The sequence below is a fragment of the Cupressus sempervirens genome, chromosome 7 (assembly GCF_028749045.1).
Source record: "Cupressus sempervirens isolate cs-2001-9-10 chromosome 7, ASM2874904v1, whole genome shotgun sequence".
Lineage (NCBI taxonomy): Eukaryota > Viridiplantae > Streptophyta > Pinopsida > Cupressales > Cupressaceae > Cupressus > Cupressus sempervirens.
This window is the reverse complement of record NC_143124.1, coordinates 68,122,430-68,194,518: the sequence shown is the minus strand read 5'-3', so window position 1 is coordinate 68,194,518 and position 72,089 is coordinate 68,122,430. Positions and strand designations below refer to the sequence as shown.

Here is a 72,089-nt window from a genome sequence, read left to right as displayed (position 1 = left end):
GGTGATGTTATCTACTAGGAGGAATATCTTATTCTTTACTACTAGCATGTTAGATTTCCTTATGCTTATATTGTAGCATATTTTAGTAGTGACGTTCATATTATGATAGTACTGACGATCTAGTCGGTGGCTTGGGATGTTACACACGGGGGATGGCTAGGATCCACGATGGTCTTATGATGCTATTGATGGTTGGGAGGAACTACATACTTAGTTTGGTTGATTTGTACATTATGATGTTATTTTAGTTATTATGATGTTGCTTTAGTTCATTGCAATGTTCCTTCTATACTTTTTCTCTTATCTTTTAGATGGTTAGATGTTCTTCTTTCTATATAACCTTATTTGGTTCGAGTGTTCTTCCCTCGAAATGTGGATCTGGTACTCCCCAATGTGTAGGTTCTAAACTCAATTTTAGTCTATTATTTGTCCTTAAATGTTTTTCTTGAGTTCCTTGGGTAACCTTTTATCAGCATGGTGCGACACAAAAATGTATCGCATGCCCATTGAAGTTGTATCGTGTGTCCCTTGATTCTATCGCAGGCCTCTTGGACAAATATTGCATGATATTGGAAAGTATTGCACATCCTTGTAAGAAATTTTGTATGATACTCTTAAAGTATTACACGACTTTGGGAGAAGTATCACCCAATCCCTAAAAATGTCACCCTTTTTCTTTAGAAATGTCACACAATACTTTTCTATGCTATAGTAAAGGATCTCCTGGTTTTGTAGAAACTTGTGTGGGCATGTAGTGGGCACTTTTTGGTCTGGTCCAAAATTTTTGAGATTTTATTTGGATACCCTCTTCGATGTTCTTCAACCCTATGGTGTCATATTTTGATTCCAATTGTGTGTGCTTTCATAGTTAGTCTCTTTGAGTTTAAAATATATCATTTAAGTATAAGTTGATGTATATTTTACGTCAACTTATACTTAAGATATATTTTAATATATGCATTGATTCATTTGAGATAGGTTCTAGACCTCTATAGGCTAAGATAAAGATTCTAGGAAATTTTAGGGCTTCAAGATTTCAGACTTAGCCAAATTTTAGGATTCTGTATTTTACCCTAGCATGGTGTTTTGTTGATGAGTGGTATTTATTTGAGCCCTCATCATGAGTGTGGTTGTTGTTGGCCTCTGTTTGTATGTGTTTGTTTGGTAGTGGCTTTCAGAGATTTGTTGGTTATCAAGATGGTGGTGAAGTTTTCCATTGCAATCTTTGTGATCCCTATATGATGTTGTCATGTACATTCATACTTGTAAAAATAAAATAAAAATCTTGGCTTATATTGAATCCTTGTTCCAAGGATCTCCGAGTGGGGCATGATTATGTTGAGAAGGTGTTGCGACATTTCTCTATGGAGAATGCTAAAGCTGTCAACACACTTTTACCTAGTCATTTGAAGTTGACTAAAGAGACGTGTTCCAAGACATTAGAAGAGGAGGATAAGATGTCAAAGGTACCTTATGCTTTAGTTTTAGGAAGCTTGATTTATGCTATGGTATGTACAAGGCTAGATATTGCACATGCAGTGGGAGTTGTTAGCAGGTATATGAGTCATCTAGGAATTGAGCATTGGCATGCAGTCAAATGAATTCTCAAATATTTGAGAGGAACATCCAATAAGTGTTTACACTTTGGGGGCTCTATTACTAATTTATAGGGTTATGTTGACTCAGATTTGGTAGGGTATATTGATACGAGGCAGAGTACTACAAGTTATGTCTTTACTATTAGTGGGGCAGTCATGAGTTGGGTTTCTAGGTTATAAAAGGTTAATGCTTTATCCACTATAGAGGCAGAGTATGTTGCTACTACAGAGGCAACAAAGGAGATGATATGACTTTAGTTCTTCTTGCAAGAATTGGGACACCCTCAAAAGGATAATTATTTGTTTATAGATACTTAGAGTGCCATTCATCTTGCAAAGAATTCAACTCTGCATTCAAATACAAAACACATTCAGTTGCAGTACAATTTCATTTGATCTATTTTGGATGATGGATAGTTAAATCTAGACAAGATACATAAAGATGAAAATCTAATAGATATGTTTACAAAGGTTGTGACAAGGGAGAAGTTGAATTCCTCTTTAGCTTTGGTTGGTCTTCTAGACTAAAAATGAATAAAAGAACAATAGAGTCTAGGGTGGTTTGATTTAGTGGGAGCCTCATGTGGTAGCAGTATTGCTACATGATCATTCTCCAAGTGGGAGATTTTTGTCTAGTGTGGAGTTTGATCAGTCCCCAAGTAGGAGATTGTTAGATTGTGGTGATTGATCAGGGAAGTACTGTACATACTTCATAATTTTTTTGGGTTGTGGCCAACATATGGCTAACATATGGCCAACATGTTGTAACCCTAAAGTGGTATAAAAATACTTTTATAAAAGGGCTTAGGGTTAGGGATTATTTCATTGTGGTGATGCAAAATTTGTTCTTGCGGTGACATTGAACTGTAAAGGATTATAGATTATAATCAGGTTGTAATCATTAGATCATAATAATATCAGACTTGTTGTTTGGTGGATGTAGCTCAAGGATTGGGTGAACTATGTTAAATCTTGGTGTCTTGTGTTCTTTTTTGTATGATTTATTATATTTTGTTATTGGTTATATTTGCATGTAATTGTTATTTATGTTCGTGGTTTAATCCTAACATGATCAACTCAACAAGCTAATATTTAGAATAAAGTTTTGTTGAAAATCCTTTTGATCACTTTTGGAGGTTTATCTTCTTTGATGAGTCTTGATATTAAAGATTGTCCTCATTTGGAGTGTTTGCCTGATTGTCTTGGAGGTTTGTCTTCTCTAACAAGTTTTCATATTCGTCATTTTCCTAAGGTCAAAAGTCTACATAATTCTCTTAGAGGTTTATATTCTTTGAAAAGTCTTTATATTCAATGTTGTTTTGGGCTAGAATATGTATTAGAGTCTCTTGGAGATTTATCTTCCTTGATGAAACTTGTAATTGAAAATTGTCCAAGGCTAGAGCATCATGGAGTGAAATTTGTATTGGTAAAAGAAATCAGGGAACTTGGTAATCTTTAGAGTTTGGCTATAAACATATTTTCAATCAATAGCTCATCATTATCTTTTAGATTGAGCAACATGGATGGTATTAGAATATATAAAAAAAAAGTCTACAAGATTTCATTATCTGAAGATTGCTATGCAAACTTGAAGAGGCTTAGCATATGTCACAACCACTATTTGGAGGAAATTGAAGCTCTTCCAAGGACTCTCCAGTTAATACATCTCAATAACTTTGAGATGCTGAGAAATATTTTTAGTTTCACACAATTGACCTCTGTTAGAGAACTTTCTATATACAATGCTACAAAATTGAGAAAATAGAAGGTATACCAAGGACTCTCGAGACAATATCTTTGGGAAACTATGAAATGTTGAAGAGCATTTTGAGCCTCGAACAATCGACTTCTCTAGGAGAATTCTTTCTAAATGATTGCTACAAATTTGATAAAATCAAAGGCATAGAAAATTGTACAAGATTGACAAAGATGACTATTAAGACCTCTTTGGAGGCCCCAAGTATAGAAAGCTTGGAACACTTGCAGAATTGGAGGAAGCTACAACTCTGTGCAAATAAGGGATCATTTATTAAAAAATTGTGAAGAACCTCCTTATAGCAATATCGTGAGAATGCTCAAAATAACAGAATACAAAGTGATAGCAGAACTCAGAATGAATCTACTGATCGCAGGCCACTTCGAGGGGGTAACCTCCTTTGAGCAAGCTCAATACAATAAATTCGTCCGTGCCCATCAAGGGCCTCAACCTATTCTTATATACTGGGTACGATCTAGAAAAGTAATACTACCTATGCATGTGGGATAATAAAATATACTCACGGGACGACTTACAAAGCATATGCATCCAACAACACTACTCTAACAAAATAAACAGAAGGAACACACAGGTTCCTAACATCCCCTCTCCCTTAGAAAAAAGCTTTGTCCTCAAAGCTTAAGGTGTGGAAATTGTTGTTGAATCTGAAGAAGGGGTTCCCAGGTAGCATCCTCTGGTTGCATGCCATGCCACTGAATCAAGACCTCAGAGATGGAGCGAGAGCGAAGCTGGCGAGTGCGCTGGTCAATGATTTCCACCGGCTCCAGGATAATGGATCCTTCCGTATCCATTTCAGGGAGAGTAGTTTGTGCTCTGATAGTGGTACCCAGAACTTTCTTTAGACAAGAAACATGAAAGACTGGATGAATGCGGGAAGAAGGAGGAAGTTCCAGTTTATAAGCAACTGAACCAATCTTCTGCAGAACCTTATAAGGCCCATAAAATTTTGGGGCCAGCTTATGATGCCCTTTCAGCTTTAGGGAGGATTGTTTGTATGGCTGTAGACGAAGAAAAACCATATCCCCAACTTGAAATGAGCACTCAGAACGGTGTTGATCTGCTTGCTGTTTCATCCGATTACGGGCCATGTGAAGATTATCCTGTAAGGTACGAAGAATCTGATCCCTGTTGCGGAGAACTATGTCAACTACCTGGACTGGTGAGCTGTTGGGAGTGTAGGGAAGGAGCACTGGAGGTGCCTGACCATAGACTGCTTCATATGGAGTCATTTTAGAGGCAGTGTGGTAAGAGGTATTGTACCACCATTCAGCTAAAGGGAGCCACTTGGCCCACTGATGTTGCTGTTCGGAAGTGAAGCAACGAAGATAAGTTTCCAAGCATTTATTGACAATTTCAGTTTGACCATCAGTTCGTGGGTGATAGCCCGAACTCATCTTCAGTTTGGTGCCAGTTTTCTGAAACAGTTCAGTCCAAAAATGACTGGTAAAAGTTGCATCACGATCAGAGACAATGGAAGAAGGGAGTCCATGAAGACGAAATATCTGGTCCATGAAGATTTGTGCAACAGAGGAGGCAATATAGGGGTGGCTGAGGGCACAAAAATGACTATATTTCAAGAGACGATCAACCACAACCAAGATCACTGTCTTGCCACCGGATTTAGGAAGCCCTTCAATGAAATCCATAGAAATATCAGTCCAAATCCGTGTAGGGATGGGCAATGGTTTGAGCAAGCCAGGAAGGAGGGTCGTTTCACCCTTGTGGCGTTGGCAAGTATCACATTCAGCCACCATCTGTTGAATCGTCTGTTTCATCCCTTTCCAAAAGAAGTTTCTCCTTGCTTGCTCATAAGTTTTGAGGAAGCCTGAGTGCCCTGCTGAAGGAGAAGCATGGAGTTCATAAAAAATAGCCTGATGTAGAGCTGGGTTCTGAGGAAGCACTAGCCGACCCTTGTATCGAAGAGAAGCACCATCCCAAGAGTAATGTGGTATAGCAGAAGGATTATTGGCTAGCTGGTGAATGATTTGAGATAAAGAAGAGTCACTGTCATAGCCCTGCTGAACAGACGCTAACCAATTGGGAATGGGCATAGAAATAGCAGAAAGGGAAGCTTGATTATCCAATGTGCGAGAAAGAGCATCTGCCACAATATTCTCCTTACCCTTCTTGTAGGTGATCTCATAATCATACCCCATGAGTTTGCTGACCCATTTCTGTTGTGTAGGAGAGGATACCCGTTGTTCCAGGAAGTATTTCAGACTTTGGTGATCGGTTCTGATGCAAAAATGACTCCCTAAGAGGTATGGTCGCCACTTCTGTACAGCATGCAAAATAGCCATCATTTCTTTTTCATAAGTAGAGAGGGCTAGATTCTTACCAGAGAGGGCTTTGCTAGTGAACGCAATAGGATGGTCATCTTGCAGGAGAACAACACCCAATCCATTGCCGCAAGCATCACTCTCAATAGTGAAGGGTTTGGAAAAATCTGGCATCGCGAGAACAGGTGTACTGCACATAGCCTGTTTCAGTTGTTCAAATGCAGTCTCAGCAACAGGGGTCCAGGAGAAGGCATCCTTTTTTAACAGAGCTGTCAATGGTGCTGCAATTTTCCCGTAATCTTTGACAAACTTGCGGTAGTAGCCAGTCAACCCCAAAAAACCCCGAAGGCTCTTGAGAGTTTTAGGATGCGGCCAAGTTTTCATGGCATCTATTTTTGTAGGATCCACCCGCACTCCATGGTGTGCAACAATATGCCCGAGATACTCCACTTCCTCCTGGCCAAACACACATTTAGATAGTTTTGCATAGAGTTGATGATCAGAGAGAAGTTGCAAGACAAGCTCCAGATGATGGAGATGCTCAGCCCAAGTTTTGCTATATATGAGGATATCATCAAAGAAGACCAGAATGAATTTCCGGAGGTATGGTCGAAATATGTTATTCATCACTGCCTGAAATGTTGAAGGAGCATTCGTGAGGACAAAGGGCATGACTAAAAATTCATAGTGACCATCATGTGTGCGGAAGGCAGTTTTAGGTATATCCTCCTCATTAACCCAAATTTGATGATACCCAGAACGAAGATCTAACTTGGAGAAAAAATGAGCCCCATGAAGTTCATCAAGAAGTTCATCAACAACTGGAATGGGAAACTTGTCCTTTATAGTGAGATGATTAAGTGCTCAGAAATCAATGCAGAGTCGCCATGACCCATCTTTTTTGTGAACAAGCAGAACTGGAGAAGAAAAGGAACTGGTACTAGGGCGAATAATTCCTTGCTTCAGTAAGTCACGGACAAGTATCTCGATTTCGGTCTTCTGATGAAATGGGTAGCGGTAGGGCCTGATGTTGGGCGGAACACTGCCAGGAAGGAGCTGAATACGGTGGTCCTCTGGACGAGAAGGAGGTAATCCCACAGGTTCAGCAAATATACCAGAATACTTGTCCAAAATGTGTTGGAGATCGGTAGGAGTGCTAGAGACTGCTGATGGCTGCATCTGAATGGAATGGAGCTGAGCGATGACACCATGTGAATTCTTCTTAAGAAGTTTTTCCATACGGTGTGAACTGATGATGCTGAGAGACCCTGGTTGTAAGCCTTTCAAAGTGTGTTGGTGCCCCTCGGCTGAAAACTGCATCCAAAGTTCAGAAAAATCCCAGAGAATGGGGCCAAGAGTGCATAACCATTGGGCACCCAAAACCACATCACAGCCACCTAAGGGTAAGGCAAACATGTCAGAGCGCATGTTATAATCTCCAATAGAGAGACGCACATTGCGACATTTCCCTTTACAAGGTAAAGTGCCCCCATTGGCAATCATGACTTCAAAGCTAGAGCAGGGATGGATAAAGCAATCAGCCTGTTTGGCTATTCGTGGATCAATGAAGTTATGAGTGCTACCAGAATCAATGAGTATAGTAAGAGGGATCTTCTTGAAGAAACCCTGGACCCGCATGGTTTGTGGAGTAGTGACTCCTGCCAAAGCATGGACAGATATCTCTGGTGGAGCTTCTGGTGAAGGAGGTTCAGGCTGGTGAGGCTCAACCTCATCATCCACTGTTTCCTGAGCATCTACATATTCTTCCAATTCCGGTGGAGAATCCACATCCAAGAGATAGAGCTTTTGCTGAACACATCTATGGCCCCGAGACCATTTCTCATCACAATTATAACAAAGCCCTTTGTCTCGCCTGACTCGCATCTCTGTTTCAGACAAGTGCTTGATCGGAGTAGTTCTGGGAGCTGGTATGACTGGAGGGTTGTGAGAACCTTTATTTCTGAATGGAACAAAATTAGATCTGGAGCGTTGTAGAGCACTAATCTTGTCTTCCGCTAACTTAGCCAACCCAAGGGCTTCCATCATTGTAGTAGGTCGAAACATTTTGACTTCTGAGCGAAGTGCATCCTTCAGACCACTGACAAAACAACTACGGAAGAATTCATCAGACAAGCCCTCTGTGTAATTAGCTAATTTTTCAAACTCTGTCTGGTATTCTCTTACAGTGCCTGTTTGATGCAGTTTAGTTAGTGCTCCTGTGAAATCATCAAAGGAACTAGGGCCAAAGCGCTCCAAAATGAGGGTGCACAATTCTCTCCACGTTGGGCCTACATTAGCCTTGATGTACCAACAGAACCATTGAAGAGCTTCATGTTCCAAATGAAAAGATGCAAGGGGGACTTTGTGGTTATCCAAAGTATTATGCAAGCTGAAATACTGCTCTTCCCTATAGATCCATCCAGTCGGATCAGAACCATCGAAGCGTGAAAAATCAAGCTTTGGTCCACGGAAATTGCCAGAAGAGGACCCAGTATCTCCTGAATGGTTTCGGCTCATGGCTGACTACTGAAAGTTAAGACCCAGAATTTTGTCATCCAGATCTTGAAGTTTGGTTTTGAGGGATGTAATTTCCTCTTCCATGATTTTTTCTCCTGTACGCGTAACAACCATAAAACAAGGTTTTTTTTTTTTTTTTTTTTGAACAGTCAACTTAGAAAAATTCAGTCACAGACAGAACAACTGAAAAGAGTTATTGCAATAACAAGAGATATTAGAAGTGAGAGGAACCTGAAGGCCACGACAGAAAAAAAAAAAATTTGATGTAATTTCCACCCAGCGAGCCCAAGAGAGTGCTCTGATACCAGATGTGAAGAACCTCCTTATAGCAATATCGTGAGAATGCTCGAAATAACAGAATACAAAGTGATAGCAGAACTCAGAATGAATCTACTGATCGCAGGCCACTTCGAGGGGGTAACCTCCTTTGAGCAAGCTCAATACAATAAATTCGTCCGTGCCCATCAAGGGCCTCAACCTATTCTTATATACTGGGTACGATCTAGAAAAGTAATACTACCTATGCATGTGGGATAATAAAATATACTCACGGGACGACTTACAAAGCATATGCATCCAACAACACTACTCTAACAAAATAAACAAAAGGAACACACAGGTTCCTAACAAAAATGTTCTCAACGATTTAGGTAATAATAGTTTTTAGGGCCAAAAATATCTTTTAATTTCATTTTATTGTGCATTAACTGACTAATGTGAGAGGAATTTGTAGAAATGGCTAGATGAAATGAGAATATGTGCATAGGTAGCCCCTAAAGTAGTCTCACTTGTACACACCTTGCTACCTCCAAATTTGGTGATTGACAACTCCATCTCCAACTAGAAAATTAAATATAGACCAAAATTGGTGAAAATTTATTCTTGCAATGGCAATGCCTTTATGCTCTATCTAGTTACCAAGTGTGTTTCTTCAAAAAAGAGACTTCATATAGGGAATCTATCAAAAATATCTCTTTTAAAGATTGAAGAGGGTAGATGGGCATGGACCAATGTGTTCACAAAGCTTTCTAATCTAGAAATTATTAGAGTAAAGGAGTTTTACATCTACATTTATAGAGAGTGTGGAGAAAAGGATGAAGGAGACAAAGGAGAAGAGGACAAGTGGAAAAAGGAGAAGATGATGATGAGGATAAAGTGGAGAAAGGAGAAAAGGATGAGAGTTCTATTGATTATCATTTTGAGCATAGAAGAGGAGAGTGCAGACAAGAGGATGAGGTAGATAAAGAGTTGGAAATATAAATAGGAAAGTAAGTTTTGAGAGTGGGGATGGTGAATTAGTGCTTGCAATTTTTACCATAAAACATTTCATCATTCACCCATCTCGTAACTTAACATATAAAGTAAAATATGTAACCATACATCACATCCATAGCATAATGTAAATCAACACATAAAAAGATTTTTGTTACCTAGAAACCCTCCAAGGAGAAGGTAAAAATAGGGTGGGGATGACACCCACAAATCATGAATTCCCACTCTCCTCTAAGCATTTGTCTCCTTTGCACATGGTTTAAGATTATGTCAACCAAAAATGGTTTACATAGGATTTTGTGCCATTACAAACTTGAATGTCCATGACTAGTTGCTCAGCACCAATAGACTCCTGATGCTCAGCCTTAATTGTGTTCTCTGCTATCACTCGACCTTTGAATGGCTTGACACATACTATGCCTCAGCTCCCAAATGACTTGGAACTCACTATTTCCTTGACACCTAAATAACTTAGCATTCACTTTGTGCTTTCCATATACTAATTCCTTGGCACCAACTAACTTGTCATATCAGCTTGACATGTATTGTCTAAATGCTTATGATTGGCATGCTCAGATCACTCAACTTGCTCTGTTCACTCAACCTAAATAGTAGCTCAGTCATAGTGATGACCAATCAACTCTGATAGATAATAACTAAGTGTTTTATTACTAGCTTTGCCAAGACCTCCATGAGATAAATATCCTCCCCTTTTGACATGAGTTGCAAAAACACTTTGTCATGGCATATATTGTCTTGTAGTACGTATAAGTTAGACAATTTATAATCTCTACTTGACATCTATCAAAAGTTTTGAAAACTTCAAAATTTACAAAAATGTTGTCTCATTACCTTGTAACTCCCCTTGAATAAATGTTTCATTTTGGTTTTGTAACTCCCCATGAGTAGATATATCAAAATATTGTGCTTCTTCAAAAATGTATCAAAAATGTATTGCCCCTTCCTATATATATATTGTCTACCTTTACAGAAAGTCCCCCTTTTTTGACACTTATTTCATTGGGGTGGTCCACTTAAAGTGTCTTTATCTAAAAATGGTTTTTGTAATTGCATAATGATTCCTAATGTAGAATCCCAATTATCTCTAGCTGCATCTAGAGATTGGATCTAAATTTCTAAATTAGTGGCCATGTCAACTAGTTCTTCATAACTTGAAAGATGTGAATCTTTCTTCAATAATGTCTCTGCAAATGCTAGTTCTCTTTGAAAAAATTCCATGTGAGAGGTCAATTTGGACTAAATATTGATCAAAGTTGATCATATGCTTGCATCTTTAACTTGTAACTCAGAAAGTCTACCCCGTGTTAAAAGTAAACTTTGAAAATGTAATTGACTAGTGCCAAGAGATAGCTTTAATGTAGTTCTAGTTGAATTTAGACCTCCTTGAAAATTATCAATAGCTTGTTGAGTTTCTTGAATAAAGATATCAACATTACAAAATTTAGTATATAGAGAATATATATTTTCTGAAGTTTTCTTCACATTCTCCACTTTGCTAAAAAATCAAGTTGTCTCAGTCCTATTACACTAGATACTTTGGCTAGGACCTTAGTGTGAAACTTATTCTTAGACCATTCCAATAACTTGACATTAGTCTCTAGGTCTTCATCTTTTATTCTATCAACTATATGTACAAGTTTTTCAATGATAGGTTTATTGGCTAATGAGTTTGAAATATCAAAAGCATCTAAAAAATATCTTTAATATCATGCAAAACATGTTTCTATTTATTCTCTCTCCTGAGATTTTCTTTCCTTGACTTGTGTTATAGAGCTTCTTGAAGAACTTCCATGTCTTCAAGTATAATTCTTGCAGGATTAAACTATGGTAATACAATTACTTAATCCAAACTAACATCCTCTAGTGACGTACTATCAGAACTCTTGGGTGTGCTAGTACTTAGTCTTGATAACTGCAATGGAGTTTCTTGAGTACTTGATCTTTGAAGAGTCTGGTTACTGGGAGGTGATGTAGAAAATGGAAAAGTAACTAGTGTCTATATTGCTACTTGTTCATCTATGTCAACAATCTTCTTATCCTCTTCTCCTTGTCCATCCTCGTCTTGATCTTCATGAGATTTTGGTAAGGTGAGTGTAGGACTATCTTCCTTACCCTTATTTTTTGCATTTTCCTCTCTCTCAATTATTACTATTGTTAGTAGACCTAAATTTTGTAGGGTAGGTAGTCACATGACTGGTGTATCTACATATTTCTCTTTCATCTTGATGATAAATATAGGCATTGACAATGGTTCTTTGTTAAGATCACCTTTCTTCTCCAAAATCTTGTCTTGACACATTGTTTGATCATGTGATTCTTTCTCTTTGGCTTTTGCAACATGCAAGGGCATAATAGATGTATCTTGTTGTGATTTATTAGTGGATGAAATCTTAGTCTTAGGAGATTCATCAACCCTTACCAATATAGGATTTGTACATGGAATAGCTACATCATTGGATTCTTGTGCCAATTTCTTGATGTCATCATCACTGAGTGGATTGACATTTAATGTAGAGTTATCAGTGATGTCTTCAATAGTGATAGAGTCTTGTTGACTCTCTTTCTGTCCTCGTGGATGATTGGTGTTTGACATGTTAATATTTGTGTCCTCCTGTGTATCTTCCTTCTTTTACACAACTTTTCTAGTAAACCCATATATTGATTTCCAAAGTAATGTACTTTGGGTTGGGTAAGTGTAAGAAGTTGGGTCTCACTTTTGGGGAAAAGTTGAAGTGTTTTTCCTATTTTTGAAATTTCTTGTCGATTGATGTCAAAATTTGAGGCATTTAGAGATTTAATATAAAAAAGCTTAAATAAAAATTGTATTTTTCAAAATCTATTTTTTGAATATGTAATTTATTTGTGTACCCATATGATAGATTTTTTTTTGGCATGGCTCTTTAAGAATCACTTTTTCAAAATATTTGTTTCAGGACAATACCACACTCATGTATGGACAACATAATTTGACACAAATAAATGAATTCTTGTTAATCTTTTTAAAGGTAGTTACCTAATACACCAAAGATTGATGATGATATTTTTCCTAAGTTTTTTATCGAATGATTTTTTTATTATTAACTTTTAATTGGATACAAAGGTAACTTTTAAAACCTCTCATGTACAGACACCATAATTTGATCAAAATTTCACTTTTTTCAATTTTTTTTTTAAAACTTCAAAAGAATTGTATGTAGATTGATTACATATAAATTAATTTAAGAATAATCATAAAATAAAAAAGTTATTAAATTTTTAGTGGATCTAGCTATTTTACATTTAAGTACCACCTTTGATTAAAAAATGATGCAAAAAAAGTGAATAAAATCATAACACTATAAAATTTATATTTTTGAAATCAAGACAATGAGAGCTCTAATGAGTTTTTTGTTTCATAAAAATTAATTGATCTGAAAGACCCTCTAAAAATTATGGCAAGGCATGATTTTTTTAGTTCAATGCCTTCTCACCAAGCCTACCCCCAACCAAAATTTGAGGCAAGAGAAAAAAATACTACCCCATGTTGTAAGAAATGGGCACCTACCATTTGAAATTCAAAAAATGGGTTCCTATTTCAAAAAAGTAAAATCAGCATTTAAAACACATTTAAAATCCCCAAAAATATTTCGCAAAATATTTTTTTAAAAAAAATGGGTACCTGATTTTTGAAAAATAGGTACCCATTTTTATTTTTACAAAATGGGCACCCAATTTTTTTAAAAATGGGTGCCCGTTTCTAAAAGAGCATTGATCTCATTCCATAGACTTTTGTGGAAATGAGAACCAACTTCTTGCTTCTACTTGGTTACCACCTCTTCAACTTTATTCCTTAAAATGTGAAAATCTCTATATTTTGGATAAAATTCCCCTTTATATTTTACTATGGCTTTTGCAATCGTCTGCTTATCTAGAGTAGGCATAACTTGAGCTAAAGTAGCCTCTCTTATCTATGTTTCAAACATCATACTAAATTTCCATTTTTTCTCTACTCTCTCATATAAGCTTTAAGGTATTGAATTAGGAATTTGTAGTGCAGTAGTTTTAAATGTAGCCATCATATCATAAATAGATTCTTCAATATTGTTCTTGTCTCCCTTATCTAACTTATCAAAATCAATATGTGGAAATCTTGACAAATTTGCATTATTCTTTATATTTTCACATAGATTATCTATATCGGATGAGGGATTGTGACTTACCACTTTGAATTGACTCATGTCATCTAATTCTATGTTCTCTTCATCTGATTCATCTTGGGGTTTGTATCTTCTCCTTGGTTTCTTTGCAGGCTGGCTTGGCTCTATAGTATCATCCTTCCTCTTTCCTTTTGATTATGTTTCTTTAGCTAGTGTAGTGGCTGCTCTTGTGCTTAACCTTGTTAAAGGTGCAACAAGATTCTGTTCATTCTTCTTTGAGGTCTTCTTAGGCTTTTGAACTTTCTTCTATGCCTTTCTTTTCTTTCCTATTTCCTTTACCTCTTCCTCAACATCTTCATCATTAGAACTTTGATCTTCACCTAGTCCTTGTGTTAGCTGTAAAGGTCCTTGACCTTCTTCCTCTTCTTCTTCACCAAATTACTCTTTAAGATTCTTCATTAGTTTGTTCTTCTTCCTATCAAAAGTAGCAATCCGCAAGTTGATAGTAATCCCTTCCTTTGCTTCTTCATAATTTCCAAATGCCTTAGCATTCTTGTCTATGTCTTCTGCTAGCAATGTAGTGATGGTTGCAGATACTTCATTAGCATTCACCTCATAAGATAAGTGTTTCATCCATCTCACCCTTTGAATAACTACCTATACATAGGTGTAGTCAACATCAACTAGAAAACAAACATCATTATAATGTTTCTCCACTAGAGATATATGTATTCTTGATCTCTGCTTCATAGGCTTCTTGAAATCTTCAAAGTAATTAGTCATTATGAATCAAATTTTTCTCCTAGTTGATCAATGTAATCCTCTATTTGTTGGCAATGGACCAATTGGTCTTCCATACAACTTTACCGAATGTAGGAAATATGTTTTTCTCATAGAAGAATATACATACAAGAAGTGAGCCAAACTTACACGAGGAACTCTTGGCTTTCCTAATTGCTCCAAGGTTTTATAATAATTATGGCATTTTAGCTTGGCAAGGTCGTAACTATGATCTCTTTTCACAATCTTATAACTGAGGTCTATGACAGTACATGGAACATTGTTGAGTCAACTTGACTATTAGAATATATATGCAGTCTCACATACTATAAATGCAATAATAGTATCTAAGATTATGTCAATTGACATTCCCCTTTTGTTCTAGATAGCTACTATAGATTTTTCAATTGCTTCCCTAGCATCGCACCTCATGCTCTTTGATTTGTCTAGGTTAGGTTACCATGTTACTCTATGTATGGTTCTCTTTGTTATGTTAACAAGAACATTCTCCAACCACAACTAGTTATCATGGATTCGGCTCAAAATTATCTTAATCCATTATGTCTTGAGAGCTTGTAGAAAATCTAGGGCATGAGTTAACTCTTTTTGTTCAACAATTTTATTTTGCTCCTTTAGGATTCCATTTTCACATAACTTTTGATATGTCTCCCTGATCTCAAAGTCTCTAAACTCTCCAACCTTGTACATGTAGCAACATCTCACATCATGTATCATTAAATTTTTTGTTGGAATCATTGATAATGCACCTATCATATCTCCTTTATAAGCTATCTCCGGTATGGCTCAAAATTTAGGAGGTTCACATGCATCATTACTGATCAATTGTATATTTGTAATTTCATTCCCTTCCTTCGTTGTTGTCGTCGATGAACTTTCTACCATTTTAAATTGCTAGTGTTTGAAATTGCAAAAACAATGTAACTCAACACAAGTAAAATACCTCATGATTTGATGAAAAGTGTCGAGTAGCGATTGAATCACCTATGAACTTTCTTGAATCTCTTTCACAAATCACTTTGTTTCTCTTTGATTGCTTGGTAAGTGAAAATGATCTAAAATTGACTATATAGTATTTGAAAAACCTTACATTTAATGCTTCATACCTATATAGTTGTTAGCTCAGTTGCTATAGGTCTTTACAATGTTTTTGGTTAATATAGCGAACTCAACTATCATAAAAATTCCTTCTAGTACTCAACAATAACATATAAAATCTTGTAGCAATAGAATAACTCATCATTCTAATCAATTCACTACATCTTAATTTATGATTATAAATCCTTTTCATTCCTTAAATGTTTGGAATTGATGCAAAATATATCATTTTAAATGTTAGTTCCATACATGCCTTTGATTGCTTAGTTGGGGGTGATGTGATCATCTGATTCGTTGGATAAAGTGACCCCATCTTGGCTTGACATGTTGCAACCTTCTTTCTTTCTCCATGTTTTGTTCATTTGGATCTTTACCTTTTTAGCATCTACCTTTCCTTTTCCTTTGTTGAATTCATTGCTCGGTACAAGTAACTGGGTTGGGTAGTTTTTACTTACATGCCCAACCTTAAGACAACTAAAACATATAATCTCATTCAACCACCTTTTGTAATTGCCTCTAAAGTGTGTCCTTATGCAATTTTTATGAACATGATAATAGTCTTCATAATAGTGACATCTATACCTTGTATTGTTATCCCAATTGTAAGAATTCCCATGATGATGTACCTTTGTTTGCTTGTTCGATGTCCACTTGCATTTAGATCTGCATTAATATGCTTTGTGTCCATACTTCTGATAGTTGTAACAATATCCTTCAAATTTCTAACTGTTGATGGTCTTGATCCTACATTCTTGTGCTTGATGTCCTTGCTTCTTGTAGTTATAACAATATCCTCTATATTTCTACTTAGGTTTTTTATTACTAGTTTTACTCCTGTAGACATTTGCTATGCGACCTAATTTTCCACAATGATGACAAGTGGGTTTTTTTTTATTAAGAAAAAAAGGTTTTATAGGGACCTTGAAACCCACAAGTTAAAACATATCATAAGGCTAATAATAAGGAACTAAAGCCTACCCATAGTCCAAACATAACAAAAGGTTGATAATAAGAAATTAAAGTCCAGCCATAGTACTATGGCCAACCAAAAGGCTAGAACAACAAATAGGAAAAAAGCCAAAAACCAAAAACTACAAAAATAAAATAACCCAAAAGACAAGAATTGAAAAAAACCTTTGTTACTCCTCTGCCTTTCTTTCCAGCTCTTGCATTGTTTCTGCCACTTCATAGGCTTTCTAGATCTCCTTAGCCATATGCTCTTGCTTCTTCTGACCCATCTGATCCAAGTTGCTAAAGGTAATGTCCATAGTCATGTCCTCATTTTTCCTATCACTGGCTCTATCCTTTTCCTCATTATCCTCTAGGAAACCCCTATCTTTTAGCTTTCTAACAAGAGAAGAGATATTCCCATTAAGAGAAGACAGAATTGAAATCATCTAGTTTGCCAAATTATGATTGTAATTTTCTAGATTTTGAATTTTTTTTCCACCAATCTGAGGCCATCCCCTTGATCTATCAAATTTCCATGATTTGGCTTCTTCCCTTGGTTTTCCAACTAACCCACTCTTTCTTTGACCTCCTCTAGTTCATGGTAGAGCCATTTTATTGACTTGAAATTGTCAACCATACTATTTCTAGGATTATTTATCAAATTCATGCCAATTTCCCTTGCATTATTTGTAATAGCCACTAGATCTAGATCAATAAGTTCCTCCATCTAGAGCTTTCCCTCTTTACCTTCTAGGATTTGGGGGTTCATAGTTTCTTGCACAATTCCCATTTTTGATGTTCTAACATTAAAACTTTTCTAGACAATGCACCTATCCTTTATAACCGCCTCTCCACTCTCATCCTCTATCTTCTCCTTATCATGTTGTTGAGGAGGGGAGATTGGGGAAAGAGGAACGGTAGTGGTTTCTAGGCTAGGATCCATTTTTGCCTCTAGGGGCACATCCTCCTCCTTAGACCTCCTCTATTTTTTAGCTACTAGCTCCTCCCTCTTAACATCCTCCTTCACCTTATTCTCTTTGTTAGTATCCATATCATCCCCTTCCTCATTATATTGCTCATCTCCTTGACCAGAAATTTTAAACCCAATCCCTTTGGACCTTTTCATGCATGGAACTATAGTTGACAAAGGCAATTTCTTCTCAAAAACCTTATCCTTCTTACCAAACGAAGGGTTAGCATCTTCATCCTTTGAGCTTATACTCTAAGCATCATCTGTGTTAGATGAGAAGTTTGAACTCCCCATCTCCTCAGATGCTGCAAATTCTTGGGTGGGGCTTTTGCTTCAAGATTGAGCTTTAAAATGCTCATAAATCAAAAGAAATAAACTCTCATGCAAAGCTGGATTCAAAGTAGGTTTTCTCTTGTGCACAAAAATATTCTTAAGCATCGAAGTATATAAATAAAAAGGAAAAGAGACCTTAATCCCATAATGAAAATGATTGAGTAGAGAAAAATGATGTGTCCTGACCCTATCAAATCTCATGTCTAAAGATATATACTCAATAATAGACCTCAAAACACACCTCCATAGTTTCTTTATTGATTCCATCTCATAGTATGTTTCGCTCTTGACTAGTTCCTTCCTTTCTTCTGTATTTTTTTCAAAATCTTTCACAACATTCACATACACCTTCTTATCTCTATAAAACTTTAGTCCTTCTTCCAAAATTTTAGATATATGAGCAATGATGTCCATAGCCACTTGATACAATACCCCATCGACTTTGACCCTACCGTCTTTCCACAAATTTACCATAAGATCAGTAATCATAGGATCATATCCATGGAGCTTGGCTATATATTTGGAAATTCCTCCCTTTTCTAACTTATCCCACAGTTTAGTTCTTTGCTTCTATTTTTCTACCTCGCCTATTGGTTCTTTTCTACTTCTTTCCCCCAACATCTTTGAACCTGAGAAGTGACTATTCTCATAAACTATAACCTCTAAAATCCCTTCTCAACCCTCTTAGTACTCTGATGGAAACCACTTCGATATTTTCCTCTTTATCTTTCAATACCACTAAAATAGTACATACAAAAATTGACCTATAAAATGTGTCGATTTGACCCTAATAACATCATCCACCTATTCCAATCGTATTTACCATTATTACACTTATTAACACCCATATTCACATTTATTTCCATAATTATCTTTGGATTTCCCCTGTACCTCCCTAGATTTTTTCCAAATCAATAAGGCTTTTTGCACCTACTAGAATATTCTCATTGGTATTCCAAATCATCACCATATTTGTCTTTACTGCATCATTGGCAAACCAATCAACCACTGAGTTTGCCATCTAATATTCATGACTCACATGGATACTATCAAAATTACAAAGTGTTAAATGGATATCTTCTATAATGTTAGCTATAGTCTATGATGGTTGGGTAGCCTCTTTAATACATTTGATGATGTTATTTGAGTCCCTCTCCAACCATAAAATTTTAACTCCCTTATTCCAAGCTAAATTCACCATGTGAAGAGTTGCATTGGCTTCGGCATAATGGTTTGTCTAATGACCCAATGGGTAAGATAAATCAACAATCCCTTCACCATAGTAGTTTCTTATAATAGTTCCATATCCTGAGGGACTAGGATTCCTATTTGCCATGCTATCAAAGTTTTCTTTATGCCATCCCTCAGGAGGAAGCTTCAATTTCAGCTCTTGTCTTTTAGATCTCATGTCCTTTTCCCTCTACTTCTTCTTTCCCCCTTCCTTAATGTCTCCCCCCTTTCTAATTTGGTAATTTTCCTTCATATGCATATTGATTTTATCTGCCAGAATATAAGTAGGTTCCTCCCTGTCTCTGAATATTCTATTATTTCTTTCCTTCCAAACTCCCCAATAGAAGTGAGTCAGGGACTAGGTACTTAAATCCTACAAATTTGATCCTTTATACATGCTATTCCACTGGCAGAAGAAATATAGCACATTAACTGGCTTGCACCAACTTACCCCAAAATTCTTTGTAATGTCCCAAACTTCCCTAGAATAAGGCCAATGGATAAACATATGATTAATTGACTCCTCTTTTTTTTTACACAAAATACATCTATTTGGAAAATAATGGCCTCTTTTCTCCAAATTTTCCAGTGTAAGAATTTTATCTTGTAAAGGTAGCCAAAAAAACATATTAATCTTTGGAGTAAGGCCAGGCACCCAGGTCCTAGCCCAAGGAGGTTTCTCCTTCAAGCTTCAAAGAGAATTATAACCGAAAGCAACCGAGTAACAACCATTAGGATTATCTTCCCATATTAGTTCATCCCTCTTGTTACTTAGAATCATTGAATTTAGCATCAACATTATCAACTTGAGATCATTTGAGATAAAAGATAGGTCTCTCCATCCTTGGTCAATTATGTAGTCTCTAACTTTTAATCCAAATTGCCTAATAAAAACATTTTCCCAACTCCCATACATTGGATTATTAATTAGAGGACCCTAAATCAACTAGTTATCATGCCAGAAGAGTATGTCATCACCATTACCCACTTTCCACTTAGTCTTAGCTTTGGTTGGTTAGATCTCTTGCCTTAAGGATTCCATTCCAAATGAATAAATCATCTAGTATGCCAAAATTATTGAGCAAGAACTTTAGAGAAGGCCTTCTAATATACTTGTCCACTAACACATCTCTCCAATCCCTCGTGTTGTTGAAAATGTGCCAAATCTATTTGGCTAGGAGAGCCATATTGAGAAGTTTTAATTTTCTTATACCAAGACCACCATAACTCTTAGGGAGGAAGACATTATCCCAAGCCACTAATGGATATGTTTTGAGTTCCTCAAGGCTAGACCCTTCCCATATTACTCCTTTGTTCACCACTTTTAGATAATTCTCCTTCCTCAATACTAGAATATCCCAATCCAACAATATCACCATTTGATCTTGGTGTTTCCATCTATTATTCAAAGTAATTTATAGCTTCACTAGAATTATTAAACCTTTCCTTGTTTATTTTTAATTTATTTTGCAGTAAGTCATTCTGTGATTTCAAATGTGCAATCTCAATGTCTTTCCTATTTAGTTCTTGATTTGCAAGCATCAATTGATTCATTACATCCCATTGCATGTTTGCAAGTTTTTGCACATCTAATAACTTCTCCTCAAGTCTGTTTGTAAGAAATATTTTATCTTCTTCAATCATGGCTTTATCTTCTTCAGCTTTCTTTTTCAATTCAAAATACCTCACACAACATTATTGATTGAGCTTCTTGGTCCCTTTTCAAATTCCTAACTTCTTTATTTAAGGCACCATTCTTTTCCATTAGATTTGCAATTGTTGCATCAAATTCTTTGGAGTTCTTATCTTCAAACAATCTTGTAGTGTCTTCTTCTTGATATTGAGTGTCATCTTGTTGAATGGCCATTTTATTTCTTCTCTTTAATGCTTGTTGCAATTCATCTATTTCTTCCTTCAATTGATGTAGGGAAATCTATATTTCAATCTTTTGGTTCTCAATAGTCTTCACTAATTTGTAGACTTCCATCTTCAAGATTTTACCTCTCAAGCTGTCAAAATTTTCTTTCTAGAGAACTTGGCTCTCATACAAATTTTTGAAAATATAAATAGGAAAGTAAGCTATTAGAGGGGGGTGAATTATGTTGAAAATATAAGAGGAGTAATTGAGAGGGGTGGGGTGAACTAGTTACTACAAAAATAAATCCTAGATCCCTTAGATGTCAGTACAAATTAAATTCTGAAATGCTAATGCTTGACATACACATAGTTAATGTTGCAACTTGGTAAATACTAAATTTACTCAGTAAATGAATTAGCTTTGCAGAACTTAAGATGTTATCAATGATTATTATTACTTTAACTTAATTTCAAGCATAAAGGAAATAACATGAACACATTCGACACCAAGATTTAATGTGAAAACCCAATTTGGGAAAAACCACTGATTGTAACTAGTTACTATTTTTCACTCTTCTGAAGTGAGCCCTATTAGGAGCCAACCCTATTAAAGGTGTCAAAATATATTGTTAGGTGTGACCCTGTTAAAGGATTTAATAACCCTATTAGGAGTGGCCTTGTAAGAGGTCTATAGACAATTCAATAGAACTACCACCTTGTTAGAGGATTTACAAATGGTTGTTAAACCAATTCTATTAAGTGATTTAGATCACTGCTACAATGGCTAGAGAGTAACAATGAATTGACCTAATTTGAATGCAACTAAACTTTTGATTACAGATCTCTATTTTGGCTTGTACTTGATCTTTCTTGATCAAATATAGCTTTTCTACACCACAAGGATATTCTACTTACCTTCATGTTCGCTTGCTCTCTTCATTGCTTATATTTCATTCATAACAACTTACAAGCTTTAAAACCATAACTTGACCTTATACTTATACCTTTCATATTATCAAGTCAGCTCAAATTCAAATTAGAAAAATTAATATTCATCAGCATAGTCGGCTAGAATCAACAGACAAATCAATTGAGCTAGACATCCCAAAATAAGAAAATCCTTCATTAGCTAACCCAGCTTGGTAGAAACTAACTCAAAAATGATTTCCTATGTTAACCAACAGAAGCTTGGTTAACATTACAAACTTGCAAAAATTATTTGGCAATCGAGTGAGCTCAGTTAGCACTAGTTCTCTCCAACTTTCCTTCATTAATTGAGTGAGCTTAGTTAACACTCATTTTTTTGTAGATTTTTCTTTGACGCCCGAGTGAACTCGATAGACACTATCTTCTAAATAGGAACCCTCGATAGACACAAAAAACTATCTTTACTGCTCGAGTGAGCTCGGTATGACTGATAGTGATATGACATTTGTGTAACATCAAAGACAACATACAATTGCTCAATTGTATCCAACAATCTCTCTCTTTGGAATTGATGGCAACACAACATGTCATAGCATAATAAAATTTTGATAACAAGACTTCCTCTATCAGCGTGAGCTTTTAGCTTTCTCCCTTTATTATAAAACTTCTATATCCAATAATCTTCTACCAATTTTCTTCCTCTTGATGTTTTCCATAGAAATTCTCCCTCTTTGTAAGCTTCTCTCCCTCTATGTTGTAACAAAATTTTTTGAGAGATATGATAGAGATATGACAATAAACTTCTCCCTCTTTGAAAACACAAGCCAAAGACAACACTTTTGGTAATATCAACGTACCTTGAGCATTGATCCTTTTGCCATATGCCCTTGTCAATATTGAATCAACTGATTGATCTTCAACGTGCTTTTGTTGATGCATCACTAAACTTTATTTAGTGAGCTTCAGATAGGGGAATGACCCCTTTCGTACCTCTTAGATACAAAAATGCATCCTTAGGTAATGGCTTGGTGAATATGTCTGCAATTAGCTCTTTTATATTCACATATTCTAATTTGATTTCTTTATTCTGCATTGATTCTCTTAGGAAGTGTTATTTTATAGCAATGTGCTTTGTTTTGGAATGTGTTACTGGATTTTTTGATATATTGATTGCACTAGTGTTGTCACAATATATGACTATTGAATCTTTGATCTCTTCCTTTGTTCCTTCTAACTATTGTTTGAACCAAACAATGTTAGAACAATTGATTGCTACTGCCACATATTTAGCCTCTTCTATTGATTCAGATGTACAATTTTGTTTCTGACTTGTCCAAGATGCCAATCTTTTACCAAGGAAGAATGCTCCACCACTAGTGCTTTTTCTGTTATCAAGACTTCCTACCCAATCAACATTAGTAAATACCTTTAAGTCAAGATTTCCTCCAAGTTTGTAAATAAGCCATAGTCTTTAGTACCTTTCAAATATCTCTTGATTCTCTTGATTGCCATCATATGGTTCTCTCTAGGATTTGTTGAGAATCTTGCCACTATCCCAACTACTAAGGAAATGTTAGGCCTTGTATGTACTACATACTGTAGTTTTCTAATCATTGATATGTATAATGTCTAATCTACTTCTTTGGTGTCATCATTTTTTGGAAAGCTTATCTCTAGTAGACATGGGAGTTCCAACTAGTCTTGAATCTTCCATTCCAAACTTCTTCAATATCTCCTTGATAAACTTAGATTGAGTGATGTAGATACCATTTTTGTTTTGATGTATCTACAATCCAACAAATTTTTTTATCTCATTAAACATGGACATCTCAAATTCCTTACTCATTTCTTCTGAAAATGCTTTGTATAAGTCATCAGTTCCTATAAATAGGGTATCATCAAAAAATATTTTTGCCAAAATAATCTTCTTATTTGGTCTTTCCTTGATATACAAACTACTGGTATCATTTGTTCTTTAAAAACCAATCTATATCAAATAGTTATGTAGTCTTTCATACCAGGCTCTAGGAGCTTGTTTGAGACCATATAGTGCTTTGTGTAATTTATAGACCATGTCCTTTTTTTTGGGATCAAGAAAAACTTCTAGTTGTTCAATGTAGACTTCCTCATCAAGAATTCCATTCAAGAATGCAGATTTGAGATCTATTTGATATACTTTAAATCCTTTGTGTGCTACATATCCAAGTAGAGTTCTAACACATTCTAATCTTGCAACAGGTGCAAAAGTTTCACCATAATCAATACCTTCTTCTTGAAAATAGCCTTTACAAACTAGTCTTGCTTTATTTCTAGATACTTTTCCATCTTCATTCAGCTTGTTTCTAAATACCCACTTAGTAACAATTACATTTTTATCTTTGGGTCTAGGAACAAGAGTCCAGGTCTTGTTCTTCTCTATTTGTTCTATCTCTTCATTCATTTATTCAACCCAACTTTCATTATCTAATGCATCTTTAATATTTCTTGGTTCAAATTCAATAAGTAAACATGTACTTTTCAATTTGCTTCTTGTCATTGTTCTATCTAATTTGTCTCTAATGATCTGATCAAGTGCATGATGCCTTCTGACATATCTTGCTAACATGGGCTCTTTGGGATTTGAATGAGTTCCACTGTCTTCATTATGAACTTTAGTTTCAAGCTTAGGTTCTTCTATTTATGACTTAGGTTCTTTAGACTCGGTTTGAACTAGCTTGGTAGACTTTGTTTTTGACTTGGGTCCTTCAGACTGTAACTTAGATTGCATTGTCTGCTACTCGGTAGCTATTGGAGATTTTGGGGACTCAGGAGATGAAGCCTCCTTTCTTTCTGATAGGTTTGGAAGGGTATCATGTTCATAGTAAACAAATCTTCTATAATCTTTTGGCTCCTTGTTGCTTTCTTCACTCTTTTTTGCAAACTCATCAATTCTAACATGTGCACTTCCTATAATTTTATGGGTAGAAAAATTCAAAAATTTGTATGCTTTACTTCTATAAGAGTATCCTATAAATATACCTTCATCACCTTTTACATCAAATTTACCTTTTCTAGATTCTTTCAAGATATAACATTTGTTGCCAAATGCTTTCAAGTAATATACATTAGGTTTGTAGCCATACCATAGTTGATAAGGAGTTTTGTTTGAATCTATCTTAACCTGTACTTTGTTCAAGGTATGAACTATAGTGCTGATAGCTTCCTTCTAGTATTTGAGAGCAACATTCTTTTCAATCATCAATGTTCTTGCACAATCTATGATAGATCTATTTCTTCTTTCAGCTATACTATTCTGCTGTGGTGTACCAAAGGTTGATACTTGTCTTTTAATTCCTCTTTCAATTCAAAAATTATTAAATTCATTGGAGATGAATTCACCACCTCTATTTGATCTTAAAAATTTCAATCTCTTTCTAGTTTATTTTTCCACTCTTTCTAGATACCACTTGAATTTCTCAAAAGCTTCTAAGTTTTCTTTTAGATACATCACAGTCATCATTCTAGAATATTCATCAACAAAAAGAATAAAAATATTTTCTCCACTATATCTATCTATTTCAATAGGTCCACATAAGTCTATATGAACAATTTCTAAGACTTCATCTGACTGATAGGTTTTGCTCTTAAAACTAGTCTTTCCCATTTTACCAATTTGGCAATTCTTGCATAAACCAACATCAGGTTTCTTCAAACTAGGAATACCTCTTACTCTTCTAAGTTTGCTTATCTTGACCATATTATCAAAGTTTACATGACATAGTCTTCTATGCCATAACCAACTCTCTTCTACTTGAGCAATAAAACATGAACATTCACCAAGATCAAGATAAAATAGATTACCTTTTTTTTGCTTGCTTGATCCAACCAGGTTTCCTTTATCATCCAACAATTTTGTCTTTCCATTCATGAATTCTACCTTAAATCCAATGTTGTTCAACTATGGCACACTCAGTAAATTATGCTTTAGTCCTTCAACCCAATAGGCATTATCACATATAAGCTCATTGGTTAATGAAATACAACCTTTTCTCTTTATGCAACAAGGTTCATTGTTTCTAGACCTTACACCACCTCCATCATAGTATTCAAAATTTTCAATTTTGTTTTATCTCTAGTCATATGGTGCGAACATCCACTATCTATAATCCATGTGTCATTTTTTTTGATATGGGAAATAAGTACCATCTTATCTTTTTCATCATCAGATTCATCTTTCACATCAATATATACCATTTCAATTTCACTATCATTAGAGTCTTTAGCCACAAAACAAGTTTTCTTACCTTTGCCCTTGTAGTTCTTATGATTTTTGAGTTCCTTTTTTCCTTTCTACTTGTGACTTTTCTTCTCATTCTTGCTTTCTCTGTTTGGACACCTAGCAACAATATGACCAACTTATTCACAAGAGAAATAGATTAGAGGGATTTTACCTTTGTATTTACCTCTACCTTTCGAATATTTCATTGCAAGTAGGGCTTCAACAATTTCAAGATCACTGTCAAAACTTTCTTCAATTTCTTCCTCACTTTCTAATTGATTAGCTTTTGATTTCTTGATCTTTTCCTTGGGTGAGAGTTTGGCTTCAAACATAGATTCAATATTCTTTGAAGCGGGAACATAATTATCAAAGTTGTCTAGTTCAAAAGCTATTAGTCTTCCTACTAGAGCATCTAAGCCTATTTTGTTATTTGGATCACATTTCTTTTCTTGAATAGCAGATACTCTAATTGCATAAATAGGAAGAAGAATTCTGAGTACCTTACAACTATTTCCTCTTTAATGTCTCCTCCAGATGCTTTGATTGCACTTACACCAGCCTTGATTCTTTCCACATATTTTGCAATGTTTTCATCTTCTCTCATTCTCATTTGGTCAAATTGTCCTCTAAGACTTTTTGCTTTGGCTCTTCTTACATTGTCATCTCCTCCATAGATATCTTTCAGTTTGGTCCCCATTTCATGAGCAATTTGATAGTCTTTTACCTCATGAAATTAAACATAACTAAGAGTGCATGCAATATCAAGCATCATGATGTTATAGTTCTTCTTCTTAGCAATATCTTCAATTGATAATGTTCTAGTGGGAGTTTTGTATTCAGTATCAAGATATTTGCAATCTGAATCACTGATAGTAGCTAGATATAACCTCATAAGTTCTTGCCATGCTGTAAAATTATCTCTATTGAGTTTTGGAATGTCTCTTTTATAAGACATCTTGATCTTTAGCTTAGGTCCTTGAAACCTTCCTTGAAAGCACCAAATTCTCTGATACTAATTGCTGGAAATATAAGAGGAGTAACTAAGAGGGGAGGGGTGAATCAGCTACTACAAAAATAAATCCCAAATCCCTTAGATGTTAGTGCAAATTAAATTTTGAAATATTGATGCTTGACATACAAACAGTTAATGTTGTAACTAGGTAAATACTAAATTTTCTTGGTAAATGAATTAGCTTTATAGAACTTAAGATGTTATCAGTGATTATCATTACTTTAACTTAATTGTAAGCATAAAGGAAATAACATGAACACATTCGACACCAAGATTTAACGTGGAAACACATTTAAAAAAAAATCACCAATTATAACTAGTTACTATTTTTCACTCTTCTGAAGTGAGCCCTATTAGGAGCCAACCCTATTTAGGTGTGATTCTATTAAAAGATTTAACCACCCTATTAGGAGTTTCCTTTTAAGAGGCCTTAAGACAATTAAATAAAACTGCCACCTTATTAGAGGATTTATAAATGGTTGTTAAACAAACTCTATTAAGAGATTGAGATCACTTATACAATGGTTAGAGAGTAACAATAAATTGACCTGATTTGAATGCAACTAAATTGTTGATTATAGATCTTTGTTCTAGCTTGTTCTTGATCCTTCCTAATCGAATATAGCTTTTTTGCACCATAAGGATATTCTTCTTATCCTTCATGTTCACTTCCTCTCTTCATTGCTTATCTTTCATTCATAATAGCTTACACACTTTGAAACCATAACTTGACCTTATACTTATACCTTTCATATTGTCAAGTTAGCTCAAATAAAACTTAGAATAATTAATATTCATCACCATAGTTGACTAGAACCAACTAAAAAAATCAATTGAGCTTGACATCCCAAAACAAGAAAATCCTTTGTTAGTTGAACCAACTTAGTAAAAACTAACTCAAAAGTGATTTCCTGTGTTAACCAATAGAAGCTCGGTTAACACTGTAAACTCATGAGAATCCTTTGGCAACTGAGTGAGCTCGGTTATAACTAGTTCCATCCAACTTTCCTTCATTAACTGAGTGAGCTCGGTTAACACTCATTTTTTGTAGATTTTCCTTCGATGCGCAAGTGAACTCGGTAGACATAGACACAAAAAACTATCGTCACTACCCAAGTGAGCTTGGTATGACTGATATTGATATGACATTTGTGTAACATCAAAGAAAACACCCAATTGATCAATTGTATAGAACATAATTAATACTTCAAAATTTTACCATAAAATATTTCACCATTCATCCATCCCATAACTTAACATATAAAATGAAATATGTAACCATGCATCACATCCATATCATAATGTAAATCAACACACAACAAAAAATATTTTGGTTGCCCAAAAAGCCTCCAAGGAGAAGGTAAAATTGGGGTGGGGATGACATCCACAAATTTTCATTACTGTAGCAATAAAGTGTCACCAATTATGGCTACAAAGTTTTGATCATAATCTATGATCTACCTTGTGAGAGGTTTTCCTTGTTAAAGGCTTACATGACTATTAGGTCTCACCTTGATTAAAGGATTTAAACTCACAATTAAGTAAGCACTCTATTAGGAGATTTATAAAAGTATGATAGGTCTACTCTATTAAAATATTTACCTTGTATCACCTGTCAAAATGATTTAGTACTTGATCCTTCAGGTAGCACTTTATTGCTAGATATTAGTTCACCTCTTTACTGGTTACATCTTTATGCTTTTGATAAGATCTCTCTTCTCTAACCTCTCCCTATTTATTATCTCAAACACCTTTGTTCTCCTCAACTGGATCTGCATTTTTGATCATCCTCTCTATTATGAATGCCCTCTCTCCTCTAAGAATTTGTATCATTCGCACATGGTACTTGCTCTTAGGGTTTACCTCTTAAAATAGGAATTTGGAGATGATTTTAGGTCATAATTAATGACTCTAGTTGATTATTATTTCTACCTAATGCTTCCCTTTTTGCTCATTGGTTACATGGGTTACCTTGGGATGTGTGATATGACATTGTCCTTATCTCTTAATATAAAAAATTCAAGATTATTGTAAGGAAACTTGCAACAAAGAATATAACCATTTTTACATAACCCATAATGGATCTGAAATGAATACAAAATTAAAAGCCACATGCAAGATAATATATAACATACCCACAAAATGTGACACAAGATATACCTTGGGAAACCCTCATTGAGAAAAAAAATCCAGCCTCCAAAAGATCCATCACCATGTATTATTCAACAAATATACCATTTCAATACAACCATGGAAGCCTTCAAAGCCATAGCCACAACCGAAAAATCCATGTGAACAAGCATGAATCCACACATCCCATGCCATGCTTCCAACCTTCACAAATGCTCCCTTGGCTAACTTGTCAAGCCTTGTCCTGCTTGACTCTTTCCCTTTTTGTCTTTTATCTTCTCACACCAACACATACCCTTGTGGCTGCTTATATAGTAGGAAGTCCCACAGAACCACCAAGTGGTATTACATAAACCATGTGCTGCCTAAGCCACTGACCCCACATTTAATATTGGAACGTTAATTTCTTTTTTTCTAATATTAAATAATTATATGAAACATTATCACCATGTTACAATACAACTCATCAAGTATATCCCATGGGAATCTTTACATGTTGCACATTCATTTAGGTGTAATATTACATAATTAAACAAAATAATACAATATAACAATATTATGCAATGTGTGCAACACCCATTATCTTAACAATTATGTCAACCAAAAATGGTTTACATAAAGACCCAAAATGTGAAAGATAAAGGTACACCAAATCTTTTACAAAGAAATTCTATAAACATTAATGATGATGTACCATGGTGCATCATATGTCAATCACCTCACTCTGTAGATTATTGTGCAATTGCTTAGTCATTTTCTTCAGATCAGAGTACACAAGATGAGGAAGAAGAAGAAGAAAAGAGCCATGATGATGTAAGCTGTAATATGGTAGGCATGTTTGATAATTGTGAAGATTCTAATTTAGAGGAACATGAGGATGTTGTTACTAGTCAAAGAATTTCTTACTAGTTGCATCATCAACAATTACTCTTAGATGATGAAAATTATGATAAAGACAAAGTATGTAATGTATCCTCAAATATTGATAATATAATCTTGAGAATGCCTTTAAACAAGGAGATTGACAAAATCACTACAAAAATGATTTCTCAAGTGCACAATAGCTATAACTTGAGGAATAAGACAATTAGAAATGATGCTGGCAAATCTTCTGGTATATTCATCAAGGATATTACACACAAGATGAAGGATGCGAGTAAGAAAACTCATATGGAGACAACAAAGGCCAAAGATAGTAAAGTCAAAAAGTGGGATCCTAAAAAGAAAGTGCAATTTCAAACATGTGATATCCCTAGAATAGTAGTGCAAGAATAGAATTCCGGATCTGATTTAGCCAAGTAGATCATAATGCCTGCTATTCAAAGGACTTCCACTCTAGGTATGCTTGTAAAGTCCACTGTGTCTGAGCCTATTGATATGATATCTATGTTGTCACAAATTATCATCAAAGTACCTTTTTTTGAATTATTTAGAATCAAGGAGCACAAGAGTAAGGCCTTATCATGGTTGGGTGGGATAGGAAATAATGGTAATATGGTTGAGCCAAGTACCATTCAACAAAACCTAGTAGTTGTAGAAGATAATTGTATTATATCCCAAATCTCTCAATTTTTTTGGATGATTCATTAGTAGCCTACATAGAAGATATTGGCCCATTTTTTCTTAGTTTGATCATAAAAGGAAAAAACCCTTAAAAAATGCACGATAGATTTAGGAGCATCTAACACCATCATGCCTTTTAAAGTTATGGAAGCTTTAGGTTTGAAGGTAGATACTAAACAAGGTAGATGTAGAGGTATGGATGTTACAGAAGTCCATGCTATTGGTACTATCAATGCACTACCATTCAAATTAGTTGCATACCCTGAGGTGGAATTGACCATGTCAATCCTTGTGGTTGGCATTCCTCTACATTATGGAATGTTTCTCTCTAGAAAATGGAGTGCTGCTATGGGAGGTAGTCTATGATGTGATTTGTCTTATGCAACTTTTCATATAGTTGATAAGGAAATTAGGGTAGATAGGGAGCCAAGGGTCAATCAAATTCTAGGAGAAGGAATTGATAAGGATTCAACTTGTTTCTTAGATAGTGGTGTAAATGCTTTTAGGGCAGAATTGATCATTCAAGAAGTTGAAAAATTTCTTGTTGTGATTGAACATAAAGTGGAATGTTGTACCAATTTATGCATCTTGTGGACCATGTACTTTGATGGAGCTAGTTCCAAAGAAGGTTCAAGAGTAGGAGTAGTCTTTTTCTCTCCTGAAAATAATACATTTAGATATTCATTTACTCTAAAACTTTCTTGTACCAACAATATAGTAGAGTATGAAGCCCTTTTTTTAGGATTGAAAGTTGCTACTCACCATGGAATAAAAAATTTGCATGTCATAGATGACTCTAAATTAGTTATTTCACAAATTAAGGAAACTTATGCTTCAAAAAACAAAAGGTTGAAACAATATAAAAATGCAGTATGGGACCAGATAGAGCTTTTTGATGCATTTGATATTTCATGGAGAGATAGAAATTTGAATAAAATGGTAGACCTACTTGCAAATGTAGCAATCAAGCCTAAGGAAATGTCATTTGCTAGAATTTCATAGATAATGGTTCAAAATAGGCGTTCAATACCTGACAATGTTGAAAATTGGCAAGTCTTTGAAGATGACAAAGATATTCTAAATTTCATGTTAAGTGAGGAAAAATGCCATGGTCAAGAAATGGATTGCAGTGATTTAATTGAAACCATTAATGGTAAGGAAACAATTTTTGGTTAGAAGATCATGTAGTTCAAAACTAATAAGGTACCCAAGGGGTTAGTAGTCTTGGAGAATATTTTTGATAATCAAGATAGAATAAAACTTGGAACTAGGGACCCTAAGCCTCAAGAATTAGAAGAAATAAATCTTGGTACTGAAGAGGCTCCTAAGAAGGTTTATATTGGCCAAAACTTGCCAACTAAAATTAGAAAACCACTAATTGATTTGCTGAGGAAATATAGACATGTCTTCACAAGGTCATATGACGACCTCAAAACCTATAGAGAAGATTTATTCCAACATGTCATACCATTGAAAGATAATGTAAAACCTTTTAAGAAAAAGAAAAGACCAATAAATCCTACACTAGCCCCTAGAATGAAGGAAGAGTTGATGAAGCTAAGAGATGGGGGGATAATCAAACCAATTAGGCACTCCACTTGGGTTTCAAATTTAGTACCTGTCCGAAAAAAGAATGGGGATATAAGGCTATGTGTAGATTTCAAAATTTTGAATATTGCATCTTTGTAGGAAAATTATGGGCTACCAAATATGTAAGTTATGCTGCAACAAGTGATTAGTTATGAATTGATGTCCATGATGGATGCATTTTTAGGATACAATTAAGTCCTTGTGAAAGAAAATGAACAATTTAAGATAGCTTTTACAACTCCATGGGGAACCTATGTATATGTGAGAATGCCATTTGGAATGATTAATGTAGATGCAACTTTTCAGAGAGCTATGGATGTAGCATTCCATGAATATATTAAAAAATTCATGGTAGTGTACCAAGATGACCTCAAAACTTATTCCAAGAAAGCTGAAGACCATTGTAGGTATTTGGAAAAGATCTTTATCAAAGCCTTGGAATATGGGGTGTCCTTAAACCCAAAGAAATGTTCACTTGGGGTAATTGAAGGCAAATTACTGGGACATATAGTATCAAAGGATGGAGTAAAATTAGATCCTGAAAGAGTGGAAACCATTGAAAAGGTGTCTAAGCCAAAAAAGGCAAAGGGAATACAATCTTTCTTTGGGAAAGTAAACTTTCTAAGGAGATTTGTTACAAATTTTACTAAGATTAGCAGGCCCATTTCAAAAATGCTTAAGAAAGGAGCTACTATAAATTGGGATGGTGAACCTTCACAAGCCTTTCAAGATATTAAAATTGCCATAAAAAATGCTCTAGTTCTTAGAACTCCAGATTATACTAAGCTAATGCACATATTATCCTTTGCCTCTTTCCATACTGTAGCTATAGTCTTATTACAAAAGAATGAGGAAGGATATGAATAGCCCATTTCATTTTTTAGTAAACCATTGTAGCCTATTGAACTAAAATATGAAATAAATGAGAGACAAGCATATGCCTTGGTGAAAGTTGTTAAGGTTTTTAGGTGTTATTTGGTAGGTGCTATTGTTATTGCATTTGTACCTAGTGTAGCTGTCAAGGACATATTTTCTTAGTAGGATGTGTTAGGTAGGAGATGCAAATGGATCAATGGGATCCAAGAATTTAACATTAAAATTCAAATCACAAAATTAGTAAGAGGTTAAGAATTAGCTAAGTTTACGGCTCAATCCAACTTAGATGCTAATCAGATTAATATAGTAACAAATGATTTAAGGTCAAACTCATGTGATATGGACCATTTTTAATGGTATACTAATATCATTCATTATCTACAACATATGGAAGCCCCTTCTCATTTGACTAAAAATAAAAAAGGAAGTACCAAGTCACAAGCTATCAAATATATTATTGTCCAAAACAACTTATGGTGGAGAAATTTTGAAGGAGTGCTACTAAAATGTGTTGATCAAGAAAAATCAAAAGAAGTGTTGAGTGAAATGTATTCTGGAGTCTGTAGAGGACATTATATGGCTAAGACCACTACACACAAAGTGATGAGAGCCAGATTCTAGTCACCTTCCTTTTTTAAAGATGCTCAGATAATGGTTAGGAAGTGTGACACCTGTTAGAGATTTGCAGGAAAATTGAATTTTTTTAGTAAACACTCCATTAAAACTAGTAGAAATTCAAGCATCATTCGAGCAATGGGGAATGGATTTTATAGGTCAGATTTCTCCCAAGCCTAGCATTGGTTATTCATGGATATTGGTTGCTATTGATTACTTCACAAAATGGCTGGAGGCAGTTCCAACAAGAAATGCAACTGCTAAAGTAGTTAACAAATTTTTTCTCAATAACATTATTTCAAGATTTGGATTTCCTTAGAGGATTGTGATAGATAATGCTATGTGTTTTAGAGTTGATGAATTTATAAAATTTTGTGACAAGTATGGAATTACAAGATTAGCATCTTCACCCTATCATCCACAAGGAAATGGACAAGATGAGTCACAAATAAGAGCTTGTGAAAGTGATAAAAAGAACATTGGATGATAACAAGAAAGCTTGAGGTTCCAAATTGTAGTTAGCAATATGGGTTAACAGGGTGACTGTGAAAAAGGCTATAGGTGTAGCACCCTTTGATATTGTATATGGGATCCAAGCAAGAATGCCTCAGAACATTTTAATGGGATTACATAATTACATCCAAATGTATGATGAAGACATCACTAATGATATTCAAGAAAGATTGGATGAGTTGGTAGGATTGGCTGAGACCAAGAAAGAAGCATCTGTCAAAAATCAAAAATTGCAACTACAAGTCAAAACACTAAATGATAAGAAAACATTGAGCAAGAAACTGGAACTTGAAGATTTAGTCCTCATGTGGAATGTGAGAATTGAAGATAAAGGAAAACATGGAAAGCTTGACCCTTTATGGTTAGGTCCCTATCTAATTGAAGATATGTGGGGAGAGGACTCTTATATTCTCAAAGATCTATTAGTTAACATTCTTGAACTACTAGTTTATGGACAGTTCATGAAGAGGTATTTTTGCTAAGAATACTTGTTTTTCCATGAACAATAGTTTTTAGGGTTTCTATATTTTTTTTATCCTTTGTGTCTCCTATATAATCCTTGTATATTCTTTTCTCGCTATTGTCGCTCTCTTAGAATAAGCTGAAGGAAAGTCAAGTTTTTGGTCTCCTTCTCTTAGGGATTCTAAGCCCTCATATGAATTTTTGCTTATTCATTGTCCCTAGACAGAGCCACTGTTAGCTTGGTTTTTCACCCTTTGTCATATGTTATACCTCATAGTGAAAAAACCTAGGGTCATATTTCAAAACTTGTATTTCTCTATCAAAACCCTAGTTCAAAATTCCTTAAGAGTAAAAAAAAACCCTCGTTGTGTGCCCTAGCTTTCAAAAAGTTAATTAAATGTAAATTCCAAATTACATTAGTGCAGGATGGGCTTATCTCAAGTTTTCTTTTTTACAAAGATTACTTTATTTTATTTTCTACGAATTAAACCTCTTAATTTCCAAGCTTTCCTTAACCATGGTCATGCTTCCTAAGCATTAAATGAAAAACCTAAACTTAGATGAGTAATTTTGGTTAACCATCGATCTTAGTAAGATGGATGATTGGCGCTTATCCACAATATAAAGTTGCATGGTTTTTACACAAAGCAGGGAAGCATTGTGTCGACACCTGTCCAAGATGATGATAGCAGAAATGTCACATACCACTCTTAGAAGTGTTTCTTTTACACCATGTACCTTAGGGAGATTGATGACTAGCACTTACTCGCAAGATGAAAGTGAAAGGTACTTAGACATTTTGGCAAGCACCTTAATGACATCTGGCATATAATGAGATTAGCTCTATAGTCTCTAAGAAGTATTAGTACTACTGATAGGTGTTAGATACTATTATGGCAAGTGTAATGCATTCATTTGTTGAAGTATTTGACTTAGCACTACTTGATGTGATTTTGTTCCATTGTTGATCTTTGTCAGATGAATGGATGGCACTTTCCTGTTATCCCAAGATGCAAGTTTTTAAAACAATATAGGTAAGTACCTCAATGACACCTATCCATGATGATGTTATGGCTAGTGTTTCATGCTTTTCAAAGGATACATATTGTTCCACTATTGATCTTTGTGAGATCAACGGATGGTGCTTTACCACTTTGAGAAAGTGCTTGATATTAAAACAAAGTGGGGAAGCACCAATAAGACACGAGTAGATAATGATGTCATGGACCCACTCTTTGCAAAGGAAATAACAAAGTTTGTACCGTGGCAATTGTCAAACATGTTGGCAAAAGGGAGACATTCTATTGGCTTGTCTAGCTAACTAGATATTATAAAGGTATGATTTCCTATGATCATTGATCTTGGTAAGATCAATGATTGGTGCTTACACACAATATGAAGTTACATGAAATTTAAACAAAGTAGGGAAGTTCTATTCTATCATGTGGCATGGTTGGAAATGCGTGACAAAAATTGCTAACTCATGCCAAATTGGAAAAGGTACCTAGATGGAGTGAATTAATTGGCCAGATAAATTACTGTTGGCCAGGTTGGAAATGAGTGGGCCAGCGCAACTACTTTTCAAAAGGATTTATTTATAAGATATTACTGTTTCTTGTGATTGTCAATCTTGGTAAGATCAACATTTGGTGCTTCACTACTTTATGAAGTAGGAATTTTAAGCAAAGTAGGGAAGTGTCTGCTTGACACATGGTGAGGATCTCAAATATTTAAAAAGCTTTCTCTTTCAAGTGAAGTCGTCTGATACTAAAAGATTGATGGATGAAATTAAAATTTGAAATGTAACAAAAAATTTAATAGTTAGGAACATTAATGTTGCTCTGAATTCCTTTGTGTGACCTTAACACCCTGATATAACTTACAAATTCAACATTATTAAACCACACAATTGCAAAAAATTCTTAGATCACAAGAGTTTCTGGAGCTAGGCCATGAAATTTCGCAAAGGTTTTAGTGAATTACAAAACAATTTACAGAGAAAAGGAAGCATAATTTAGAACGTAAGTGGTCTAAAACTTTTGAAAATAAAGAAATTAGAACTATGTGAAGTTGAATTTTCAAAATGCCTCCACGAACTGAATTCTCTAGTCTCACTGATTACTTTAAGAGATCTATCCATGATGATTTCCTTGAACAATTTCCTTTTTCTGTACATGAATTAACAAAAGCCAAAGAGCTTATCACAAAAAGCCCTAGGTTGGTTGTGGGTGAGGATTTTTACGATAAAGCCAATTGGGTAAGAGATACTCAAGTTTCTATAGGAGGTTTACAATTGTTTAAAAATTGGTTTGCTGAATTTAACCAAGACACCCTTTTGAGTAATGTCTGGGAGTTTGATATCAGTTAATTGGTGGTTCTTGGGGTTTTCTTTGATAGTGATATATTGTCTGATATGGCTTAGAAATATGACCACATCACTAGGATTGTAAATAATCAAGTTGGACATAACATTTTTAGGGTTTTACCTGCATTGATTAGTGAGGTGTTTAAACTCAACCCTAACCATGTAGTCCATGAGACAATTGATATGGATGATCTTCAGGCAAGATATAATGCACAGAGGGTATTTTTGAGAGCAGGGCCATTGCAACAACATATTGTTAAGATTGGGGCATTACCCCTAGTTGCACCAAGCACCCTAGAGCCATTACTGAAAAAATAATTTAATCCTAGAGCCCAAGCCCTATATTTTGCTCTCTACCAAAATATTTGGGATGGATGAGCAAGAATACATCCAAGGTTCTATTTTTCTCATTATGTCTTAGACCTTGCAATTTGAAATGAGCACAATTTTGGATTTTGTTATTTTCCTATCTGAGGAAATTCATAATGGTTTAGTTGGAATATCTCTAGGTAAGGTAAACAAGCCTTTTTGCTAGAATTCTTTGTTGATGCACATATATCTTTACAAGGGAGTTACCTTCTTCTCTAAGGAAATGAAGTTAGAACTAGAAAGGGATGGAGAGAAGCCCCCAGTTTAGTTATAGAGTGCTGACATGACTTGGGAAGTCAAGGATGCCAGCTATGTCAGATTTGACTGATACTTTGCATCAAGGCTTAGATTGCTCTTGAGAGGGGATAGTCCAAGGATCCCATAGCCTCTACTTGAACTAATCAGACCTAAGGATCATTCCAAGTGACTTTTGGTTAGTCATAATTGGGGGAACATAATCCCATAAAATGTTTCCACTGTGATTAGGGTGTATGGTTTCTTGGGAAAACCTCATGTTTTACCTTTCCACGTGCCTCTAAAGATAGGAATTGTAGAATTGCTATGGTAGATTGGAACAATTGAGGAAAGGGATATGATAGGCAAAAGTAAAGGCACATTTTTCCCTATTGTCATTGTGGCTCATGATTTTGTTTTTGTTAAGAAAGGGTGGAGGAATCTTAGTTTGTTTTTGGATAGATATCATATGGCCCAATCCCATGCAAGATACATTGATCTAGAGGGATTCTATGACCTCTTAAAGGAGAGAACCAAAGCTAAGGCTATTATACAAAAGGTGTACTTCTCAGAAGATTTTATTAGAAATATTTTTTCATTACAAGAGTAGGAAGTTAGAAAAGAAAAGTGGATAGTTTTCAATAAAATTTTAGAATTCATTAATGCTTTTGATTGTGATTATAACTCCTTGAAAGATAAGAATTATTGGGGGGCAAAAATGAATGCATTGATGATTTTTTTTTCTGTGATAATGCAAACTATGAATGAAATGAAGAACATCTTAGTCAAGGCATATCGTGATAAAGCAGTAGAGGTGGAGAGAAGGATAAAATAAATGCTTTAGTGAAACTGATAGGATTTCCATGATAGTGGGATGGATGTTTGTGAGAATGATTTTCAATAAGAATTGCTGATAGTAGTGATTGTAATGTAGTACTTAATGAGATCTGGGAACTGAATGGACTCTAAATCCCAATGGATGAGGCACTGATCCAGCTAATTCAATTTATAGATGGAAAGATCATAAATGAGCGTCAAGGTTAAATTCAAAACCAATTTCATTTTAATTTTTGAAGGATATCAATGTTGGTCAACACTTGTTTGTATTTAATCTCCGAGTTTAGTCAGCTTCTATTGTCAGAAATATTTGTAAACTTCAGAATAATTGTGAGAAAAATTGCTTTTAAGGGATGCGTATTGTTGTGGAAGGAGTAAATTATATATGCAGTGTCAAGTTGCAAAATATTCCATCCCTAAGGTATGCCCACCTTGGGTTTGCAGAGCCTAAAGAGTAGAAAATCAAAGAGGAAGTAGCTAATCATTAGATTGTTGTGCTCTTTTATTATCTTGGTATTAAGTTATGTGCTTAATAGTTGAAAAACTCCAACACATGGTATGCCAACTAGCATTGTCTCTGATAGGGATAACAAATTTATGGGACATTTTTGGAGATCTTTATGACAAAGAATAGATACCAATCTATCTTTTAGTTCACACTACCATCCTCAAACTAATGGTTAGATTGAAGTGGTCAACATGACACTTGGCAACTTGTTAAGATACTTAACCAAGGAGTATGGTTTGACATGGGATTTGGTCCTTTACCAAGTAGAGTTTTCTTATAATAACAACATTAATAGAACTATGGGCAAGAGTCCCTTTGAGATTGTATATGGGATACATCCTAGAGTTGTATGTGAATTGAGAAACCTAGATGGTCAAGTACCTAATAGTGGTTATGCTGAAGATTTTAGTCAATCTATGAAGGAAGTGCATGAGCAAGTAAAACAATCCCTCATTGATAACACCAAGAAGATCAAGGACAAAGATGACCTCAAGAAGAGAGAAGTACAGTTTGGTGTAAGGGACTTGGTCATGGTTCACCTAAACAAAGCAAGAATGGACAAGGGAACCTCAACAAAGCTAACAAAGAGAAGAATTGGACCATGTCATATATTGGCCAAGTATGGGAAAAATGCTTATAAGGTTGGGCTGCTAGATGATCTAGCTATTTCTCCCATCTTCAATGTAGCAGACTTACTCAAATATAAAGGGCCTCTTACTAAGGTGGATCAACATGTGGAAGAAATTCATAAGGATACTCAAACAACATCTTTACCCCCTAATCCCAAGCTTCAAGTAGAGAGGATATTGGATTCTTAGATTCATACCAAGACTAGACATGGCACATACAAAGAGCACCTTGTCAAACGGCAAGGAAAACTAGACTCAAAGGCTACATGGATCCTTGAGAATTTGTTCAAGCTTCAGGGTATTGATCTTTACCTTTTGTCCCCAAAGGGGACTTGACTTCTTTCTTAGGGAGTATGGTGCATGGGTAACTTGAAACATATGGTTCTCACCATTTTAAATTTTGTTGTGTTGCACTCCAGGAGAGCCTTTATAATTACAATAAGGGTCCAAGGATCTAGGTGTGTTAGCTAGGGTATAGGAAGTCATAAAATGTCCTTAGAAGAGTCATTAAATGTTCTTAGAATCAAGGCATTCCTTGCCATGGAGAAATAAGTAATCTAAAATATAGGCCTCTAGCCTAGGGATGGATCCTTAGCTTGGAAATGCTAAGGGATAGCTAATTAGCAAGTAGGAATTGTTAAAAATTGCAAGCAAGAAAAATTGGAAAAATTTGCTACGCTAGAAATATTGCAATTTTGTAGTTTTGCAAGAAAATGTTGATTTACCTTTCCAAACTTAAAGGAGGCCAATGAAAGCCCTCATTATGAAGGAGAAAGACCTAGGATGATATATTAAATCTTCCCAAACCCTAAAGTTGATAGAAGTGACAGGTTATTGTACGGACTACATGTTGTAGCATGAGTTTTTGACTGCAAAAAGGCTAAAATACAGAGTGTGGAAGGCTTTTGAACCTTATTTTGTGTACTCTACTAGTTAAAAATGTAGATAGTGTTGGTTAGAATATCTTTGTTTCAATAAGTTTCCTTTTATTATGTTTGATTTCATTGTTTGAAAAATCTTTTCTTTCTAGCCATTATGTTGTCCTGTTCCAAATAGTTTGTATTGGGAATGATGTAAGTCACTATCCCACTATAAGAACTATATGACCTGTTAGGGATAGTTATTGTACATAATTTAATACATCTTGGAAAAAGGAAGGGCCCTCAAAATCCTGGGAAGCATTTTTAAGCTCTTGCCCTAGGCAAGTGAGAGGATGCCCGACTAGGGAATAATTAGAGTATAGAGCTTCTTGTTTGTAGGGTTGCAAAGATTTCTTGGAAATCACACATGGAGACTAAAGGGGAGTGAGAGGAGATTCCTTGGGTAGAAGGAGAAGGTGCAAACAATCCATTTATACATCTAACAAAACCAAACAACAAGTTTACTTTGTAAACCTTCAAAAACCCTCAATTTTAGCACATGTACTGTATGAGATTTCTGAGGTCTAAAACCTAGAAAATCTCAAAGTACTCACAATATGAATAGAGGTACATGAAGACCATTTGGATTGGTTAGTGGAAGAAATTGGATAAAATCACTATTTTGTAGGAACAAGAAGTCTAATTGGGGCTCTTCCTTGTAGCCCTATTTTGGGGAAAAAGTGTGAAATCGATAGAATTGTCAAGTTGGATGTGTAGAATGGTCAAAAAGATCTAGTTTTGTTGGAAGACCTTGAATAATCTCCATCTAGTATGAGAGCCTAGCAGATAGCAAGAAGTGAGGTTTGATCAAGATAGTGCAATAGGGTTTAGGATTGTGGGATCATTGCTTAAAAAGGATCCTATAAGTCCATTTGGTGATCTAGAAAGACACCTTAAGTCTCAAAGTAGGCAAGAAGCATGAAATTTTGATTTGTTCATCCCAACTCTCCCTATCATTAACTACAATACAAGAAGAGTTAGACATCATTATAATTATCTAGGGTTTGTGTAAATTCAAAGAATGTAGCTTGACATAAGATAAATACCTTGAAAAATATGATGTTTTGCGGTGAGTAGCAATTGTATCTAGTTTACAAATGCTTGAATCAATTTATCTAATTCATCTTATGCTCTTTGTGCTCTCTTCAATCTTGAATTATTGCAAATGAGTCAAAAAATGACCATATAACCCTTGAAACTTCACAATAAATGATCAGTGCTTACACAACTATAAAATCAATTCCAATAGTAATTTTGACTCACTTAGCTTCCATGAAATTTCTACCACACTTAGAAACCATATCAAGTTTGGCCAACACGATCAACTTTGATAGCTTGGAAAAAACTAAATTTTCACTCAGTAGCAATAGTGAAACTTTTCATGCTACGTAGCAACATGAAAACTTATAGATTTCTTCTAGGTTCTAACCAATACTTTGCATCTTACTTCATACATATATGATCTTTTAAAAACTGAATCCTTGGAACTAATGTATAATTGAACTTTGAAATATCAATCCCACCCATACCTCTTGATTCCCTAGTTGAGGGTGATGTGATCACCTAATCCATTGGATGAAGTGATCCCATCTGAACTTGATGTCCTATAATCTTCCTTTCTTCCATGTCTTGTTCATTTGCACTTTGAATTCATCAACATCAACCTTTCCTTTTCCTTTATTGAATTCATTGCTAGGTGCTTTTGACCTTGTTGGACAATTTCTGCTGATGTGACTAGTCTGCAAACAAATTAAACATGTAGTTTGACTCAACCATCTACTGTAGTCACTTCTGAAATGTGTTCTAATGCAATTATCAGAAACATGTCCATACTCTTTACAATAATGACAAATATACCTTGTATTGTAATCCCAATTATAGGATCTATTAGTATGGTTTACCTTAGCTTGTCTATTTGATGACCAGTTAGGCTTGGATCTATACTCATATACTCTATGTCCATACTTCTTATAGTTGTAGTAGTAAACTTAAAATATTTGTGTGCTTGTAGTCTTGGTCCTACATTCATGTGTCTAATGTCCTTGATTGTTGTAGGCATGAAGCATGAACTTGTGATTGGTTCATCCCAACTCTCCCTATCATTAACCACAATACAAGAAGAGCTAGACATCATTATAATTATCTAGGGTTTGTGTAAATTCAAAGAATGTACCTTAAGTCTCAAAGGTAGGAAAGAAGCATGAACTTGTGATTGGTTCATCCCAACTCTCCCTATCATTAACCACAATACAAGAAGAGCTAGACATCATTATAATTATCTAGGGTTTGTGTAAATTCAAAGAACGTATCTTGACACAAGATATATACCTTGAAAATATGATGTTTTGTGGTGAGTAGTAGTTGTATTTAGTTTAAAAATGCTTGAATCAATTTCTCAAATTCACCTTATGCTCGTTGTGCTCTCTTCAATCTTGAATGATTGCAAATGAGTCTAAAAATGACCATATAACCCTTGAAACTTCATAATAAATGCTTAGTGCTTACACAACTGTAAACTTAATTCCAATAGTAATTTTGAATCACTTAGATTCCATGAAATTTCTACCACATTTAGAAACCGCATCAAGTTTGGCCAACATGATCACCTTCGATAACTTGGCATCAACTAAATTTTCACTCAGCAGCAATAGTGAAACTTTTCATGCTCAGTAGCAACATGAAAACTTATAAATTTCTTCTAGTTTCTAACCAATACTTTGCATCTCACTTCATGCATATATGATCTATTTAGAATTGAATCCTTGGAACTGATGTATAATTGAACTTTGAAATATCAATCCCACACATACCTCTTGATTCCCTAGTTGAGGTTGATGTGATCACCTAATCCATTGGATAAAGTGATCCCATCTGAACTTGATGTCCTACAATCTTCCTTTTTCTTCCATGTCTTGTTCATCTACACTTTGACTTCATCAACATCAACCTTTCCTTTTCCTTTATTGAATTCGCTGCTAGGTGCTTTTAACCTTGTTGGACAATTTCTGCTGATGTGACTAGTCTTTGAACAACTTAAACATGTAGTTTGACTCAACCATCTACTGTAGTCACTTCTAAAATGTGTTTTAATGCAATTATAAAAAACATGTCCATATTCTTTACAATGATGACAAATATACCTTGTATTGTAATCCAAATTGTAGGATCTATTAGTATGGTTTACCTTAGCTTTCCTATTTGATGACTAGTTAGGCTTGGATCTATACTCATATACTCTATGTCCATACTTCTTATAGTTGTAGTAGTAAACTTAAAATATTTGTGTGCTTGTAGTCTTGGTCATGCATTCATGTGTCTGATGTCCTTGATTTTTGTAGGCATGAAGCATGAACTTGTGATTGGTTCATCCCAACTCTCCCTATCATTAACCACAATACAAGAAGAGCTAGACATCATTATAATTATATAGGGTTTGTGTAAATTCAAATAATGTACCTTAAGTCTTAAAGGTAGGCAAGAAGCATGAACTTGTGATTGGTTCATCCCAACTCTCCCTATCATTGACCACAATACAAGAAGAGCTAGACATCATTATAATTATCTAGGGTTTGTGTGAATTCAAAGCATGTATCTTAACAAAAGATAAATACCTTGAAAATATGGTGTTTTGTGGTGAGTAGTAGTTGCATCCAGTTTACAAATGCTTGAATCAATTTCTCAAATTCACCTTATGCTCTTCGTGTTCTCTTCAATCTTGAATGATTGCAATGAGTCAAAAAATGACCATATAACCCTTGAAACTTCATAATAAATGCTCAGTGCTTACACAACTATAAACTCAATTCCAATAGTAATTTTGACTCACTTAGCTTCCATGAAATTTCTACCACATCAAGTTTGGCCAACATGATCACCCTTGATAGCTTGGCATCAACTAAATTTTCACTCAGTAGCAATAGTGAAACTTTTCATGCTCGATAGCAACATGAAAACTTATAGATTTCTTCTAAGTTCTAACCAATAATTTGCATCTTAATTCATGCACATATTATCTTTTTAGAATTGAATCCTTGGAAGTGATGTATAATTGAACTTTGAAATATCAATCCCACACATATCTCTTGATTCCCTAGTTGAGGGTGATGTGTTCACCTAATCCATTGGATGAAGTGATCCCATCTGAACTTGATGTCCTATAATCTTCCTTTTTCTTCCATGTCTTGTTCATCTGCACTTTGACTTTGTCGACATCAAACTTTCCTTTTCCTTTATTGAATTCACTACTAGGTGCTTTTGACCTTGTTGGACAATTTTTGCTGATGTGACTAGTCTTCAAACAACTTAAACATGTAGTTTGACTCAACCATCTACTGTAGTCACTTCTAAAATGTGTCCTAATGCAATTCTCAACAACATGTCCATACTCTTTACAATAGTGACAAATATACCTTGTATTGTAATCCCATTTGTAGAATCTAATAGGTTTACCTTAGCTTGCCTATTTGATGACTAGTTAGGCTTGGATCTATACTCATATGCTCTATGTCCATACTTCTTATAGTTGTAGTAGTAAACTTAAAATATTTGTGTGCTTGTAGTCTTGGTCCTACATTCATGTGTCTGATATCCTTGATTGTTGCACTTATGATAGTTACCCATGAATTTCTTCTTAGGGTTTTGATTTTCATTGTTTCTCTTGCAAACATTTTTTGTATAACCTATCTTTCCACAAGTATGACAAGTAGGTTTGTATTACTTACCTTTGTTGTTTCTTTGTTCACCACTTTTAGGTGATTCTCCTTCTTTAGTGTTGGTGTATCCCAATCTAGTAGTACCATCATTAGATCTAGGAGATCTCATTATTTTATCAAAATACTTGATGGCTTCACTAGGTTTGTTGAAAATTTCAACAAATTCTTTTTTCTCTTTTTAGATTATTTCTCAATTGTTCATTCTATAATTTTAGGGTTGTGATCTCAATATTCGTTCCATTCAATTCATGATTTCTAATCATCATTTGACTCTTTTTTTCCAGTTGCATGTGAGAAATCATATTTACCTCTGATGTCCTCCCTTCTAGTCTATTGGTAAGTATCCTTTTGTCATCTTCAATCCTGAATTTTTCTTCCTCAACTTTATTTTTCTTCTCAGTCACCTCACATAGCAATATAGATTATACTTCTTGTTCTATCTCAATATTTCTAACCTCTTCAGTCAGGGCACCATTCTTTTCCATCAGATCTGCAACTATTGCATCAAATTCACTTGAGTTTCCATCTTTAAATAATTCAATAGTGTCTTCCTCTTGGTAATATGTGTCATTCTCCTTAATAGCTATCTATTTCCTTCTCTTTAATAAGTGCTTCAACTCTTCTCTTTCTTAATTCAATTGATGTAGGGCAAGATGGATTTCAATCTTCTAATTCTCAATAGTCTTTCCCAACTTGTAGAACTCCATCTTCAATATCTTTCCTCAAAGTTGAAAAGCTTTCATTTCTAAAGAACATGGCTTTGATAAAAATTGTTGGAAATATAGTAGGGAATGTAAATTATGAGGGGGGGGATAGTGGGGTGAATCAATCCTTCAAATATTTGACCTTTAAAACATTCACCACACAACCATCTCAAAATTTGCATGTAAACTGAAATACCAAACTAAGCATGTCTATCCATAGCATGAAATCAAATAAACATTCAATAGATATATGACACAAGATATTTGGTTACCTAGAAACACTCCAATGATAAGGTAAACTTGGGGTGGGGATGACACCCACAAATCTTCACTATTGCTATTGTAAAGTGTATCTAATGAAGGTTAAAATATTTGATCATAAACTATGATCTACCCTATGAAATGTTTGCCCTATTAAAGACTTACAAGATTGTTAGATCTTAACTTATTAAAGGATTTCAACACCTTGTTAGAAGTGTGTCTAATTAAAGGACTCAAACTTATAATGAAGTAAGCACCTTGTTAAAGGATATACAATAACCTATTAGAACTACTCTATTAAGAGATTTAACTGATTCACCTATTGAATATCTAAAAAATGATCCTGTGGTTAGCACTCTACTACTAGATAACATATCACCTCTTTGCATGTATCTTTGATCAAATGTATAGCTTCTATCCTAAAACTTATTTCCTATGTTCTCCTCTAACTAATTCTAAAATTCATAACTTGATGATTATCACAACTCCTTAGTCACCATGAATCCTCTGTTTGTGCATGCAAACTTCTCTCTTCACACATACAATGTTTTAAGGTTTTCCTTCCTTAAGAAGACCTAAGGATTTGTCCATTTTTTAACCTAATCCATCCCTTTAACTGATCGGTTGCATGTACTGCATAGGGATCCTCAATATAGATTCGTTCTTATCATCTAGAATTGCAAAAAAAACCTTAAGTCAACTCAAAAATAGTTTACATAGAAGTTTGTGCCATTACAAACAACTACATTCAAAACTATTTTACTCAACACTTGAAGTCTCTAATTCTCAGCATCTACAATATCTTCATTGTTGTAACTCGACCTTTGAAGGACTCAGCATCTATTGATCACATGACATCTAAATCACTCAGCATCAGTTGGCTGCTTGGCACTTGAGTGACTCTACCCTTACTATTTACTCACTTGACATACACTATCTAACAACTTATGCTCAACATACATTACTTGTTCAACATGAACTTGAACTAGTAAATGACTTAAGTGTATTGTCACTCATATGTCAAAACCAATATGAGATTAACAATATATATACATACATATATACATATATACTTATATGTATATATGTGTGTGTATGATATATACATATGTATATGTATGTATATATATGTGTGTATATATATGATATATATGTATATGTATATATATACATATACATATACATATATACATATATATATATACATACATACATATAGACATACGTACATACATAGAGACATTATATGATCTATAACCATTATGATATAAAGTTTACGAAATATAAAAGGTAATGATACAATTTTTTTAGTATGATTTAATTTTAAAATAATGAGATAAAAAAAAAGTACAACCTAATATTATAGGTAATGGAAAAGTTAATCAATTGTAATTTTCTCAAATTCAAAATTCAAAATATAATTAAAATACCAAAAAATTATATTTAAATTTAAATAAATATATACAAATAAAAATAAAATTTTAAATAGTATATGAATAATTCTTGAAGTTTTTTATTCTTTTTATTACTTATTCAAATTTTCAAAATGTGCATTCATCATTATTTATTAAATAATTTATATTAAATAGAATTTTTGGTTTCAATATATAGACACATATACTCATATGGATGTATATATATACATACATATATGGAAATATGTTTGTATATATGTGTGTGTGTATATATATATATATATTATATATATGTATGTATGTATGTATGTATGTATAGATATAGATATATGGATATATATGTATGTATATATGTGTGTGTATGTGTATATATATAAATATATATATATGCATACATACATATATATGTATATGTATATATAGATGTATACATATATATACATATATATGCATACATATATACATACATATATATATGTGTGTGTGTGTGTGTGTGTGTGTGTTGGAATTACAAGTGGGAAGAGAGTAAACTTTTGAGGGGAGGGTGAATCAGGAGTTTAAATTTGGACCCATAAAACTTTCACCATTCATACATCATATGCATTAATATACTAAAATAACATGTAAAGCATATGCATCAATCATGTAAACATGTAATCAAACACACACATAACACTAGATATGATCACCTAGAAACCCTCCAACTGAGAAGGTAAAACTGGAGTGGGGATGACACCCATAAATCTTCACTACTATAGCAATAAAGTGTATCCAATTAAGGTTACAATGGTTTGACCATGAATCATGGTCTACCTTGTTAAAGGCTTACAAAGACTATTAAGTCCCACCTTGTTAGAATATTTCAACACTCTATTAGAAGTGTGCCTGGTTAGAGGACTTCAACTCATAATTAAGTAAGCACCCTCTTAAAGAATTTCATATAGGCTATTAGGACTACTCTATTAAGAGATTTAACTGAAATCACCTCTTAAAATGTCTTAGCATAGATCTTATAGTTGGCACTTTCTTGCTTGATAATAGATCTTCTCTGCACAATTTCTAATTGATTCTTCATTATCTGATGTATCAATGTTGTATTCTTCTCTATCCTTTGTTCTTCTCTAACTGATTCTACAATACACTCTTACTTCTAAGTTAGCTTGAATGCTCTGAAAACTTTCTTGTTCGCTCTTCCAATTCAATCATTCACCCCTTGTACACTCGTTAAGAATTTATGGTTTCATCCTCTTTAAGCAGACTTGGGTGGCTTAGGGTTAGGTATGAATATATGGCTAAGATTCATTCATTTTTTTCACTTAAACCTTCCCATTTTTTGATTGTTTGCATGTTATTACATAGGGAATCCACATCTAGATTTTTCCTTATCTCCAAAAGATCATAATCTATCCGTAAGTTGACTCACAAATGATTTACATAGTTGCTTGTGCCATTTTAAACAAATATTTCCAAATTGTATCACTCGACATATGAAGTCTCTAATGCTCAGCATACACTATATTTCTACTTCTAACTCAACACCTATACTGCTCGACATCCACTATTTACTTGGCATTTGAATCACTCAACATGGCCTATCTGCTCAGCACTAGAGTGACTTGACAGTCATTGCAACTCAGCATGGTCTAATATTTACATGTTGTGCTTGGCATGTATTACTAGTTCGGCATGAACTAACAAAATAGCTTAAGTGTGTTGACACTCACTTGTCAAAACCACTATGTGATCAACAATCTCCCCCTTTGACATGAGTGTCAAAAACACTTAAATATAAATAATCAATCTCATCTTCTCGAGCATAACATGTCTGTGACTCAGCTTAAATACAAAACTTCAAAATTTCAAAATTTTGCAATAACTTATAAATCTCAAAATTGATAACTCCCCCTAAGTTAATGTGTCTATTTTTTATCTAAAATCTATGCTCCTCTCTAACTTCAATGCACTATATATGATATTCTTTCATCTGATATGATCTGTCATAGCTGATATCTATATTAGTTTACTGCTTTCCTCAAAAATGTATCTCCAAAAAATGTATATCTTCTCAATGATATAACTTTACTACTAGGCTCCCCCTTTGTTATTTCTTTCTTTCTTTTATGCTCTACTCCCCCTTTGTTCATACTCCCCCATGGTATTTTTCTCCCTCACTTTATCTCCCCCAATGTCTAATGTTATTTATTCTCCCCCTTTTTGACACTTATGTCAAATGGGCTATACGCATATAATGTGTTTGTCCAAAAAATATTTATGGACTTCCATTATTATTTTAAGAGCTACATCCCAGTTGTCACATGCAACATTCAATGACTTGATATAGATTGCAAGCTCAACAGAAAGGTATCTATCCATTGGGCTAGGACCTCAATGCTTCGAAGATGGATGGAAAATTGTGAAAAAAAGAAATTCCCACTATGACACTATCATTCCAAACCTCTAATGAAAGCCAATCGTTACGCTACTCATATTCCCATGGATTGGCATTCTCCCATTGTTTATATGGACCTACATACCAACACAAGATGTGTGTACTAAGCCATCTAGAGTAGAAATATTGGGGTCTTTCTTCAGTAGAGTCTTGACATAACCTAGTTCCTTGTATAGTATCTCCATATGTGGGGTATGGGATGCCTATATACATGTCAACTTGGCTCTTATGCTAGCCTCTTTTGTTATTAACACAACTAATTGACTTTGTGTCTGAAGCAATGTATAAAATGCTTCTCACTCTAAGTAGGGTTTTGAGGTAATCTTGTACCTGATATGTTGAGATTTCTCTTCGAGCTTAGAATATGATGCTTGGTCTCTTGGGTGAAGAGTGTAGGTTCAAAAAATTTGGTGTACAATGAGAATATATTCTCCAGTACCTTCTTCACATCCTTAATCTTTTTAGCCAATGCAACTTGAGTGAGTGCTATATCACTAGATATCTTGTCATTTACCTTGCTTTGGAATTTCTTTTCAGACCATTTTAAAAGTTTAGCATTTGTATCAATGTCTTAATTATTGACCTTTTCCACTATATTTGACAGTTTTTCTAGTAGTGTCTTGGTTTTTTCAAGAGTTTGCAAACTAAATGCATCCAAAAAGATGTCCTTAATGTCTTGAAGTGCTTGCTTCTACCTGTGTTCTCTCCTAAGAATTTCTTGATGCTTTTTCTTATCTAAGGCTTGTTGCAAAATTCTTATTTGATATAATGTCAGTGTATCATAATCAAACTTAGGTATAAAAATCTCTTCATGAAGAGTGATATCTCCATAGTGAATTACCTTTTCAACTTTTGAAGTGCTAGAGCCTAGTACTGATATTTGCAATGGTATAGCTTTTGTGCTTAGCTTCTAAAGAACTTGTGTAGGTAGAGTGCCAAATGTTGGTAGAGTTACCAATGCTTGGATGGCTTCTTGCTCCTTTACCATGGGTGTTTGCTCATGTTCTTTAGGCTTTCCCTAATCTATTACTATGACTTCAATAGCACATTGTTCTTGTGCTTTAGGTACATATGTATCTATCTGTCCTATTTTATCTTTCTATTTTGCCTACTTCTTCTCAATAGTAACAACTTTATCACTTGTGTCAACCTTGGTAGATGTATCTACTATTTTTTGAGTCAAAGTTTGTACACTTGTAACTAAAGGGATGATAGAAGGTGGTTCTTGTGGATTCACCTTCTCCCTTGTGACATCAGTTACTACCTTTTGGAGCTTATCTATACTGACCAAAACTAGGTTATCACATAGCTTAGCTTGCAGTGAAGATTGGTCCAATATCTTCTTCAAGTCTTCTACAATTAGGGGATTGATGTTCTAAGCTGAAAGGTTAGAGACATCCTTAATAATAATAGTTTAAGTAGACTTGATTGTGTCATGGGGAGGACTAACACTTGACACTTGTGTGTCTTGCACACTCTATTCATCTTGTTGTTGTTCAGTTGTTGCCTTTTCATTAGTTTGCTTTTTAGTTTCCTCCTAAACTGTATCATCTTTCTTATCATCATTTTATTTGTCATGATATTTGTCATCTTCATCCTTATCATCATCTTTACCCTCAAAAGGGTCTAATTTTCCTTATTTCATAGTGGTCAACCCATAGATAAGTTTCCATATTTGGGTTGATTTCTTGACCACGTCTTCAATATTATTTTGAAGAATGTTGAAGGCTTTAATGTTGAAGGCTTTATATTTAGGTGTCAACCTAACTCCATATTTCTTATTTGCCTTAGCAATCTACCCTTTTGTCAATTTTGGCATTACTTGGGCTAAAGTTTTTTCCCTTATTTGTTTTTCCAAATTTAAACAATAATTTCATTTTTGCTCAACTAAATCATATAGTTTCTTGGGTATTGACTTGGAAAATTATAATGGTGTTGTCTTAAATTTTGACATCATTGCATATAGGGCTTCTTCCACTAGCTTTTTCTCCTCTTTGCTCAAATCATCAAAATTCACATTTCTAACATCAGATAAATCTACATTATTCTTAACATTTTCACACAAATTATCAAGATCAGAGAGTGGTTTGTGACTTACCACTTTGAATTGGCTTATATCATTCGATTCAATCCTTTCTTCATCTAAATCTAAATGTGCAACATAGTTTCTTCTTTGTTTCTTTTGCACTTGGCCACCTTGCTTTGTTTGCTTGGATTTTTTTTTGGCCTTCTGAGTTGTTGCTCGTGTATTGGCTCTATTGGTAGGTGCTATTGGCTTGGCCAGGCTTGGTTGAACAGTTTTCTTTTGCTTTTCTACTAGTTGTGTCTTACCCTTTCTCTTCTTTGGCTCATCATGAGTGGGTGCTTCCTCAACTTCTTCTCCCTTGACACCTTCTATTTCCTCTTCTTCCTTATCCTCTCCCATGCCTTGAGTTAATGCAAGAGGTTCTTGTGCTTGTGCTTGTTCTTTCTCTTCATCCTCTTCATCTACACCTCCAAATTTGGCCTTTAGCTTCTTGACCAACTTATCTTTCTTCTTGAGTGTGGAGGTAGTTTTCAATTCCATGGTAATCTTTGACTTTACCATTTCATAGTTGCCAAATGTCTTTACACTTTTATCAATTTATTTTACTAGGAGTGTTGTGATGGCTACTGAAGCTTCCTCAACATTAATTTCATACCCAAGTGGCCTTAACCATCTAACCCTTAGTGTGGTAGCTTACATGAAGGTGTAATCGACATCAACTAGAAAGCATATATCATTATAATGTTGCTCAACCAATGAGATAGGTATCATCATTCTTTCATTCATTGATTTCTTAAAATCTTCAAAATAACTTGTCGTCAATGTCTCAAAGTTTCCTTCCATCTGTTCAAGAAACTCATTGCTCTATACAACAATTGACTTGTTTGTTTTTCAACTTACAGTACCAAAAGAGGGAACTGTATTCTACACATAAAAGAATATGTAGAATAGAATTGAACCAAATTTGCATTGAGAACTGTTGGTCTTTCTAATTGCTCCAAGATTTCCCATTAGTTGTTGTAGTTGAAGCTTAGCCAAATCATAGGTATGATATTTCTTCACAATCTTATAACCAACATCCACAGTGATATAGGGTACACTATTCAATCTACTTGATTGATAGAATTTTTGAGAAATGACCCTTACAACAAGGTTCAATAATGGATCAACAATGGTATCTATTGTCATGCCTCTCTTATTCTATTTTTCTACAGTGTTTTTTCTCTATTACTTCCTTGGAATCACTCCTTAGAGTCTTGGGCTGATCTAGGGTTGGGTAGCTAGTAACCCTATGAATTATTCTTTTAGTAATCTTAATTGCCCCACGCTCTAGCCATAAAGATCCATCATGTATTTGGCTCAACACAATTCTAATTTATTTAGTTTTAAATACACTATGAAAATCTAGGGCATAAATTAAACCCTTCTTCACAATGATTTTATATTCTTCTTTTAGAACACCATTTTCACATAACCTATCATATGCTTCTCTGATTTCTAAGTCCCCAATGCTACCAATTTTAAAATTATAACATCTCCTTACATCTTAAACCATTATTACATTTGGTGGGATCATGGATAAAGTGCCAGAAGGATCTTGTTTGTAAGCTATGTTAGGAATGTCATTAAATATAGGTTATTTGACTTCATTACTAACAAGCTAAACTTTCAAAACCTCTTTCCCTTCTACATTTTTTGAGCTAGACACCATTATATCAAAATAGGGTTTATGTAAAATAAAACTTGTAGCTCAACTTGTGCTAAATACCTTGTGAAATCCAAAGAATTGATGTGAGATCATTGTTGGATTCTTTGCAAATGCCTTGAACAAGTTTCTAAATTGCCTTTTGCTATGCTCACTCTTGCTCAAATTTCAAATGATGAATAATGAGTAGAAAATGATCATATATCCTTTGAAAACCTTGCATTTAATACTTAGTGCTTGTTAGTTGTAAGCTCGGTATCAACCAATTTCAAAATCGCTCAGCATCCATTGATATTACCATCACTTGATAGCTACTGTGAACTTGACATCCACTAGATAGTCTAGCAGCTCAATATCTACTAGCATTCCACTCATCAGACATATAAAAATTTTCATACTTGGCAACATCATGAAGAACTTAAAAAAATTAACTTGAATTTTCAACAACTTGCATCTTTATTCATGCCAATGTAGTCTTTTCAATACTATCTCTTTGGAAACTAATGTATGATATAACACTTGTATATCAGTCCCACATACCTCTTGATTTTTTAGTTTGATGAGGTTTGATCACTTGACCCATTGGGTGATGTGTCCCCTTCTCCATTTAATGTGCTACAATCATTCTTCTTTTTTCATGTCTTGTTCATCTCATCTTTGATGTGTTCAACATCTTCCTTGCCTTTGCCTTTATTAAATTCACAACTTGGTGCCTTTGACCTAGTTGGACAATGATTATTGATGTGACCAATCTTCAAATAGCTAAAACATGTAGTTTGACTCAACCACCTTTTGTAGTTACCACTAAAGTGTGTCCTAATACAATTCTCAGGCACATGTCCATATTCTTGACAATAGTGATAGCTATATCTTGTATTATGATCCCAATTATAAAAGTTTCCATAGCTTCTTGCCTTTGTTGGCTTGTTTGATGACCACATTGATTTGGTTATGCATTCAAAGGCTCTATGTCCATACTTCTGACAATTATAACAATATCCTTCAAATCTTTGTTTATGCATAGTCCTGGTTATGCATTCATTTGCCTGATGACCTTGTTTGTTGCACTTATGACAATGAGTCATGCTTTTAGGCTTGAGATTCTAATTTGCATTCTTGCTCTTGCACACATTAGTAGAATGTCATTTCTTACCATGACTATGACAAGTAGGTTTGAAGTTCTTATCTTTGATGTTCATTTCTTCAGTAATTTTGGATGACTCTCCTTCTTTAGTAATTGTGTAGCCCAATCTTGATGTATCTTTGTTGGATCTAGGGGATCTCAATAATTGCTCAAAGTATTTGATGGCTTCATTTGGCTTGTTGAGGCTTTCAACAAATTCCTTGTCTCTTTTTAGGTCATTCTACAATTGTTCATTCTACAACTTCATCCTTAACATTCAGTTCATAGTTGTCATTCATCATTTGACTTAGAGTATCCAATTGCATGTTGGAGATCTTGGTTAACTCTGTTGACTTCTCTTCCAATCTATTTGCCAAAATTCTTTTGTCTACTTCAATCATGGCTTTGTCTTCCATGGCTTTCTTCTTCTTTTCAATCACCTCACATCATAGTATAGCTTGTGATTCTTGCTCTAGCTCGAGAATTCTTATTTCCTCAACTTGGATTCTATTCTTTTCATTAGATTTGCAATTGCTACACTAAATTCATTAGACTTACCATCTACAAATAGCTTCGTGGTGTCTATCTCTTTGTATACTGTGTCATTTTTTACAATAGAAATCTCTTTGCTTCTCTTCAAGGATTTCTTCAGTTCCTCTCTTACCTCATTTAGTTGATGTAGTATGAGATTTATTTCAATCTCCTAGTTCTCAATAGTCTTTCCTGGCATGTAGACTTCCATTTCAAGATCTTTTCTCTAAGTTGCAAAGCTTCTCTTTTACAAAACTTGGCTCTAATACCAATTGTTGGAATTACAAGTGGGAAGAGAGTAAACTTCTGAGGGGGTTGAGTTTAAACTTGGACCCATAAAACTTTCACCATTTATACATCACATGCATTAATATATTGAAATAACATGTAAAGAATATGCATCAATCATGTAAACATGTAATCAAACATGCACATAAAACCAGATGTGATTACCTAGGAAACCTCCAAGTGAAAAGGTAAAACTGGGGTGGGGATGACACCCACAAATCTTCACTAATGTAGCAATAAAGTGTATCTAATTAAGGTTATAATGGTTTGACCATGAATCATGGTCTACCCTATGAAAGGCTTACAAAGACTATTAAGTCCCACCTTGTTAGAGGATTTCAAAACCCTATTAGAAGTGTGTCTGGTTAGAGGACTTCAACTCACAATTAAGCAAGCACCCTGTTAAAGTATTTCATATAGTCTATTAGGACTACTCTATTAAGAGATTTAACTAAAATCACCTATTGAAATGTCTCAGCATAGATCTTGTGGTTGGCACTTGCTTTCCTGATAATAAATCACCTCTACATAATGTTTGATTGATCCTTCATGATCTAATGCATTCTCTAATTGATTTTGCAATACACTCTTACTTCTAAGTCACCTTGAATGCTCTACAAATTGTCTTGCTTAATCTTCCAATTCAATCATTCACCCCTTGTACACTTGTTAAGAATTTAGGGTTTCATCCTCATTAAGAAGACTTAGGTGGCTTAGGGTTAGGTATGAATCTACGGCTAAGATTCATCCATTTTTCCACTTAAATATTCCCATTTTCTAATTGGTTTCATGTTATTACATACATAATCCACATATAGATTTTTCATTATCTCCAGAAGATCATAATTTATCCTTAAGTTGGCTCACAAACAGTTTACATAGTCGTTTGTTCCATTTCAAACAAATATGTCCAAACTATATCACTCGACATATGAAGTCTTTGATGCTCAACATACATTATATTTCTGCTTCTAACTTAGCACCTGTACTGCTCAGCATCCACTATTTACTCATCATTTGAATCACTCAACATGGTCTATTTGCTCGGCACTCATTGCAACTCAACATGGTCTAATACTTACATGTTGTGCTCGGCATGTATTACTAGTTCGACATGAACTAAGTAAATAGCTTAAGTGTGTTGATACTCACTTGTCAAAACCAAATTGAGATCAATAATTTGTGTGTATATGTATATGTGTGTGTGTGTGTGTGTGTGTATATGTATGTATGTGTATATGTATAGACTTGTATACATATATATTATTAGAATGTTTAGAATAATTGAGAGGTGGAAAGGTGAATTTGTTATCCAAGCTCCAGATGTCCCAATTGAACAAACAAACACCTAAGCAACTTCAAATCTTAACATCCATTAGCTTGGCCTCTGTAGTAAACTTCTAGTAACATAAACTAGTAGTCCATTGTCTTAAATATAGAAGACTTATATAATCTAAACATTAAGAGTAACTCATCACAAATATCACCCATACAAGTTTGACACTACGATTTAACGTGGAAACTCAATTTGGGAAAAATCACCAACATCATATCACCAATCTTTCACTCTTTTGAAATGAGCTATGTTATGAGCCAACCCTATTAAAGTTTACAAAGTGCACTATTAAATGTGACCTTGTTAGGAGTGGCCTTGTTAGAGGACTTTAGAACATTCCATTAGAATGCCACCTTGATTAAAGGCTTTACATATGATTGTTAGGTCAACCTTGATTAAAGGATTTCAATACTATTACAATGGTTAGAAAGTAACATTAGGTTTATTAGGAAAATACAACTCACTTTGCAAACAAAGATCTTAGTTTAGCTCAAAATATTGATCAATTCACTGAGCTTCACTGTAATCTTGGTCTTTGATTCACTTGGCACCCCTTCAAGCAATTACTCTTCACCTCCTTTCATTGCTTCTCAACCTTATTCTTAATCTCACCAATCAATAGCATCAACAATTGCTCCAACCTTATTAGGTTAGCTCTTATACCTCCTTAAATAGGTAATTTTGAGGTTTTGTTACTTATACACCATCATTGATCTTAGGATTTGGTAATATTCATCAAATCCTTCCATCAATTTGTCTCTTCTTTTTTGTTCTAGAAACTTTTCTAAACTTCTCCTTGAATCCTTGCATAGAAATGCACAAACATGGTTTCCCTTGATTAAAATATTCTATAGATCATTTATCCTTATCTTCAAGACACTTTAAACATATTCCAAGAAATCAACTTTGTTGCCTAGAATTCATGATGTTTTCATAAACTATCAAAATATTGTCACTCAGCCAACACTATGTTCTGACATTCAGTCATCACTAGGTTATTCGATCACTACTAAATTTTTGTTTGAGACATATAATGATGCTCCATCAATATTGGTGCTTAGTTAAGACTATTTCTACTCAGCTCGTACTATGGCCCAGTTGACACTAGCATCACTTGGCATGAACTTCAAGTTCCTTAATTTTTGTTCCTATTGCATGGTCAAGCCTATGCATTTGGTCAATCTTTGATCACTTCATCAAGGCTTTAGTACAACTATCTTCTTCTCTTGCAACATAATTCAAACAATAATTTTATCTTGTCAAAGTCTAACTAATCAAGTGTCAATTGTAGTTTCTTCTCATAACTCAACCTTTCATTTGGGTGCTTTTATTATGACCAACTTCTCAAATCCTCTTCATCAATCATATAGATATGACACTCAAATTAAATAGCAAACTATCTCACCAATAAGGTTTGACATCAATGACAACATAACAATTATTTTAATTATAGTTTCCAACTACACACACACACACACACACACACACACACACACACACATGTATATACATATACATATATATACTCGGCTCATATTATGGCTCGGTTGACACTAGCATCACTTGGCATGAACTTCAAGTTCCTTGATTTTTGTTCCTATTGCTTGGTCAAGCCTATGCATTTGGTCAATCTTTGATCACTTCATCAAGGCTTTAGTATAACTATCTTCTTCTCTTGCAATATGACTCAAACAATCACTTTATCTTGTCAAATTCTAACTAATCAAGTGTCAATTGTAGTTTCTTCTCATAATTCAACCTTTCGTCTGGGTCCTTTTTTTATGACCAACTTCTCAAATCCTCTTCATCAATTATATAGATATGACACTCAAATCAAATAGAAAACTATCTCACTAATAAGATTTGACATCAATGACAACATAACAATTGTTTCAATTGTAGTTTCCAACAACATACATACATACATACATACATACATACATACACATGCATATACATATACATATATCTATATCTACACACATCACACACATATATATCTTTCTTTTTATTATCATATTCTATTTTAAACCCAGTTCCTATGACCTTTCAACATTTGATTTTACATGACCCACCCATTTTTTATTATAGTTTTCCATAAATATTATGATTCTTTTATAAATAATATAGACTTTTACATATTTATCAAAAGAAAATTATTTATTGTACTTGAATTTTAAATATATAAATAGAATTGTAATTTTAAATACTATATGAATAATTTATTAAAGTTTTTAAATCATTTTTCTTATTTATTTAAATTTTTAAAATTTACACTTAAAATTATTTATTAAATAATTTGAAAACATAATAGAATTTTTATTTTTAATAATAAGTATGATCAAGAACTATACATATGTCACTCTTCTATTACCATATTCCATTTTAAAATCAATTCTTATCACCTTTTAACATTGGATTTTACATCCTTCTATTTATTTATAATATTTTTCATAAATATTATAATTTTGTTATAAATACTATATAATTTTACATATTTATCAAAACTAACTTTAATTTGTAAAATGAAAAGTATAAATTGTACTTGAATTTTGATAATATGGGGCAAATTCTATGAATCTAAAACTACCAAAATTGTTTACAAATTTCTTGTAATAAATCTATATAGTTGCACACAATAATGGCTTGATGTCATTTCAATGTAGTTGAAATATTTGTTCTCAAAGGAATGTTCATTATATTTATGTTAATCTTGAATGTATACAAGGATTTTGGTTCTCTTCATGTGTACCATCAAAATTCTAATGGCCGATCTTCAAATCCCATCTTAGGAGTTAGCATTGGTTAATGTTGGTTTTATATTGCCTTTGTTGAATATATTTGTTATAATTCCTATCTTGATGATTGTATCAAAAGTTATCAATTATTTATTTGAAAGTCAATCTTACCTTTATTTCAATTGATTAGGTTTAGGTTGTCAATTTCACTTTATAAATGTTTGTTATCTCAATTTTGATGTTGGCACTTAATCTATTTTAAAAAATTAAACTCATAGGAATTTTTACATTTTAGTGATTCAAATGTTTCACATTTTGTCTCAAGGATTAAGAATTTTAAAAAAATCATACTTTAGAGAGGTAGCCCATTTACTCCAACTAATCATATCACTATCCCCAAACTTTTGAAAGATAATGATTAAAACAGTTGAATTGTTTATTTAGAGTTGAATTTTCTTTAATATTTGTATTATAAAAACTTTTTAATACATATTTAATTTTAGTTTCATTTTTTTAATATATTTTATATTTCTAATTTTTAATTTTTTTATTATATTTAATATTTCTAATTTTATTTTTTATTTTTCATATTCTAGATTTTAATAAATATGACAATAGACTAAAATGTGTTACAATATTTTTATATCTAATAACTATTTTTATATTTTCCTTATCTATAAGAATCTAACAATCTTATTGATATATTAAAAATGATAAACATTCATAATATTCAATAAATAAAAAGAAAGTTGACATTTATTTATACGGATCAATTTATTCAACAATGAATTATCTTATATCAATGTTTTTCCTATTTAATTTTTTTTTTTAAAATTATTATTTCAAAGGTCATATAGTTTAAACATTTTATACTAGTTTTAATGTCACGATTAGAGTTAGAATGAGGTTTAAAGTTTGCATTATAATCTTCTTTAGGATTTAGATTTTATATTTGGGTTATGGTAGGGTTAGAATGGAGGTTGACATTAGATTTGTCAATAAGATTTAGAGCTACAATTATCGTTAAGATAAGGACTTACATCATGGTTTGTATGATACTTAGGGTTACACTTTTGATTGGAGTACTTTTCATTAGGGTTAGTATTAAGCTAAGATTGAAGCCACACTTATGAGTGAAGTTAGATGCTTTTATTATAGTTAGAGTTGGGATAATGGTGTGGATTTTCTTCACGATTAGAATTATTTCTGTGTTTACAATTTAGATTATGATATTCTATTATCAAAATACACCTACCTTATTTCCCTAGTTGACCTTCAATATGTATTCCTATCTTAGTATGGTACAATTGCTAGTCAGATTACTTAAAAATACCATTTCCGTATTTAGAAACCAAAAGGGTAAATAAGAAAAAATAGAGCACACCTTCCCACTGCGAGTGGCTAACTAGCCAACGGAATCTCCTTCGTTATCATTTTTTTAATAAATTAAAATGCAGAAATCATTGTTAAATAATTTTAAAACTAATTATTAAATAGAAAAAATTTGGTCTGCTCCATATAGACGCTTCCCCTTCCACGTGACCAACTGTCATTGGCGGGCCCCACCAGTGTAATACCATTCCACCGATATTTTTATTAGTGGCAGACACAATCTTGGTCCCCAGCGGGTGGGATATTTTGGACTGATTCCTCTTATCTTTTTGTCTAGTGGCAGACATCACTGTCTTTCACACTCTTTCATCCCTTCTTCGTTATTTCTTCGTCTCCTCCAATAATTGTATCAAATTCCGCTCACTCTGCTTTGGAGAGTTTCACGCTTTCTGCCATTCATATCCACATTCCTCTGCAATTCATACATTTGTGTGAAAAGATTGTATCTCGTGTGGTACAAGTAATTCAAGAAAAGAGAAAGAGTACACACTTGCATGTTGCCAAATATCCAGTTGGACTTGACGAGGTCGTTAAAGATTTTGAGAAATGTTGTTCAAAGATAGCGGGGATGGTGGGAATCTTCGGACTTGGGGGCTCTGGAAAGACTACCCTAGCAAAGGAGTTGTTTAACAGGAAGCGTTCAGGCTACAATGCATCATGCTTTCTCTCTGATGTGAGAGAATCACATGCCAGAGGTGAATTGCACTGCTTACAAAGGCAGCTCTTACAAGATCTTTTAGGTGGAAATCAAGAGGCGAGGAGTGTAGACCATGGAATTGGAAAGCTGATGGATCATCTGGGACGGGCAAGGCATTTGCATTTCCTTATAATCTTAGATGATATCGACCATGAGAACCAGTTAGACGCCCTATTACCTCAAGGCATGCTGGGCTCTGGTGACCTGCTAATTGTTACAACCCGTGACCAGAGTGTGTTAAGGGGTGCAGATTTGCGTTATAAGATGAAGGGTATGGATGAGTATCGTGCTAAGGAGCTCTTCTGTAGCCATGCTTTCCATGGAGGTGATACACCCGCTGCATATGAGAAATTTGTCGAAAGCTTCGTCGATTACTGCGGAGGTCTTCCGCTTTCACTCATAGTTTTGGGCGCACATGTCTATCGTAGGGATGAGAAATATTGGGAGCAGGTATTGGAAAAAGTGAAGAAAATCCAGCCCAAAGATATAATGCAGAGGCTCAGAATTAGTTTTGACGGTCTAGACAGAGAGGAGAAACAGATATTTATAGATATAGCTTGCCTGTTCAATAAAAACCGTTCCATTGATTTGATAAGTAATGCTATAACAATCTGGAATGCGTCTGGTTGGAGTGCTGAGTATGCCCTTCAAACGCTGCAAGATAAGTGCCTGGTTGAAGTGGTTAATGAAGCATTTGAAATGCACGATCACCTTCGCGATCTGGGAAGACAAATGGCAGATGAGTTTGGCCCTCCTCGGCTATGGCGATCAGAACTCCTGCGATCTATGGTGTGTTTCTTCTTTATATTTTTTAAATTAAAAACTATAAAAAGATTTTGTCAAAATCTTTTAATTTATGCGTCTTTGAAAAGTTTTTCTCGCCAATAACACTTAACCCTTATCTTTATCTGAAGGAAGCAAAAGGATTTAAGCAAATATTGGCAGAAGCAAACGGCAGGTGTTTCCGTCGTTTCAAGGATTTGACTATCGGAAGCAGAATTGTTTATTTTATATCTGAGACTGGCCTACTGTGGCTTGAAATTTATAGTGAGAATGAAAAATTATCAACGAGCATTCTTTCATGGATTCCTCTACATAAATTGCACATTTTGGTAATTTCGAGAATGGAAGAATTGTGGAGCACTTTTCAGCAACAGTTGCAGATCAATCCTCAGGTATTTCGTTATCCTTTCATGGAAATTAAGTCTCCTTTCATAATATTTGTTTCAAGAAGATCGTTAACTACTGAGAAGCAATTCATTTGTTAATGCAACCGTCAATGCCAGGCCAGCTTCGAGTTGAGAAAGCTAAGGATTTTGAACTCTCCCTCTTTGCAAAAGCTACCAGATCTAATAAAAATGTTCAGTCATTTGGAAGAATTATATATAAATGATTCACTAGAGAAGACAGACGCAACGTCCTTGGCGCAATCAATTAAACAACTTAGTAATCTTAGATCATTAGACTTTAGGAGTACGAAGGGTGGCTTCTTCAGAGGGAATTTTGATCTGAGCAAAGGTAGAGGTTCAAACAATTCAGATTCTTCTACAAGCAGCCGCATGGATAACCTTGAAGCTATACAATTTGTCCATCTTCAAAATATATCCAAATTGGTAATTAGTGGAGAGATGTGCCCCAGACTTCGATTACTGAGAGTTAGGTATATGGGTAATCTACAAGAAATGGAGTTAAAGAAGCTAGAGAGACTGAGCACTCTTCATGTGTATGACTGTCCTCAGTTGGAAGCAATGTCAGATTTGTCTACTCTAATAGGGCTTCAAACGTTGAGACTAGAAAACTGCGATGGGTTGAAATGGGTGCCCACCCTTGCTCATCTACGTCGTCTGGAGAAAATCAGTATTGTACGATGTCGTGAGCTACAGAGCGTAGAAGGGGCAGAAGAGCTGCCAGGATTGACAAGTCTTGTTATTGGAATTCCTGATGGTGGATGTGCATCGTGCATACGGAATTACATTTGTGGATTGAAGGTAGTACTGCTTTCCCTTTGTCGCAATCAATTTATTTTGAGTGGAAAACAAGTTTATTCGGTCTTTTAAAGATGTGTTTTATCTTTAATATTTTCAGAATACTGTTTTATTATGCGCTCCTTTTACACTAATATTTAAAATGTTTCAGAAGCTTCCGGTAAAGAAAATCATGCAAATTGTTTTCGAACAAGAGGACGAAATGGGTGAAGTATCATCCAAATTGAATGAAAATATGTTTTCTGAGGTAGTTGACGCCCACGAGGTCGGTGAGATTGAGATAGAAGAGTTTGATATATTGCAGATGAGCAGCACATCGAGTGCAATCACTATATATGCTTTGCTCTTAACAACATCATCGCCTAATTCTAATGATTGGGGTCTTCTAACATTTCAATCTGATGGCGGCTATATGCTCGAACCTGAAAGGAATAGCTTAATCACAGTTGTACTCACCCAACATGATATTGAAGGTAGCCTAAGCAATCTGAGAATAGAGAAGGGAGTTCGGATCACACTGAAAGTTGGAGAAGAAGGGAAAGCTTTAACTGTATTACAGAGAATTGCTGACCGACTGTACCCACAACGTACGGTACCAAATTCGGTGGGAAATGATGTGGTAAAGCAGAAGAAGAGGCAAAAGGTATGGGAAAGTCTAGTTTCTAACAAAATGTACTAAAGATAATAAAGTCAATTTTGTTTTTTTTTCAGATTCACGAAAATGTAGTGATTTTTTTTCAATTTTCAATTACAAACTATGCAGATCATGAAGGGCAAATGCCAAAATTTTCAGAAAAAGCCATAATGTTTTCGATTATTTGAAAATTGATCAACTTACATTTTGTAGGGAGGATAGCGGTGTCCCAAAAGTATTGAGAAGTATGGTCAACTTGTTTTGGCCATTTGTTGTCGTAAAATCCATCATCTTTGTCTTATTGCAGTCAAGGATTTCCAATATTTCTAAGTATATAATTTACCTCTTTGTAAGTCCCTGCCTTAAGACACGAGAGTAACGCTTTCAATAGCTTTCCAACTATTAGTTTTCTCTTGGGAATTCATGTCACACACAAAAACCTTACCAACTTCTATAGTCTTCTACAAATATATGAATTAAATTGATGTTAAAGTTGGTGTTACTTTTTTCCTATTGGCTAGTGACATTTTTCGAGGTGGTCTTTTTCATTTTCCATTCAATATTAAAAAAAAAATCTCAAACACTCCACCTAGTGTACGGTATGCTTTGACAACTGGATGTCTTTGTTGTCTATTTCTCAGTTGTGGAAGATTGCTCTACTGACACATACCTACCAACATGCTCAACATAACTTCTCATTTTATGAACTCAAGTGAGGTATTCATTAGCCACACATAGTTTTGAAATGCTTCAATAAAAATGGAGAAGCAGAGCAGGTACAATGTCTATCTTCTGTAAAAATTTAAAAAAATTAAAGACTTTCTAAAGTTTTGTTTCTAACGTTGTGCTTCCTGCAAATTGTTCACAGAACCCGCCCACCCAGCAAGAGGAATTCCTTAGGAAGGTACAATAGTTGAAAAGGCGGACTAGAGTTTGTGAATTTATTAGAGTGCTCTATGCTTGCATTTTTCTAATTTTGTGGAGAATTCACTTGTTCGGTACCCTAATTCATCAAGCCATTTTATTGCTATATTTGTGCCCTTAGATAAAACCCCTTTGTACATAGAGCCTAATTCTTCATTTCCCAACTTTGTTTTAAAATTATCCATAGCAGTTTGCAAAAATATTTGATGAAGTGCCCTCTATCTATAGAAAGTCTTTTTCATTTTGATTTTCTCTGCTACATGACCATGCCAGGAGGAGGATTACAATTAAGCATTTAGTTTTTCCTTTGCATGTAAGCTAAATTTTGAGGTAAGCAATAGAACTCCAAAAATCATTTCTTGGATTGAAGAGAGTAGACATTTGTTCTAGATAACAATACCCATGGGAAAAGTCGGCATTCACGAAATCCCCATACTTAAAAAATGCAATTTCTGAGATAGTGTTTGGCAGGCTTGTCTTGTGCCCAAATATAGTATCATTTTACCAGTTATATATGAAATAAGAAACATGAGCCATCCCAATAAACGAAAGAGCACCTGAACTGAGCATTTGACTGTTGGACTAGTAGCTGCACTCCTCATCACTACACACACCACAATCCCCCAAACTATTCTTTTATATTTTATTTTAGCATGGAACAACTATGTAGTATCACCCAATTATTTATTTAATTCTTTTGGATACAAACATGTCAAAATTTTAAACATCAACTGATCCACCTTGTGTTAGCTATTAAAACAAAGTTGGATTTGAGCCGATGAGAAAATCGTATATGGTAGTGCAGGAAAGGGTAGCTAGCCATGTTGGCAGGTGACTATGTACAACTAGCCATGGGTAACACACCTTCTACAACTATCATATGATATTGCCATGATAGGCCAAGAGGCACTACAATAGTCTGTTTTAGACTAAGAAATGTCAATATATAGTTATTATTAGCATAGAATGCAACCAACCATTCATATATGAATCTTTGTGACTTGTTTTGTTGAGAGAATGTAGTGTGTATTGTCCGATTATTATTCATTTTAACTTATATTTTCATAATTAACATAGATGATGTTCTCTCTCAAAAATTGTCCATTCTAATTGGGGGTTTTCACTCTGCTAGGGTTTTATGTGTTTTTCACTTTCCTTGTGTACGACTCTCTGTTTGAGCTTTCCTTCTATGATCACCACTTATCAAACCAAATTTAGTGCAAGAGTTCTCAGGACTAGTTTATAATGACCCTAGCCAATGGTGAACCAGTTGTTGATACTAGTGTTCACGCTGCTACTTCAGAAATCCATGGCACTTCCTCTGAAAAAACTTCCTCACAAATTCATCCCAAAGGTCTTCCATAAGGTAATCCTGATATTATCCTTCCTTTGCAAGAATTTGATGTTGCTTGTGAATGGTTAGAAGACATACCTTGATAGGATATTTTGTGGGTAGGACTCCTCTTGAAGCTATGCTCTGAGAATGGGTTAACAAGAGTTGGACTCCTCACGAAGTCTTTGACACTGTGAAAAACTTTACCAAAGGTTTTTTTTTTTTTTTTTTCCCATTTTTCCAACCCGTCTCACATAGACATGATTTTTGACAATGGCCTTTGGTCAATGTGTTCCTCCTTGCTAGTGTATCAAAGATGATCACGAGACTTTACTATCTCTAATGACAAAAAGCTTAGTGTTCTTGTGTGGGTTGAGTTCCCAGGTTTACACTTGTTGTGTTGGCCTTTTATTGAGTCCATTGCCAATACTTTTCAAAAAATTGTTACTAAGGAGCACAATTTTTTTTTTAATGTTCATCCTCAAAAACGTGTTTGCATTGAGGTTGATCTTTCCAAAGATCTCAAGGATTCTTTAGAGATACAGATTGGTTCCCAAACCTTCGCTCAGAAGGTTCTCTATTTGAACCTGCCCAACACTTGTTATAAGTGACAATCAATAGAATAAAAGATTCAGTATTGCCCTTTGGTAGTGCCCATGGTTAAATCCTTGCCTATGGGGGACCCTTTAAAGCCAACAGAAGGAAAACTAAAGGAGGAATGAACTATTGTTGGGCACAAGGAAAAGGATTCCTCAACTCCTAAACAATCTCATGTTGTTGCCATTTCAAATCCTCCTATTCCAATAGGAGTGCAAACCTCAGCCATTGTAGGGTTGACGATAGTTTTTCTAGAGTCAAATTCTATTATTTCTCAGGTTTCAAACCTTGGTAGTTCACAAGGGATCAAGGATGCCACAAGGGCTATCACTTCTATTGTGATACACACTCCATTTGTTGCATCATCCATTGTGACTCAAAAGGTGCGACATTCTCGTAGTCCTCCCTGACATGCTGAGAAACTCGAGGAGAAATGACAGGCTATTACTCCAAAGGATTTTCCTTCTGGCTTCAATCAAGTTTCTACTTTCTTGAAAAATACTTACTCCTCTCTCGAGGACGAAGAAGATATGGAAGAATTTTCATGAATTTTTCATCATGGAATGTGTGAGGTCTTACAAACCTTTCTAGAAAGTACTATGTCTGGGATACCCATCATAGACTTGGTACTTTAGATTTCTTTTGCATGCAAGAGGTTAAAATTTATGGTTTCATGCTTTCTTCTACATGTCGCATCATTTGGCCATATGGTGTTATGTTTTCGTCTCAGCACAAAATTGGTAGAGGTGGTGTAGTTACTCTTCTGTCACCTTATCTTCATTCTATTATTATTTCGCATGGTTTTGACCCCAGCACAAAATAATTTTGATTTTTCTTTCTATCAAAAGTCCTTCTTTTTCCATAGTTAATGTTTATGCTTCTAATAATGTTGGGGAAAGATCTCAATTGTGGTGTTGGATGGCTGACAACCAGCCTCCAGTTACTTGGGCTATGTGTCATGATTTGAATATGGTTGAGTTGGCCTCTAACAAAGCTAGCATTGTGCCTTTTCACTAGATAGCTAGGGAGAGGGAAGCCTAGTACTACATGCATTATAAATTGGGCCTTTATGATCCCAATACTAACCACCACCAGCATAGTGGAGTCTAGCACATTTGTTCTAATTTTTGAGCTAGCTCTAACCACATTTTAAAATGTCTCAATTGTGTCATGATTACTGTGCAATTTTTTCTCCTTTTTTGAGGATCGAGATTTACTTGTCATTCCTTTGCTAGATGTGATGTTATCTAATCACTATCCCATTTATTTTACCATTTATTGTCATACAGCTATCCAACGAGTTGTCTAGACACAAATTTTCCTAAATATGTTAGTGTTGTCACATGCTTCCACTATTGCTCACATCCTACATTTTTAGAATTTGGAACAACATCTACATTCTTAGACAGGTTGGATTCAATGGTGAAACAATGTTGTTACTGAAACTACTAGTATTTGCACATCTATGGACAACAGTGGGCAGTTTTCAAACAACAATCTTATGACTCCACCACTAAGGCTCTCAAGAAGGCTTCTGAAGCTCTCCCTCTTAACCCTTTTGATGTTGATTTAAAAATCCAGCCTTCCAAACTCTGTCATGAGAAGTAGATTACAGATAATTATGCTACTCGAGGGGGCCAAATCCAAGCTTGCCTGCATTGGTTGGAAATTAGCGATAAGGCTTCTAAAGAGTTCTTCCATATTCTTAGAGCTCGTCATATCAATTTTGGGATTAAAAAAATTAAATAGGGAAATTTTGTTCTTTCCAATCTCCTTGACATTTTGCAAGCTTTTTTTCATTACTATGAAAATATTTTTGCTTCATAGGGAAATTTGATTTCTCACGAGGAAGCTCCCTAAAAATGTATTTTTGTTACTCCAAACTGCCTATCAATCGAGCAGCATTCTTTCTGTGAGCAACTTCTCACCATCTGACACCTCAAGGAGGCTGTCTTCTCCATGGTTGATGACAAATCTCCTAGGTGTGATGAGTTTCCCTATGAATTTACAAGCAGCTCTAGGAGTCTATTGGTCCCGACTTGCACAAAGTTGATCTTGAAGCCTATTATGCTATGAGTCTAGGAGCTATTATCAACAAAGGAAACATCAAATTTATACCTAAAGCTGACAATCCTCAAGATATTAGCAAATGATAGCCCATCACCTTGCTTAATGTGTCCTATAAGATTATTGCTATGGTAATATCTCTTAAAATTTTCCATCTCCTGCCTTTAATTGTTAGGCCAAAGAAAATTGGCTTATGAAATCTAGGTATATTCTTGATAACATCATTGTTGACAAGGAAGGCATGGAATGGGTTCACAAATCCAATTAGTAGGCTATGTTTTTGAAAATTGAGTTAGCTAAAGCTTATGATCGAATTGAATGGCCCTTAATTTTGGCTATGCTTCAAGCTTTGGATTTTGGTCCCAATTTTCTTTCATCTATTGAGATGCTAATGCTTGTATTACTATCAATAGCTCTGAATCTAAAGCCTTTAGGCTCTTTTTCTCTATCCGACAGGGTTGCCATCAAGCTCTACCTTTATATATTCTTGTTGCTAAAGGGTTTGGTTATTTTCTATCCCACATTATTTTCTTTGGTTTGGTTTGAGGCATCTCCTTGCCAAATTCTTCATCGTAGTTGGTCAATGGGCATTTTTCTGATGATTCCTTTCTCACTCTTTTGGAGGATGAGGTGACTCTCAATAATGCCTTGCAATGTCTGGATACCTTTTGTCAAGCCTTTGGCTCAAGTATTCAATGGCAAAAAATGCTCTATTATAGGAAATCCTTTCCTCTAGCTCCACCATGGCTTGACCAATTCAAATGGAAATGGGTCACGCATGGGGAGATTTTGCACTTTTTTAGGCATTCCTTTTTCCTTTCAAGATTTTCCAATGGACTTGTGGAATATTGTGCTTGTAAAAATTGAAAAGAAGCTTGACTATTAGCTTACTAAACCCCTTTCTCTTGCAAGAAAATTCTAGATTTGTTCAAAGGCCCTACGGCTACACGTGTGTATTATTCTTCTTGTTGGGCTTCTTCCAAAGCTTCTTATTTGAAACTGGACTATTTTCTCAGTGACAATCTTTGGGCTTGTAGTTTTGATCATCATGGTTTTCACAGAGTGGCCTAGGATTTTTTTTGTCTTCCCAAAGAATTTGGCAACCTTGGCCTTCTTTCCACATAGAAGCAAAGCCTTGCACTTTGTGCCAAGTGGGTTATTCATTTCATTATTGGAGATGAAGCTTGAAATTTTTTGGTTTTCCACTACATTGCTTCTAGATTTCCTATTAATAGGGCTTTGTGGAAGGGGATTAGCTTTCAAACCTTTCTCATCATGTGGGAACCTATGCACATTCAAGGCTCTTTTGTTATCAAGAGCATATGGAAAGCTTAGGAAGCCATCAAGCCTTGGCTTCATTGGTATGGTGACGAGTTTGGTTATGGGCTCTCTTTCAATGAACATAACATTTGGCGATCTCCACTATTTACCATCTAGGGGGTTCCTCTAACCAAGAAACAAAGTGCTAGTGCTCTATGTTTCTTCAAATGTGGGATTTGAACACCTAAGGACCTCTTTTCCTGGGTCTCTATGATTCTTAGATCTTGGGAAGACATGCAAGGCTAGTTCTAGCTTTCCTTCTTAGATAGGCAAACTTTTGATCTGTTGCTTTCTACAATTCTAGACCACTTAATTCACAAGGTGAGTATCTAGTCTGATTGACCTTGGTGGATAGACTGCAAGTGGTATTGTACCACTCCCTTCACCAACTACAAACCATGTCTAGGGTATCACTGGCTTTCTCCCCATCTATTAATGCTAGATACCCTCAACCAGCATTGGCATCTATAGTCTTCCCTTTCTCATTGGAGAAAGCATTTCAACACTATTTGGAGTGCAATTACTGAGCCTAAGATTGCCCATTTTTTGGGTGCATAGTGTTTCAAGGTCTTCCCCTTGGGCCTCGACTCAAGCATATTGGGGTTCTAGATCCTTGGTGTCCTTTTTGTGGGTAGCTAGAGTCTTTTTTCTACATATTTTTTATTTTTGTAGATGTGCCTAAAACTAGTGGCATTAGATTCATGATTTCTTTAAGCCTTTTCAGCTAGAATCCTTTTCCTAGCATATGGTTCTATTGGATGACTCCCCCAACTTTCCTAGGCAGTTTACCCAGATCTAGCATACCTTCAGGATGGAGATTTTGTTTACTTTTTGGAAATATAAGAATGTTTTTCTTTTCACTCACAATTTTCTTGACATAAATGTTGCTATGTACACTAAAGCTTGCATTTGTAACAATGTAATGATGCAGATTCAAGTCCAAGAAAATAAGGTATCCCTGGAGGTGGCACACCTTCAGGAGCTACTCAATCATTAGGGGAATGCTCCTTGTATGGTTTCCAAAATGTCTCTTAAAGCCTTGGTTGACCACATGCTACCAAGGGGCCACTGCACAGGGCACAACTCTTCTACCTGCCGCTCACACATGCCTTGCTCACAGGCTTCTTGGCACTACCACCACTCTCCTAGCGGTGCTAGTGGTGGTTGGTGACATTGCTCATCTACTCCACCTTGTCATGGCTCAGAC

At 34.7% G+C, this 72,089-nt stretch overlaps 1 protein-coding gene across 1 annotated transcript; it reads left to right on the top strand.

Annotated features, from left to right (window-relative positions):
• Positions 1-33,953: 33,953 nt before the first annotated feature.
• Positions 33,954-64,715, top strand: LOC149545524 (disease resistance protein RRS1-like). The gene is made up of 5 exons (XM_089793790.1): positions 33,954-34,073; positions 61,603-62,811; positions 62,895-63,197; positions 63,309-64,010; positions 64,159-64,715. Exons 1-5 carry the CDS (start codon positions 33,954-33,956, stop codon positions 64,684-64,686), a joined length of 2,862 nt encoding a protein of 953 aa, XP_089649916.1. The 3' UTR covers positions 64,687-64,715.
• The last annotated feature ends 7,374 nt before the right edge of the window (positions 64,716-72,089 follow it).

Excerpts from the sequence above, each read along its gene's own strand:
- LOC149545524 (XM_089793790.1), top strand. The coding sequence starts at position 33,954 with ATGGATTTTATAGGTCAGATTTCTCCCAAGCCTAGCATTGGTTATTCA. Across the intron at positions 34,074-61,602 it reads CAAGAAATGCAACTGCTAAA|TGGCAGACATCACTGTCTTT; the intron begins GTAGTTAACAAA and ends CTTTTTGTCTAG. Across the intron at positions 63,198-63,308 it reads AGTTGCAGATCAATCCTCAG|GCCAGCTTCGAGTTGAGAAA; the intron begins GTATTTCGTTAT and ends CGTCAATGCCAG.